General features: G+C 33.2%; 1 protein-coding gene across 1 annotated transcript; it reads left to right on the top strand.

Annotated features, from left to right (window-relative positions):
• Positions 1-13,109: 13,109 nt before the first annotated feature.
• On the top strand, positions 13,110-71,276 carry LOC143637786 (A-kinase anchor protein 9-like). Its single transcript, XM_077108512.1, has 17 exons — positions 13,110-13,270; positions 15,678-15,729; positions 33,066-33,311; positions 33,829-33,873; positions 35,602-35,655; positions 36,023-36,196; positions 37,137-37,292; positions 38,068-38,265; positions 42,700-45,060; positions 52,437-52,647; positions 54,353-54,530; positions 64,962-65,061; positions 66,185-66,277; positions 67,032-67,388; positions 69,066-69,269; positions 70,519-70,659; positions 71,133-71,276. The coding sequence occupies exons 1-17, from the start codon at positions 13,110-13,112 to the stop codon at positions 71,274-71,276; spliced, it is 4,875 nt and encodes a 1,624-aa protein (XP_076964627.1).
• Positions 71,277-72,089: the final 813 nt, after the last annotated feature.

The following is a 72,089-nucleotide window of genomic DNA, read 5'->3' as shown; positions in this document are numbered from 1 at the left end:
TAGGGTGGATTGGGAGTGTGTGTAGTACAGGTTTAGAATAAGTCAGACTTGTTCCAGAGGGTTTGTCTCATTCTCAGTACAAATCCCTCTGACTATTTTAAAAAAATATATTTTTGGTATGGTCAGAATGGACTATTTATAGCTGTTAATCTGTTCCCTTACGGTTTATGAATTGACTTTTCCACATGGAAGTCAGCACCATACTCACAGATTTGTCATGAAAAGTCAGGGGTGAAATGGACATTCAGTAGACACTGAACCAGCTCTTGCCTTAGCTCCAAACCCATACAGAGGCTAGAGAAAACCACACAACCATGTGATAAGAGTAGCTCACTCAGCATGGGGTCAGAGTGATACCAGCTCCTGACAGCAAAAGAATACTTTTTGATTTAAGGCAAAACAAACAAAACATGAAACCTGGAGCTTGTTGTGTAAATAGTAAGTCCCAAGAATGAATTTTTTCAAATGCACTCACTTTGTAACCCTCCTTTTCTCTTCAGAAATGCCAGAAAGGAAAGCTGAAGATAAAATGGATTTTCTAAGTAAGACCAGAGCTAGTTCAGTGTCTGAAGAGGTGGCTGTAGGGAATGGAGCTACCACACCTAGGATGAAAAAAGGCCCAAAGACCCAGGTGGTAAGTGGCATCAGTAAGTGTATAAGCACAGTGTATGTTTATTAGTTTGGTCTTCTGTGTCTGATTTATGGCTGTGGTTTTTGTTTGGGGCATAGGGGCACAACAGTATCCCTGCCCCCTTTTTCTCTAATTCTGATATAGAAATGTGGTTGTTGTTGCAGCTAAGCTTTCATAAAAACTGTGTACCACACAACAAAGGTTGAGATGGGCCTGCCTACATGAATATCTTGGAGAGTACAGTGAAATACATTTCCTCCATGAACACAAGACTAACTTTTGTCATAACGCGTAAAGTGGTCAGACAATAAGAATTACCACAAAAGGGGAATCTGTAAACCTGTCTTAAACCTGACTCCTCTTTTAGTAGCAGCAAAAGTGAGGTTTTTGTTTTATAGCTGTCTAAAATATGAAGTGTTATCATTTTTAGCAAAGAAAAAAGTGTAGTTTTTTTCCATAACACTTTTATTGAGATACCATAAAAACCCACCCAGTCAAATAAAGGGCATATTCAAATAAACTGCACAGTTAAGTAGCTTTTAATATACACTTATGCAGCTGCCACCACTAATGTTCTAACTTGACAATATTATCCTCACTCCATAAAGAAAGTCCATGCCCGTTAGCAGTCCACCCTTGCTGCTCTTCCCTCCCATCATCTTCTGGCAGTCACTTATCCACTTTCTGTTTCTACAGATATACCCATTCTGGAACTTCATATAAAAGAATTACCCAATATGTGGTCTTTTGTGACTTACTTTGTTCATTCAGTGTGGTATTCTCAAGGTTCATCCATGTTGCAGCATCAATCATTATTTCAGTTCTTTTTAATTGTCAGTCTGTTGTATGAATTACCACATTTTATTGTGTATTTGAATTATTTCCACTTTCTGGCTATTAGAAATGTCACTGTGAATATTTTTAGTACAAATTTATGTGGACATATGTTTTCATGTACCTAATAGTGGAATTGCTAGGTCATATAGTAATTCTATACTTAATATTCATTAGATTTTTAAAAACATTTTTCCTTCAAAATCTTGAGATAATTTTTCTCTGGTTTAAGGCTACTAACTTTTAAAATGAGATCTTAAATTTGTTAGGGGAAAATAGTACTCTTTCCTTTTAAGATTCCATGCTGGTCAAAGAAAAACCTATAGAAAGTTGTAAACCAAGTTAATGGGCTAAATTATACTGCCCCTTGGAAAGTTAGTATTCCTCTGCTAGACTTAACAGTGCGCTGTTTTTGCTCTTCAGGGAGCTAACTTGAGTTTTGTTTCTTTAAAGTTACCCCAGTAAGTAAACAGAACTGTACTATCCAAACTTTCATTTGTATAACCTGATAAATAAGCCTAATTTTATTGGAGTACAGTGGTAGGAGGGTGCTGACTGTTCTAACTGGCCCCTAATTGTTCCAGATAATATTCATGACTAATGCCTGGGTGGCTACTTGTATAGCAGGCATTTTTCAGATAAATGTTGCTTTTGCTCCTGGGGAAAAAAAGAACACACCCAGCATGGGTACATATGTCTTTTGTTACTGAAACCCCTCAGAATGGGAAGGAACAAACTCACATCCTCAAATTCAAATGCCTCTGTTTCTTAGTTCTCCATCCTGATGTAGTGGTTAGTGTCATCTAGTGCCATCTGATGCTTGGCTATAAAGCCACTGCTCTCAGATGAGGGACAGCTCTTTCCTAAGTGTGTATTGTCTACTTTAAAGAAGAAACTTTATTATTTAAAACTGATAACTTTTAAAACAAAGGAACTTTTAAAAAGTTCTTAAGACATTCTTCTTCTTTTAAAGTCCTTTCTCTCCCAGTCCCTTTCCTCTTTTGGTTTTTCCTCTAGTTTAGAAGATGAGAGAGAATTCCTCTGGTAGGTCAGCATGCTACATTACAGATAAAAGAGTAGACCCTAGGAGAGTCATCTGACTAGTTCAAAGTCAGACCCAGCTGGAAGGAGAATTTGGGGTTTGATTTCTAACCTAGAACTTACATAACAAGGCACATTCCTCCCTAACTCTTTACCCTGGGCTCTGTCATTGTTGGACACATGTTAAGGAGCCTTGGAATCCTCTTATTTGTTTCTTGCTAAGAGATCTTTCTTTCCCTTATGCTTTGTGTCTGCTTCCACTTGGTGTAGCTGGAGAAAGCAAATGCCAATAGGATTTTCAAGTCTAAATGCTGCAGTTTTTTTTGTTCCATCAGCATTGTTACAGTAATGTGAAATCTGCCTCACTCCTTGTCATTGCCTCACTCCCTGTCACTCTGCCAAACTTTCCCTATTAGCTATGAATTGAAGGATAAAGTTTGGATACAAACTTTAATTTTTCCATTGTCTAATTTTCTCTCTTTTCTGATGAAACTCTTCATATATTTATTATGTAGTTTTCACTGAGTCAGAAAAGAGCAGAGGTCTGTAGTCCTTCTCTGTTAAGGGCAGAAAGTAAATAGGACATTCAGTCTACATCATCACTAGTCACCTTTGCTTTTACAAAAGGAGCCATCACAGTATATAAATGAATGAGCCTGACTATGCTTCAGTAAAACCTTATTTGTGGATGCTGCAGTGAGACTCTGTTCTTACAATGTTTAAATGTCATGGAAGAGTTTTCTTCTGAATTTTTTCCAGTCACTTAAAAATGTCGAATCTACTTAGTTTTTTTTTTTTTTTTTTTAATGGACAGGCAGTGGGCCACTTACTTGCAGTAGTAGCATATGAGTTCCTGACCCACAAAATACTTGTATATACATGGATGCAAAAATAAAGCAAGCAGATTTCTTCTATTCCTGTTCTTTTTAAAAAAATATTTTTGTGGCGAAACTTCTAGTTACTAAGCTGTAAGTTTGGAGCAAGGGTTCCAGTTCTGTCTTTTCTCAACCAGCTTTTTGACATAAAGTCTGTAGAGCTTAATTTCTGTTATTAATTTCTGTTATTTGCTGTTCTATAAGACAAATACTCTTGTCAACCTTTATTTAGCTCTGTATAGTGATCTAAGGAAAACTTCTTAAATCTTGCTAGAACTCATAAATGTTTGGGCATATGAATCCTGAAGCATTGGTTATCTATGATGGTGTGAGCATGTATATAGTGAAGTTGGCAGAAAGGGCAAAGGATAAAATATTCCAAAAGTAAATTTAATATTGGTGTCTGAGACGCCGTTTCCAAAGACAAAATTTTAAAATAATATACATTGTTTTACACAGAATTTTAGAATAAATACATGAGTTCGATGTGCATTTTTGAAGATTGCCTTAACAAAAATCAGCATAATTTTACATGTTACTCTGTGTATATTATTTTCTGCCTAACCCTTTGAAAATAAATAAACCAGCATAATTTCCAAAATTTTAATTGTTAAAATAAAAGGGACAGAACAAAGTAAGATTTCCCCCCTCTATGTAACATGAGAGAGATATCAGTAACTTCTCCATCCTGTGTTCTGTGCAAACCTCTTCATCTAGAACATTCACTATTTTCTCCACTAAATTCTCTAATCTGTTTAGACAGAGTTCAGTAATATTTGTCAGCAATTGCACATTCACTCACTTTATACTTCAGAGAACAGAACATTGAATTGTAACTATCCTACAGTCTTATTATGGATACTTTAACTCATTTATATATTCGTATGTTTACATTTATACTGTCCAGCTTCATTGTTTAAGGTACTTAATTCATACCCGGCATTACCTACTGTGGGTTTGTGTAATTTGGGCTTTTCTTTGTTGACTGTACTTCGTTGCTGATTTGCAACCAGAATTTCTATTTCATTTGTTCTGTAGCGTTTTCACTTGCCATTTCCAAGATTTTTCTTTGCTCTTCATGCCTCTCTGAACTGCAAAGGAGCTTTGTTCTTGCTCTTTTGATTAATTCTTCTAACATTTCATTTCACAGTTTTTCAAGTCCTTGTGGTTAATACAAAGAATTTTAGAAATCTTAAGCAATCTAAAACATAGTTTTTTATGAAATTCTTAGAAATACTTAAATTTTCATAACTCCTCTTAACAACTATGTTAATACCTATCATAATATTTATAAGTTCAGTAATGCAAGCAATTCAACCCAATATCTTTCAAAGCAGAGTGACTAAAATGCTTTTAAAAGACAAAGTCAATAGTAGAGGAGGAATTCAATCATAAGATATCCTAAATTAAACATAGAGAGGACATAAACTGAGGAAAATTCTGAAAATTCAACAAAAATGAAGTAAACATTCCATTTTATTTCAACTGTCTTTATTTTAAAAGTGACTGTCTAAACATACAGTAAAAGGTAAGAGTTGTCAGACTGGATAAAATAACACCTTATCGTATGCTACCCAGGAGAAATGTATTATAAGATAGGTTTAAAAAAAAGGATGGACAGATATTGTCAACTGATTTTTTACAAAGGTACAAGAAATATTCAATAGAGAAAGGATAGTCTTTCTCTACAAAATTTGTTCAAACAATTGAATTTCCACAGGGGAAAATATGAACCTTGAAACATTTCAAAACTTAAAAAAAAATGACTCAAAATTAAAGACCTAAATGTAAATGATAAAAATCATAAGATTTCTTGAAAAGTCAAAGGAGAAACTGTGTACAACCTAGGATTTTCACACCGATTTATTTTTTTAGATACAACATGAAAGGGGCATCATACAAAACAGAAATAAATTAGAAGTCAGACTGTCTAAATTCCAATATTTGCTCTGTGGAAGATGCTAAGAAAAGACAAAACTCACTGTGAGATTAAATATGTATAAATTACAGATGCAATAAACAATGCTAAAATTTAACAATAAGAAAACTCCAGTGATATGAGTCATATTGACATCAGATTGATATTCTGTGCCTCCAGATATGATGTGCTGAGAAGGATAAGTGACATATTTTATTGTGGTATTCTTCCAAAAATAAACCAACAGTCCCAGTCTAATCATAAAGATAACATCAGACAATTCTAAACTGAAAGATATTTATTCAAATTAATTCTCACATAGTCCATGTTATGGTCACCAAGGGAAAAAAAAAAACAACAGAAATCCTCACACACCCCAGGAGACTAAAGTGCACAGGATGACAAACTGCAATGTGGTATTTTATGTTGGATTCTGGAATGAGGTGCTGACTTTATAGAAAGTTCTGCATTCTGTTTAATAGATTACAAATGTCCGTTGCTCCATTCTGACAAATGTACTATGGTCTTTGAGGTTAGAACCCTCTTCTCCATGCCTATAACTTTTCTGTAAAGCTATTACAATTTTAAAATAATATTTACTCAAAAAAACCCCACAATTTCATTTGTTTTCCCTATAAGCAAGAGCCATTAAGCACATATGCTAGTGTGACAGTTTAAATGTAAAGTCAAGGATAATATATGAAAGAAAATAAATATAAGAGCAATGAGGATGTTGGGCGGGGGCAAACAAACTGATATATTGAGAAAAGATATGAAATAAAACAAATAGAAATTGCTAAAGTTTTAGTCTTTTCCATTTTGGAAGAATGGAGGCACTGTTGTCAGAAATGTTTTTTGGGGTTTTTTTTTGTGTTGTTGTTGTTTTTTCCAAAGGATGAGGTAGAAATTTGAAAAGAAAACTGCTTTCTTCCATTTTGTAGGTGGAAAGTGAGCTGAAGTGCAGGAGGGCATCTGAGTATAAAGATCAGTGAAGTGGTTATGGAGGTGTAACTGTCAGAAGATAGATTCAGATAGGAGAAGGTAATATGGTAAAAGCACATAGAAAGAGTCACTGGCATCCAAAGAGCAAACTGCCAATAGAGAGAATTTGGGGGGAAAAAAGTTAATGAAAGCATGAGTGAGAGAGGGAAGAAAGGAAGTTCTAAAGACAGAACTTTTAGAAAAAATCTATAGTAAGAATTCAGGAAGAAGAGGAACAATAACAGGAAGAGTAAAGGAGAAGGAAGCTAGGGGAAAAACAAGGAGAGGTACAAGCACATGAAGAGCAGAGAAGGTAGCTGGAATTAGAAGTATTGGGTATTGTCAAGTACTAAAGAAAAAAGCATCTATGTTCAGTGAGTGAGAACCGATAGATCCATACATTAAGAGGTCATTGATTACTAAAGGTGATACGTGTCAATAGATCAGTGAGGGGAACACAAGTAGAGAAAGTAGAAAATATAGCTCATTCTATTATTTTTTTCCCTTCCAACACTTTAAATATGTCATCTGACTGAATGTCATCCGTGTTTCCTCCTGAGAAGTAAGTTGTTAATCATATGGAGGATGTCTTTTATGGGACATTCAAATCTTTTTATCTTTGGCTTTTACGATTTGATCACAGTATGTATCCATGTATTTCTCTCTTGAGTTTATCTTATTTGGAGTATTTTGAGCTTTGTGGATGAGTAGATGCACATATTTCTTCTACTTTGGCATGCTTGAAATATTTAATTCTTAAATATGCCTCTTTATTCTCATTCTGGAACTCCCATAATATACTGGTTGGTATGCTTGACATGGTTATTTAGGCTTGATGGTTACTTAGGCTAGGGAGGCTCTATTAGTTTGCTTCATTCTTTATTTCTTTCTTCTCGGTCTGGATGATTTTAATTCAGACATCTTCTTCACTTGGTTGATTCTTTCTTCTGCCTACTCAGATCTGTTATTGAGTTCCTCTAGAGACCTTTTTATTTCAGTTATTATATTTTTCTGCTGTAGAATTTTTATTTGGTTCTTTTTTGAAATTTCTATTTCTTTATTGTCTATTTGTTTGGAAATCATTTTTTAAATTTACCTTTAGCTTTTTGAGTATATATTAAATAGTTGCTTGAAAATCTTCTAGAAAGTTCAGTGTTTGAGGAGCTGGGGTTGTGGCTCAATGGTAGAGCGCTTGTCTAGCACATGTGAGGCCCTGGTTTGATCCTCAGCACCACATAAAAATAAATAAATAATACAAATACAATGTGTCCCACTACAACTAAACAAACATAAATATTAAAAAAAGGAAAGTCTAGGTTTAAAATTCCTTAAGTGCACCCTCAGTATGAGGCAGTATTTATTTATTTATCAGTCTTCTCTGTTTGCATGGCTCGGTTCATCCATATGTTCTGTTTTGATTGAACTGAGTATTCTGATTATTTCAATATGGCACCTTTGGAAAGGAGATGCTCACTCTTCCTGAGAGCTTGATTTAAAAAAAAAATGAAGCAGAGGGTTCTAATCTTCGAGAGCTTAAAGTTTGTCAGAATGGAACAATGAACATTTGTGATATATTATTAACCACTCTGTTGAGTGACTTTTCTAAACTATTTTTGTTGTCACATGTGGCCATTAAAATGTCCATTCCATTAGGGAAGTAATAAGACAGTAACTTGGCAGAGATTTCCTTATATGCCAAATTTTAACATGTTCTTTCTTCATTAACATAGAATTTGCTGTGATTTTTTTTAAACAAAAATGAGATTCAGGAATTCTGAAATATTGATTCTGAAGATGTTTGCCAGTTTAATGACTGATGCAGCTGAGGGATGGATCTTGGAGCTCCCTGCTTTATTAGTGACCCCATTACTTATTTCCTAAGAAACAATGAAGATATGGTCTTCTTTCCTCCTCTGAGGATTTATTTGGTAAAGTACCTCACCCTTTGAAGAACTCAACAGCAAACATTGGTCTAGGGTCTATACTTTTTTTTATGCTGTGAAAATCTAATTGTATAAAACAGGAAGGTATGTAATTCAATTTCCTCCAAAACTGGAGAGCTAAAAATAAACTGTGGACCTCAGGAAATAATTATATTTACACATTGTATTTATTAAATGAGCAGTTTATGAACAAATAATGTATGTACTCTGCACTAAGCAACTGGAGAGATACAACTACCCTAGACTTCTCAAAGATGTAAAACTCTAATTAGTATGATATACATAATATATTTAGATGCCATTTCTAAGACATCCATTTCTAACCGAGCACCTTTGAAATTGAAACTGGCGTTCATGATCTGGGTTCCAGAAGCAGAAGGCAGCACTCAAGTATTCTTTCCTGCTTGTGCTTGCCCAACATCATGTTTATTTGCTGTTCTTTTGCTTTCCATTAGTTAGATGGGAACTCTTGGTTGAAACATATACTCTCTCTGTCATCATAGCAATATTTATATAGATCTTACATCCTATTTACATGTTTATTGTTCTTTCATGGCCCTTGATAGCAAATGTAGCTCAATTTGTGACCCTTGTTTTATACATTATATGCTATATTTGTATACATAGCAACACAGCAGCCTAGCTCTTATTTTTAGGAGACCCAACATTAAGGCTTTTTTAAGTGGATTTTTTAACATTGATTTATTTTGTATCTGTCATTTTTCTTTTGCTGAATTGGTATGTCAAATTTCACTTTAGAAATTTCAGTCATGCTTTTTGCCTTCTCTGGATATGGAAAGGAGCAGACAGAAATGCAATATAAATTCATTATGCTGGAATCTATGTGCATGGATAATAGTTCTAACAGCTTGAATAAAAACTCCATGTAATTTATACTTGGATTTATAAATATAGAGAGGTTGAAGCAATACCATAGATTTACAATTGTCAAAGTTTATCTCTGGACCAATTATCTATACACATGTATATATGTCACACAAATAAAAGCAATGGAGGAAATTCAGATATCAATTGATCAATCTGTATTGAATTCATTTCTTGTTTCTTTGTTATGCACACAGCTTATAGCTGTAACTTTATTTACTGATGTGGATCACTGTACAATCAGTATGGCTGGGGCAATGTTTATCTGTCATAAAATCTACCTGGAACACACAAATAGATGTTGGTGTTTATCCTGCAGACAGAAATAACTGTATTCTCCAGAGGCTGAGGCAGGCAGATTATAAGTTCAAGGTCAATCACAATAAACCTGCCTCAAAATAAAATTTATAAAAAGAGGGTTGGGGAGGTGACTCAGTATTCAAGCAACCCTAGTTTCAATCCTAACTCTTCAAATTTTTTTTTAAAAAGTGTATGTATTAATTACATGAAAATATACTTTTTATCTGAATTGTATGGTTAACAGAAGGAATTTTCTTAATAACTCAGATTGTTTAGATAAATGTCTATAAAGCTATCATTTCTATAGTATTCATTAGGTGTATATTAAATTTTACTAGTATGTTTTCTAAATATTTCTGCTTAAATCAATTTTATTTTAAAAAGGCTTTTCCCTTTTATTAGTTGTTTTTGTATTGAAATCTAACATAAATCTTGATAAAACCTTTGTAAGTTATCGAAAATAGATAACATTAGAGAAATGGATAACAGGGGATTTGAGAATATTTTGGAAGAATAGAATGAAATGTTTCTTCCATTGAATCCTCAATTCAGGGCACCAAAATGAAGACTTCCAATTGGCATTGCAAAGAGTCTAACAGACTCTGAGCTTCCACCAACTGCAGCTTGACCTCAACCTAAAATCCTTTGGTTCAGAAGGTAGAATAACAGAGAGATAACAAGAGACCAGAGGGTCTACAGAAATTGCTGCTACTTTAACAGCACAAAATCAGTGTTCACAAAACTGTTTCTAGGCAGCTTTCACTAGAGCTCACACTTCAAATATTTGGTCCTTCCTTTCTTCTCTTGTATAAAGTATGCAAAGGAGAGGAAAGATTTATACAAATGCATAACTGTTCACACTGTTCTTTCATGCATTTTTTTTTGTGTGGTGCTGGGATTGAACCTCAGGCCTTGTGCATGTGAGACAAGCACTCTACCAACTGACCTATACCCCCCAGCCCTTCATTCCTTATATTCTTTATAGGATAGTTAGAAGTGTGAAAGGTTGATAGACTAAGCAAAAAACCTTGCTCTTCTTATAGAGAATTTGCTATCAACATATCTTATATACAGAGATATCATAAATTGTGGTATAAAGGTGTATTAAGAATTGTAATGCAAATAATAATAATAATAATAGAGCTCATGTAAAAATAAATAAATAAAATTGAAAAATAAACAAATGAATTTGCCTACTTGTAACACACTTGGAATACCATACGTAAAATATACTTTGATTTCAGTGTAAATGTTTGAAATATGCAAATAATAGAAGATAAAGGAACACTCAAATATTAAAAGAAATGTTTCATTTGTTTGTTTTTTCTTTTGGACTATGTGATTGAAAATAAACTTTGGCCCATTTTTGGAATTTTAATATGTAGAATGTTTCAAATATTTTGGCAAACACTTATATTATTATTTGAAATCTGTGATTGCTTATGTGTATGTATTCTAGGGAATGTCCAACAATCCATTATTATTATATATTTTACTTCAGCAATGTTTTTTTTTCCTTAAGAGCCAGAATACTTTTTTTAAAAAAATTTTTTTTGAGAGAGAGAGAGAGAGAGAGAGAGAGAGAGAGAATATTTTAATATTTATTTTTTAGTTATTGGCGGATACAACATCTTTGTTTGTATATGGTGCTGAGGATCAAACCTGGGCCGCATGCATGCCAGGCGAGCGTGCTACCGCTTGATCCACATCCCCAGCCTCTGGAATACTTCTTTAACAATGGTCCAAAATAGCTTAAACTGTCATTCAAAATCTAGTTATATAGAAAAAAATCCACATTTAGACAACAGAAGGTTTGGTAGCCAAGGGGCAAGCATAAGAAGTTTCAGTGGGTGGAGTAAATTTGTTAAAAGAACATTTGTGAAATTTCATAATGGAATTGAGATCTCAAAAAATAAGCAAAAGGATAGGGGATATTAATAGTAGTATGGCATTTTGATCTTAATCTGACTTTATATACAAACATAGTCCCATATTTAAAAAAAAAAGACATTTCCTATCGGATAGCCCTATAAACATTTTCTTGATAGGCTTTATGCACACACTGAAACAGCAGTGCAATATTAACTGTTTCTCAATAAACACAACAATGTCGTATGTGGCAGGAAACTGGTATTGCCCAATGCAATAGGAATTGCATAGAATCCTCTTTTGGGTGACTCTCAAAAATACTTTTTGGAGTTCTTCATGAGGCTAGGTCCTCTCTAACATAGTTCTATGTCAATGGAATTTAAAACTTAAAATGACCTCCAGTCCTTTCAAACTGAAAGGGGTGCTAAGGATATTGGGGATCTTACAGATATAATAAGGCAACAGTGTGGCCTCCTGCCTACTATGAACAATTCATTTTGTCCACATTGAATCTTATCTGTACAACAATATCTACTAACATTTCTTTTAATTGTAAAATATACATAACAAAATTTACCATTTTAATCTCTTTTTTTTCCTTGATATACAGCTAGTGGCATTGGGTATATTCACTTTTTGAACAACTATCTTCACCAACAGACCTTTTCCCTCTTCTTAGCAAACCAAAACTCTGAGCCTATTAAGCAAGAACTTTTTTTGTGGGAGAGTGTCTCATAATTCAAATCTATCTTTCTATCTATCCAAATATATACATATTTTATAGTGAAATGAAGCACTCATACTGTATGCTCCGTTTGCCTATTGTGGAAAATAATTTTGGCACATGCTCTTCCACAGTTATTTTTGTTCCTAACCACACATTTTATTTTGAATGTGAAAAAATTAGATTGCATTTGTTTTATAAAATATGCAGCTTATATGAACAATGAAAAAATCCATGCTAAGAGGATAAATCATATGTGTTGCAAATAGATTTTCTTTTGTCTTCATTTGCTTTTTCTTGGTAATGTTATTTATAGATTTTGAGGTTACTCTTAAAACCATATTTGATTGTTGCTTCCTGTCATTTAGCACTCAGAATACATATTCTTTGTCTTAATATTTCACCACAATCATTTGGCATTGTGCATTCTTTGGTTTGGATTAGTGAAATATCTGGATGAGCCATATAGCAGGAGTTTAGCCAAGAGAGTCAAAAGTAGTCTTCTCCGCAGCTCCGCCCTGTGTCCCGCTCCGCCCGCCCCGCACACTCCCCGGCCGGCTCGCGCCGGGCCCTCCCGCGCCCTCCCGTGGCCGGGGTCAGGGGCGGCGCGCCTCCGGCTTCCCGAGCTGAGCTCCGCGGGCGCAGTCTCGGCCCCCTCCTCCGCAGGCGGCTGGGGGCTGCGCGGTGGGGCCCGCGGCTCCGAGGGGCGGCGAAGGGCGGGCTGCACTTGGCGCCAGTCTAGGGCCATCCCCACCCCCACAGCGGTGCTGGCGGGGCGGGGCCGCAGGCGCACCTGCCAGGCAACGCGGAGTTGCCAGGCAACACAGAGTTGGAGGTGCCTGCGCGCTGTGACGTGTCTTGACTCCCGCCTCACTCTGTGTTTACATGGAGACGAAGATGGCGGTGGCCACCGCTGTACTCGTGTGGACGAGGAGGATTCGCCAGTGATTGCAGCGTCTGACTGGTTTTGTTCGGGTGGGGAGGCAGCTCCCGGCTGGGCCCTGCGGCCTGGGTCGCGGAGCTAGCCGTCCCACCTCGGTCTGAACCAATTTTTCCTTTCTACCCCCGACCCCCTCCGTGTTCTTTCCCTGCCTACCCCGCAGAAGCCATGGAGGACGAAGAAAGAAGGAGAAAGATAGAAGCTGGTAAAGCGAAGGTAGGAGAGCCTGGGACCGCCGGGCCAGAGGTGGGAGGCGGTGGCTGGGAAAGGGTGGGAGGAGGCCTGGGGAACGAGTTTGCGGCAGCCGGGTGCGCTGCCCTCGGAGGGAGGTACTGCAGGGTCTGGGTTTCCTCCCCTCCCTCCTGTCCCTTTTCCTAGGACGTGTAAAGCCCGGTGCTGCTACCTAGCTGATGAGACTTCGATGGTGACTGAATGGTGTGGCTCTTTTCTCACCACTGCCCCAATAAAACACCTCTCTCTCTCTTTTCTTTAAACCGTATTGATAATTAGGTGGTAATTAATAGCCTTTAAACCTTCAGCCCTTCACTTTTAAAGGGAGTTTTATGGGTGGTGCAGGCATTGTGTTTTCCAGGGTGGGGATTTAGAGCTTTCCTTTTATTCAGTGGGGAATTTGTGCGCTGATCATCAGCTTGTCTTCCTTAGGTGGCACGCTGGCACTCGAGGACGTGTGTGAAATTGGCCTGTGACAGCTGCCTCAGCAGTGGCCTGAGTGTGCCACAAGTGCCAGCTGTGAACTTGGCTTTAGGGACGTTTTTAAAAGCGTGTCTTTGTACATTCCTGTTTGGAGGTCTTTGTCATGGCAGTTGATTTTGTATCCTGTGGATTGGAAGTTCTGAAGACGGAAAGATTCCACAGAACAAAGCTTTAGAATTCCTGCTTTAAATAATTTGTTTTGTGTGTGTGTGTGTGTGTGTGTGTGTGTGTAGTGAAGTTCTGATTTTATGTGTGTGTATATGTATGGAAATTGTAACGCAAACATTACAAAATTGTATTATGCATAGATATCCTTCTTGGGGCATCATGAAAAATTTAACGTAGTCAAAATATAAATTGAATAGCATTTTTTTTTTAAAAATTACATATTTGAGCAGCTCTTTAGGCTTGCCTGAAAGGCCCCCTTCCTCCCTACAATGAGTTACTTTTTATAGGTGATATTCTTTTTAGAGCTAATGGATAACAATCATACTTGAAACACAATTAACTATTTTTCCTCTCTTCCTTTCTTTTTTCATTCTTCCACATTAACAAAGGAAACCAGGTCAATGATTTCAGTAATCAATGAAAAAAAGGCCTTACTGCAGAGATGCAGTAGTAGATGTTCATCAGAAGTGTGTTAAAGGAATGTGTAGGTTAACCAGCTTCATATTTCTAAAATATAATTGACTTTTTTATAATCTCCCCCTTTTAATGTTAAGACTTAAATGCTTGTATGTAAACAGGTAGATTTTGTTTTTTACTCTAGGATATATAAATGAAGGAACATTGGCATTTTCAGAAGCCCAAAATTGCTTACAGTTGTGCAACCCAAGGGTTAACAACCCAAGGTTAAGCAAGGGACTAAGCAAACACTCTGCATCTAAGGAATTGAAAGTAATTTTGTGTACCTTTTCAAAAGCATGGAAGTTCTGGTTAGATATTTTATTTGTTACCTAAGAATGTTTACTGCCTTCTACCAAATGTATCTTTCTCAAGTGTATGTAAAGCAGTTCTACTAAACATAGTTAACTTTGAACAGTCACATTTCATAATAATTAAATTGCTTGCTCTAAGTAGATTTGGCAAAGTAGAATTTTGATTTCTTTATGTATATGTTTCTTTATCTTTCAAAAGTCTACCTATGGGGTAAAAATCTTTTTAAGTTAATTTTTATTGTAGTTTATTTTCCCCTAGAAATGAACCCAGTTTCCAGTAAGAGATCCTTGAGGCCTTTAAGGCAACATATGTTTGCTGTAACATTAGCTATCTGGTATAAAATACTTAGGTCATGATTCCTCAGCCATGTAAGTGCAATGGAATATTATACAATCATTAAAAGGATTAAGGCTGAGAGGGACATGGTAAATAGAGTGAAAACAACATTATCAGAAATAGTTTAGATGTTGCAGTGGTATACACCTGTAATCCCAGCTACTCAGGAGGCTGAGGCAAGATCCTGTCTGAGGGGAAAAAAAAGGGGGGAGCTTACATTATAGCTCAAAGGTAGAGCACTACTGCCCTTTATCTCCACTACTGCAAAAACAAAACTAAACAAAGTATGTACATTATTTCATTTGTATAAACATGTGCTTTTAGAATGGGATTGAAAAACTATTATAAATATAGTTATTCATGGGCTAGGATATAGCTCAATGGTAGAACATAAGTTCCTAGGTTTAGTCCCCAACACCAAACAAAATTTATAAAGCAGTTCTAGTAAACATAGTTAACTTTGAACAGACACATAATCAGCAAACTTAGATCAAGAGGTGGAAATAGAGAAATGGCAACAGTCTCTGCTTTCCAAAGTAGGAGAGACAGATGCTCCTGGGTAATAAGCACAGTGAGAGGTTGGATTTTGGATCTTACCCCCCCACAACATTTTGTTAAAATATTTAAAATGCTACTGACTCATTTTCTAGAATATTTTATAAGGAAAACTCTCAATATCAATTAAATGCAACCTAGCATAGTGCTTTTCAAATAGCAGGTATTCAATAAGTGTTTGCTTCTCTCCAGCTGTGCATGCTGGCAAGATGAGCTGGTCAAAAGAGCTGGCTGCAACATTAAAGTAAGGAAACAGCGAAGAATCATGCAACCTATGGACACCAGTTTCTCAGGTGGAGGGTGGGCCTGCTCTGCCACCTCAAGGGTCCTCTTCCATGCTGGAAGGCAAGAGGGAAAGAGAGCGAGTGCACTTGGAACCCCTCTGTTTATTAGGGAATAGACATTTGATAGAATGTTCCACCCCAATAAGGCAGGGGATAGTGTTTCAGCAGGGATTGCCCAATCCTGTTGGGTACTGCTCAAGCCCAGAGCTGAGGCTCTTCCTTGATGAGTGGGGGTAAAGGCCACTTGCTTGGTATAACACATGGTGTGGCGTATGTTGCCAGTCCAATATCCCCTTTACTCAAGACTTTTGGAGGGGCTTAGCTTATGCACAGGGCAGTCCCTGACATTTGCTTCTTGAATTAATGAGCAGAATGACAGAATAAGTTCTTAATGAGTGTAGTGTTACCAGCTAGGTTGGAATTTAATAAGAGTAATCCAGAATTTTCTTAATCAGAAGTCTCTTATTGCTGGTATCAGAAACCACCTAAAATGATCATTTCCCAAAATTTATTCAGAGACTTGGTTCTCCAAGTATCTCATTTATTCATAAGACTTAAGTGTTAACATTTGATAACAGTTTTACAACATACAACTTTTTAATCTTTTTCTTGGTAATTGGTCTTCTGTTTCTTTCTCTCTAGATTTCTCTAAATTTCCTTTTTCAAGACCTTATAATAAATGATCATTTTAAAATTCTCATGTATACAGTATAGTATAATTTTTAAAATTTTTTAGTTGTAAATGGACACAGTACCTTTATTTTATTTATTTATTTTTATGTGGTGCTGAGGATTGATACCAGAGCTGCACATGTTGCTAGACAAGTGCTCCACCATTGAGCCACAACCCCAACCCCTATAGTATAGAAGTGTACTTTGTAAAGTATTTTATATTAACCAAAATCTGCAGTAATAGGAGAATGAATTATTTTATGTAGCCATTAAAATAATTCTACAAACACTTTTCAAGTTGGGAAAATGCCCACAGATAATGTCAGGTTAAAAAAAAAAGGGTATGTGTAAGTATTTATATATGAAGACATCTGAAAAAACATGCACCAAGATGTCAGTTGTGGTTATCTCTGGGTAGTGGGTTATAGGTATTTTAATTTTTTTATACTTTATTTTACAAATTCTCTACAACATTATTATGATCAGGCACAATTTTCAGGTATCATTTTTTTTTCATTTTTTTTTTTGGTGGGGTTCTTTTTTTTTTGTATTTTTGGAACTGGGGGTCGATCCCAGGGCTTTGCGAATGCAAGGCAGACGCTTTGCCACTGAGGTACATCCCAGCCCCAGGTATCATTTTTAAGAAAAAGATATTACATGCAGTATGATAAACAGGTTAATGTTGTATGACTCTCATACAGAACAAGAATATGAAATGCAAAATAACTAGGTCTCCTACATTAGTGTAGTCCTGGAACTCTAATTCTTACTCCAGTACCGCTTGTATTATGTAGTCAGAATTCTATATTATTGGACATTTATGGATTGCCTTTTTGTTTTTGTCATTCTTATCCATTTTCCTTGCTGTCAGTTTTTTGGTATTTCCTATGAACTTGCTTGTCCAGCTTTGTATTTTCTCATTTGCCTTTTCCCCTAACTTGCTGCTTTAGATTTGTTGTAACAAAAGAACCCAGAAACTGAGGTTAATGGAATGATTTGTAAGAATCAAGGGCTAATGAAACTTAGTAGAAAGGACTTCGCAGCAATTCACTTTTTCTGATGCTAGGTAGTTCTTTGGTTTGCTGTTGGGTCCTCAACTATCTCCTCAGTATTGATGTTGCAAGAAGCCCAATACTTGGAGATGTTAACTACATTATTAAATATTTTCAGAGCTGGGCTTGACCTCATTTACAAGTTCCTGACAGAGACGGCCCCACATAGGCTATCCTTGTAGTGAATCAACCAAACTATTTCAACTCCATTTTAAATGACTTCATTTTTTTCCAAGTAAAATTATTTATGATTATATAAATAAAGTAGTTAATTATTAGTGAACAAAATTAAAGGACAGTTGTGTATTTAGAATGAAATTAGTCCTATAAATCACTTTTGCTATATTTTTTAAAAGTACTTCAAATGTATTAGAATTCTGCAAAACCAAAGTATTATACTTCTATAGCATTTTATATAATTGTCATTATTTATTGAATAATTAAAATTTTTACTACATTCAGTAACTTGGAATTATATGAGTTTTTTTTGTTGTTGTTGTTTAACAAGCATTTTTAGTTTGTAGAGTAATGCCAGTGTTGTAATGTTCTGTATAAGCTCTCTTATTAGGTTATTGATAGGATTTTTCAATTACTGTGCTGCTCTGATAGGCAAGCTAGTTATAGTATAAAATTGTTCCTTGCATTTTCAGATATTCTGCTCCACAGTGAAGAAAGCTATTCTCCCTCTCTGCTTTCTTTTAATCTTCCTAGTTTTTTATACTTATGACAGGTCTTACTTAATTTTCAAAGTTACATTTGATAACAGTTTTACAATGTACAATTTTTTAAGCTTTTTCTGAATATAGCAATTTGATGCCTCCATCAGAGACTGGTGCGTTCCTGTGATTTAAAACTAATTCATGACTTTTGGGCTTTGCTGAAATAAAAGAAAACATGGTGTTGAGAGGAAAGAATAGACATGACAGGCTTCTTTAAATGTATGTTAAAGAATTTCTCTAAGGCAGGAAAACAGAGCATCAGTAAAGTCCAATGAAGAGATAATTTTGTTTGAGAACAATTTTTATCCCACTCCTGTTCTCATCTAGTCCCTTGGATGTGTCTTTTATTTTACTTTCTCTTTTCACTTTTCAGTTTTATTGACAGAACACCACAGACATCCTTACTGAATGATAACCCACAGCAAGGAGGAAACAAAAAAGATAGAATTCATCCAAAGGATTGGACTATGACAAGAGTGGGACAAAAATTTTTCAAACAAAAACATTTCTTATTTTTGTTAAATAAAAAGGTTTGTAGAAAGAGCAAACCTATGACTATTAAACATTTAATTTAGGCTGCTGATGATTGAAATGTGAATTAATTTCTTCTAATATGACAAATAGAAAAAAGTTCTGGTAAATTGTGAAACATTAGTGATAAGGGACATTATTTTTATTTCTTAGTAAGATTTTTATAAAATTAAAATTAGGCATTCTATTTAATTGGTTAGCATCCGTTTAATTGGGAGCCAGGCATGGTGATGCATGCCTGTAATCCAGTGATTCAGGAGACTGAGGAAGGAAGATCACAAGTTCTAGGCCAGTCTCATTGATTTAGTGAGACCCTAGGCCACGTAGTGAGACCCTGTCTCAAAATAATAAATAAGAAGGGCCACGTGCAATGGTGTTTACATGTTTGGCTGTTTTCACTTAGTATAATGTTTTGAGGTTCAGCCATGGTGTAGCATGTGTCCATGCCTCATTCCCTTTTATGACTGAATAATATTCCAGTGTGTGTATATACAGCAATGTGTTCACACTTAAATCCATTGATCGGCATTTAGATTGTTTCTATGTATTGTCTATTGTGAATAGTGCTGCTTTGAACATTTGTATACAAGCATTTGAATACCTGTTTTCATTTCTCTTGGGCGTATATTTAGGATTAAGAATTCTGGGTCTTATAGTAATTCCATTTAACATTTTGAAGAATCTCCAAATTGCTTACCATAGTGGCTTTACCATTTTACTGTACCATTTCATTTTACATACCCACTGATAATGCATGATAATTCTAGTTTCTCTGTATCTCAACAAATTTGGTTTCTTTTTTTTAAATCATAGCCATTCTAGTGGGCATAAAGGGATTTCTCACTGTGGTTTTAATTCTTGTTTTCTTGATGACTAATGACACTGAGTGTCATTTTTGTATGCTTTTTGGCCATTTGTAGATCTTCAGACCATTCAAGTCCTTTACCTATCTTGTAATTTGGTTGTTAGGAATTTGTTTTACATATTATGATTAATGTGTGTGTGTGTGTGTGTGTGTGTGTGTGTGTGTGTGTGTGTATATATATGTGTGTGTATATATATATATATATATATATATATATATATATATATATGCATCAAGGGAGAGAGCATGTATGATCATGTACAAGAGAGGAACAGACAGAAATACACATTTCCAGTGGGATTATCTTCCATCTCTTTTTTTTTAATGCTTGTTTGGCTCACCAAAATTTAAACTGGTACTTCCTTTGTATAAGCTGTTGGTGAGTTGATTACAGCGTGATGGTGAAGTTTGAGTTTTTTTGAGGTGCAGTGAGTCATTCCATTCCTTGACCAGCTGGTCAAATGGGCACCTGTTGGCCTTTTGGCTTGATCATTACCAATACATATCAGTTTGGGGGGAAAAATGACTTAGTCTTCCATAACAAAAAGCCCTGTCATTTTTCTGTGTGAACATGATAGACATGTGTATGTATTCTACCTAGTACAAAGGATTTTTATTGTCATATCGACTCTCCTTTTACTTTTTGTGGTAGTTTTCACCAAAATAGAACTTAGGATATTTAATGCCCATTTTGGTACACCTCCTAAAGCTTGGTTAATTTGTTCATGGATTTTACACTGTTCAAAAGTGCTAAATGTTAAGACTGTTCATAAATTTAGCATTGTTCCAGGAGTAGTTTTGCCTAGGTTATTTATTTAAATCTATATTCTTTTGTTCTATGTAAAATTCCTTTATCTTACACGAACAATGTAATTCTTGTTTGCAGTTGCTGTCCTCTTTTGGGTTACTGTTTGCTCTGATTTTTATGTAATCTAAATTTTTTTGTGTAATTCTAAGATTTTTGTGTGTGTGTTGATGTGTTTCCCCTTTTAGAGATCATTTTTTAGAGCCTCAAGTTATTTTGATGATTCAGAACTACTCTATGTATTATACAAAATCCTATTTAAAAATTTGACTTTATAAATTGTATTGATTGATTAGATTTTCTGACTTACAGATTTCTGAAAAACTAACAAGATCTACAGTTTCTTTCTCTAGCCACTCCCTAGCCCCTCTGCAGCACTGGGATTGAGCCCAGAGGCTCATGCATGCTAGGCCTTCTATTTCTTGATATTGCATATACTATAAAATTCCTTGTTGTTTTCTAAGGATTGTTCATTGTGGGGGTTCAGTAATTAGGTTTTATTTATTCCTCAGAAGTCTCACTTTTATTCAAGTTGGTGTTTCTTTACTAGTTGTTTTCCCCAGAGAAGATAGAAAAAGGAACCAATTATAAATGAAATACTAGTTCAAGAATCACATTTAATGTGTGAAAAGTGTGTGAGGGAGATGTGGGGGGTTGTTGTTGCCATAGGTGTGGTAAATGATCTCAGTTAACTTCCCGCATCATTAATATTTTATTGAGTGCATGTGTATATGTTGATTCCTTGAAAGTTGAATAAATTAGTAGATGCTCTAAAGATCAAGGTATTAGAAAAGGTATAAAAACTGCATTAACAAATGTGCACTAGGAGGACATTTTTTAAATGAAATAATGGGTTTTAGCTAAAAGTCACAGAAATTCTATATTCTACTAATAGATAAATATTTTTGGTGTGAAATCTTTTATATTTGTCAAACTAATGTTTACTTTTGACTTGCATAAATTCCTTTTTAGTGAACTACATGTCTGAGTATTTCTAATGACTTTCCTTTTTGTGCTTCAAACAACCAATACCAATTTTTAAAATAAAGTTTGACAGAAAAAGTTTAATTTGAGATTTATTTTTGTATATGATATTTATTTTTTGAAAATTAAAAAGATGAAATAATATTTTATATAGGCCTCAAGATTTTAATTTTTTGAAAGAAGAATGTATACTTATTTTTTTCCTAGGATATGTTCTAAGTTTTCTCTGTCTCACTCACAATCATATTTTCTATGCACAGTAGTATTTATTTTGAGACGCATCTTGGTTGAAAAATCCTTTGAACATTATGGGATTATTTTTTTATACTCATAGCCAAATCCCAAACCTGATTTTTTTTAATTCAAAATCTGCCTCATTCTATTCCTATCTCACACCCTAAAAAAATCAGGCCTAACTCACCTTTTATGTGTTTTTTTTTTGACTCTGTTAATTTTCTCAAGTTGATTCTGTACATTGTCACTGTCTTGATCTTAAAATGTCCCTTTCATTTTGTTATTCAGGTATTTTCAGTCTTAATAATCTATTTAATATTTATTTGACCTCCATGCAAGTCGGTGTAGATTCAGAGATAAAAATACCCACAGGCCTGCCCCTAATATTTTCACATTCTAATAGAGTAGAAAATCAACCACAATACAGTAAGTGAAGTGCAGATAATCATTTATTTACTTATTTGATAAATACATTTGTGCACTTATTGCTTGTTATTTCCTGTGCTAGACTGTAGAATGTGAAAGACATGAAATCTGCTAAATACAAGATTCATTTAGTTAGTAGTAGGCAGAAATATAAACAGATATTTATAAATTTAGGAATGTAATATAATTCTGGCTCTATGAAAAACACAAGGGAGGAATATCTGATTCCATTTGGCAGATAGAGAAGGCTTCTTGCATGGATAAACTCTGAATGAAGCCTTGAAGTTTTGAGAAAAACTAGGTGAAAAGAGAGAGGTATGGGTAGAAACTTCAGGAAAATGAGACAGGAAGAGTAAAGCACCGAGGTGTGGAACAGTTTGACTTCTTTGGGGGAAGGTGTACAAGAGCATTGGTATTATTGGAGTATAAAGGTATAAGCAAGATAGGGCAAGAGATGAAGCTAAAGAAGGTAGGTCTGGGCTCTATCCTGAGGGTCTTGAATTTCATGTTAAGGAGATTTTTATCCTGAAGGTTGTGGGATATGTTGATGGGTTTTAAGACAAGGACTAATATGGTTACATATACATTCATTCATTTAAATTCTTGCAATTAAAAAATTATTTTTAACTGATACTTAAAAAGATTGAGTTTCAGATTGATCCATTTTGCAGCTCTATGGAGGATAGACTTGAGGGTAAAACTATTTAGAGGCTGTTGAACTACAATTGAGACAGTGAAATAGGAGTGAAAGTGTAGGGATAATCAAGAAATATAGAGAGGATAAAATCAGAATGTGATTGGTTGGTAAAGGAGAGAACATGGATAGAAGGTTGGTGTTATCACTAAGAGAAAAAGAAGAACAGTTTCAGTTGTTGACTTCAGGCAAGATTGGGAAATCAGTTTGGAATATTTTGTATTAGAAGTTCCTTATGAGACATCTGAGTGGAATTTTTCAAAAATTTTGTTGAGAAAAGTATAACCTATAGTGGCTAACCCAGATTGTCTGGGATCAAGTGTGAATTTGTCAGTTATGGCTATATGTCTTTATGAAGTTATACTTAACCTCTCTGTAACTCAGTAACTCATCTGTAAATGTTGATACTGGGGTTGATGTGAAGATTTAGCCTTTTAGTATAAAATACTTTAGAATTTTGTCAGGCTGTAAAAAGTCTTAAAGAATTATTAGCCATTCTTAAAATCATTGTCATGTTGGGATTTAGAAGATTAACGCTATATAGCAGAAAACTAGAGTAGAGAAATATGCTTGGATCAGATAATGAGGGACTGTATGTATCACTTAAAAGTAGTATGAATTTTAACCTAAATATAGCAGAAAACTTTTTTTTTAAGTGTGTTATATCTTAACCTCTGAAAGGGTTCTTTCCAAATAATTTATTATTTTTAGGTAGGTATGCTGCCACCAGGTGCTAGGTATGTGTTACTGTTGTACAAATGAAGCAATAAAACTATCATTTTTTTAAATGAAGTATTGATTTGATTAAGATCGCTGAATATAAACAGTCTAATTCTGGTAGGACTTCCTTGTTTCAAAACAAAAACTAAGATTAGTTAAGATGAGGTAAGAGAGGGTTGTTGTAAAAATGCAGAGATTTCAGAGGAAGGACGGAGAAGTGTAGTAGGGCCTCAGAGAATCTGAAAAGCCATGGGAAATTGATGCCATTCTTGCCACCATTTCTTATTTCATTTCCATATTTTTGTATATTAACTTCCTTTATTTACACATCAGTTTGAGTATGAACAAAAATTATAGGATGAATTTCCAAACCTATGCTATATAGTGGAATGGTTTCCCATTAAATACATTTTAAATTTTTTTTAAAAGGCAAAAAAAAAACCAATATATAAACAGTGGAAGCAAATCTCATAAAATAAACCACTATCCGGTGGTTCCCAAATTTTGTTGTACACTCGAAGCTTCTGGTAAGCTTTTTAAAAATTCTTTTTACTGTTTAGAACACACACCATGCCAAAATCAGAAAGTCTCACTATTTTAAAAAGATTTTCAAAGAGCAGAAAAGTTTAAAACCATTGATAGAGCCACTTTGCAAGATTTTGCAATACTTGAGTGATTATATATTATGACTTCTTATAAGCCAGGTACTTTACTTGGTGTGCTTCTGTAAGGATTATTTAATGCCAGAAGGAAAACTGGCTGTATTGGATATAGAGAAAAGTGTCTTGGGCTGCAATTTATCTTGTAGGATGATCATGTGTACTGTTATTTAGAGGTCATTTTAGTGGTGTGGCTGTAATTACATGAGGATCAAATTATGCACTAATTTTAGAATCCTTCATACAAGATACCTCTTCTCTATAACCTTTCTAGACAGCTCTGCTACTCCCTTGTTCCCTACTTTCAAGAGAAGAATCTAATTGATTCACTCCTCTTATCGAAAGAGGGTGAAAACAGATGTCATGGATGGTAGAAGTTGTAAGTACTGGCCAGTTCCCTCAGAAGGAAGTTCTACATACTTTAAAAGTACTTCAGTGTTTCACCTACAGAAGAATGCATGGTAAATATATATATATATATATATATATATATATATATATATATATATATATATATATATATATAATATTAAAACAAGTGAAAAAAAGACCTCTACATCTGTCACTTAGATTAAAAACATTCATCTACCAATGCAATAAAATCTTTATCTAAATTCCACCCCTAGCACCTGAGCTAACTATAGTTCTGAATTTATCATCACCTTGCTTTTTATACCACATATGTGTACATAAACTATACTTAGTTTTCTGTTTTTGAACTTAGTGGTGTCATTATGTGACGTCTTCAGTGATTTTCCTTTTGTTCAATATCATTAGAGCATTTTCACTCCTGCAATAGTATTCCATTATAGAAATTTATCTCAGAGTCCATTCTCATCAGTGAGCATTTAGGTCATTTCCAGTTTTGTTACTGTTACAAATATTTCTATTGTGTTAGGTTTTGTCTGCAAGTGCCAAGGGTTTAGAGTTGGATAGAAATCATGAATCCTGTGTTCCCTTAGTCCTTGAGTACTAGAGAGTGTCTTTGAAAATGAGGTAGAAAGAGGGAGTGAAATCAAAAGCAACCTGGTGAGGCTGGGGTTGTAGCTCAGTAGTACAGCACTTGGCTAGCAGATATGAGGCACTGGGTTTAGTCCTCAGCACCATATAAAAATAATAAAATGGGAATTGAGTTTATCTACCACTAAAATATAAAAAAATGAAAAAAGCAAAACTTGTATTTGTTAATATTATCTACATGGTTTCATTATATAAATCATCAAACAGACATCCCTGGGAACTATTGATGAACACTTGATACCCATTGACCATTAACATGGATCACTGACCTGAACAGAGGTAGCAGTTCTTTTATTTTTTTTTCTATTTTTTTTAGTTGTAGATGAACATAATATCTTTATTTATTTCCTGTGGTGCTTAGGATTAAACCCAGTGCCTCACATGTGCAAGGCAAGTGCTCTACCAGTGAGCCAACCCCAGCCCAGTTCTTGTATTTTTGAGTTGATATTGCCTGCCAAAACTATATGCTTACCAGAAGGAGTCATTTATAACCTAGACTTAAAAATTAATAAATAATAAAATAGCCTGCATGACAGTGAAATGAAGCAGAGGTAGGTGGTATCTGAATAATACTCTTTTGGATGTGATTTCTAGTAGGTATATAGTTTTATTATTCTTTAAGAAAATAGTTATTATTGAAGGTGGAATGGTGGTGGAATGGCAGTGGCGGGAGAAGACAGCCTGAGACATAAGCATACAAAGACTGAGTACACTATCCCAAGCAGCAATTGTAAATGATACTCTTGCTAGACGTTTTCTATCAAGCATCTGAAATGAAACTCTCACGTTGATTTGGATTGCCCTAGAGCCAGGAGTACTGGATTCAGTTGACTTCAGGCTAAAAAGAAAACACTCTTAGTTTTCATCATAAACATAGGAACCAATGTGATAGTAAAATGAAATGAGACTCCAATATGAAACTGTAGCCACTGCTTTAGCATTTATCACTTTGTTCCTCACTCTGTCTTGGTATTCTAGTGCTAATATCATTGTATTGATTCATGGAAGAAACTAAAAAGATTGTTTCATGACCTAATTTTTTTGTTGTATATGTTTATATGTGCATATTAGATACAGAGATCTCTCTGTGTATGCATATATACTTACATGCATCTATATGTATAAAATAAGCAGATGTAAATGGAAAACATAGGCACCATAAAAAATAGTTATAGTAACACATGGAGCCATGATAATATTATCAGTGAATATCCTTAAAGATATGTAGGGGTAGAAGGCAGTAAAGATCTTTCAAAGAAGAAAAAAATTACCGGTAGTCTCATAATCTACAAGTAATTATTTTTAATAATTTGTTTTAATTTTTAATAGTTTGTTTCTATGCACAAATATATTTAAAAACTTCACTTGATTCATTTTATGCAGTTTTGTGCTCTTATTTTACCCAGCTTTATACTGAGAACATTTTCCCACATTAGAATTTTTTGAAAATATTTTTTGACAACTGCATAACATTACATTGCATTAATTAATATAGCCATGTGTAGCCATGGACCTGAATGTATCATCTTAGGGTTTTTTGTTTGTTTGTTTGTTTGTAAAAGAAACTATGTAGGAGTTCTGAAGTTCTGAGAAATAATGCCTATAATTAATGCCTAGAGGTACCTCTTTCACAAAAAATCAGTTTTTAAAAATTCAGCAATTATTCAGAGCTTATATGCAGTCACTGTTCTAGACTTGGAGTGTATAATGATTGATTTTTATTAAAAATCCCCTCCTTTATGGAACTTTCTAGTAATTTGTTCTGGATGATACTTAATAACATGAGAATAAATAATGTTTTGGTAATTTTATGTACTTAAATGTGGTTCGTTCTGAACACTGAATCATTCCACTTTTTCTGTATCCTATACCATTTTTCAGCTGGGATTATTTAGTAATAGCTATATACTGTTTGTTGACTTGTATTTTCAAGCAACAGTTTACAAATTTTCATAGGTAAAATGCTGGTTTACTTAGAATTGCAGGTAAAGAAAGGAGAAAGGAAAGGAAATAATTGAAAATTTTTCTCAAAAAACCCCAAGACCTGGAGGAAATTTTAAATGATCCTTCTAATGTATCTCTTCATTATACAGTTGAAGAAACTGAATTCTCCTGATGTTAAGTGGCTTGTCCACTGTCACATAGCTAGTACTGTATGACAACCCAGCACTATATTATATGTAGTCCATATTGTTTTGAAATTCAAGAAATATTTGGGTTGTCTGTATACCCAGGCCATGAAGTACACAAAATTAAGATGATTCCTTAAGCTACAGAATCTGTTTTCTTTTAAAACATGAAGGTGATCGAATTGAATGAGATTATAGGCTATAAATAGGTTTGGTTGCTCAATGATTTAAAGTCTTGTGGTCTTTTCCATTCTTGATTTCCTTAGTTTTATTTAGCACTATTTTTTTCTTACAGTTTTTTTTTTTTTGGGGGGGGGATGTCTTGCTGATTCTGAGGCTGACCCCAAACTCCTGCATTCAAGAGATCCTTCTGCCTCATCCTCTCAAATAGCTGGGACTACAGGCATTCTACTGGGCCTGGTTTGTACCTTTTTGTTATTTTGGAAAATATGATTCAGAGCATCCTAAAATGTTGCTTTTATTTTTGCTCTCGTTTGCCCTTCTTCAGCTGGTTTTTAGGTTAGTCGTTATAATCTTTTTGTTTCCATGGTTAGGCCACCAAAGTTTTTCTGTGATAGTTTATATAGCTTCTTGTTTATCATCCATAAAGAAATAAGAATAAACATAAAAATCACTTTTTATAGTTATTTTTAAATACTATAGAGATTACCAGATTACATATTTTTGTAACATTCGCTTTGAGGTATGTGCGTTTTCACGTTTGTTTTTCCTCTCTTGTCAAAAAACACTTGTCAGTTTGGCAATTTCATTTGTTCATGCTTTAAAATTAATGTTCTAGGATTGTGAAATACAATGAAAAAGGACCTAAAAATACACAGAAAGCAAATTAGTATAATGAAAGGTTGGATTTGGAGTCGGATACTCTAGTTCTGTTTTGTTTTGCCACTGATTATAATATTGATCAGGTAACATTGATTTTTAAAATTTTTTTTTTTATTTCTACACAATACATTTATTTTGTTTATTTACTTTTATGTGGTGCTGAGGGCCTCGCATGTGCTAGGCAAGTGCTCTACCGCTGAACCACAACCCCAGCCCCTAACAAATTGATTTTTATATATCAGCTTCTACATTTTTGTCTCAGTAAGATATTTTCTGACCTCTCCCCACAGTCCCACAAATTGAATTTTCATTGTATGCTGTCTTTAATGCATATACTTTCTCTTCAAAACACTTTTTATAACTTGAATGTACATATTTCTTTATTTGTTTAATATTATCTTTCTTACTGGATTACAATTCATGAGAGTTCATATGTGTTATTTATCACTACATGCCCTGTCATAGCTCATGATAGGCAGTCAATAAGTATTTGTTAAATAACTGAACTATATACTTACAACCTGACATAAATCCAATTTTTATGCTTTCCAGGCATAAAACTACAACACATCTCTTTCGGAAGTCCTTTTTAAAGAAAATCAGGACATTACAGTTTCCTATAACACAATACACCTCTTCTCTCTCTTCTCGCTGTCCATATATGTATATATGAACGATTGTCAGGCTTAAGAAATTGTGCTCTAACCCTTATTTCTCACTCCATTTAATAATAGAGTTTGGCATTATACTGTGAAGTTCTACTTTTGGGACCATGTGTTTCATTGATGTCTAGCACAGAGCCTGGCATGTAGTAAATAGTCAATGTACACACAAAAACCTAAACAGACTTCAATTAGTCATTTATTTTTGAAGGAACATTATAAAAACTTGGCATGTTTTTATATATAACATTTTGAAAATGTATTGTTTTATTGAGAATGATCATTTATAAAATTATAAATATTGAGTTTAAGGAACTCAATATATTTATATTCAGTTGTTTATTCTTGTTCTGGTCAAGATAAGACATTTACTTGTGATCTGGTCTACTTTTGAAAGATAAATATGTGAACATAATATCTTCCAGTAAATCTTGCAACTATTTCTGTGACTACATATGTTAACACTTTTATAATTGGCTTCCAAATGACAAACACAGATGTCTGTAGTCTGAATTTTCAGCATGTTTTAGAATAAATGTTTTCTCAGTAATTTAAAGTGCATCATTTCAGTATCAGATGGTTATCTAATTGATTCAGATTTTTTTGCTTATCTGCTAGCTTGCCATTTTTCCAATTTAAAATAAAACTAAATAGCTATAAATAATTGAATACATGATACAATCTTATTCCTTTCACATTTTTATAAAACAGTAGTCTTGCCAGAAAGCTATTATGGATATTATTTTTTATGAGAAACTTTTTGTTCTGTTTTGGTTTTCTTGGTGGAGGAGGGAGGTTATAGTGAGAAGGATTCTTTTTATGTTCTTATTCATTTATTAGCCATTTTTGTAATTGGTCTATTTAATAGTTACAGTAATTCCAATCATATATTTCCTCTTTTTAAGGAACAAAGAAATTCACTTAGTCTCATTCTTTTATCTTTCACCTCTTAAGAGTGATTCAAGTAATTTGAAAATTGTTCATTTTAATTTTGAAACCATGGAACATTTTAATAAAGTAGAATTAGGTATGCCTTTTATATGATCTTGCTTAGTGTGGTGACTTTTCAATAAAAGATAAATTATCCTTTTAAAAAATTCAACATAGGGGCTGGGGATGTGGCTCAAGTGGTAGTGCGCTCACCTGGCATGCGTGCGGCCTGGGTTCAATCCTCAACACCACATACAGACAAAGATGTTGTGTCTGCCGATAACTAAAAAATAAATATTAAAATTCTCTCTCTCTCTGTCTCTCTCTTTCTCTCTCTCTCTCTCTCTTTCTTTTTGCCGCAGTCCGGCTGCAGCAAACTAGGCGGCGGGGCGGGGGGGTGACGAACAACTTGTGTATGTTGATACAGCAGGAATGGGAGCCATTTATTGTAGGACAGGAGCGGTATTTATACATTCCACACAGCTTATCTAATTAACATAAACTAGATACAGCAGTCAACCAATCAGGAATCTCCACACTTAATGGCTCACTGGCGTTATTTCACAAACCACTTCCTCTGGCAAAATGCCAGGCGCCCATCCAGACTTGTTTACAGACTCTACATCTTTTAAAAAAAATAGATAAAAAATTCAACATATATTTATTTAATATTGCTCTAGGCTTTTAATATATAGAAGTAGGGAGGAAAAAAGTCCCTGCCCTCATGGGGTTTACCTTCTGGTTAATTTTTCTGAAAAAATAATATGACTCATATAATGAGTAGTATAGGCCTAGAACAGTATCTTTTTAATTATGTCTGTAGAAGTGATTCATTCTAAATGCTATAATGGAACTATTTCAACTTTTTATTCCATATCTGTGTGTTGCTTTTTGCATTTAGTAACAGATATTTGTATTTTGGAGGACTATTTTTTTTTTTGTTGTTGTTGTTGTTGTTGTTGTTTAAATCAAACTTTCCATTCTTTATTTATCTGTCTTTCATTTTGTGCTGACGGTTGAACCTGGGCCCTGTGTGCTTGCTAGGCAAGCACTCTACCACTGAGCCACATCCCCAGACCTAAGTCATTCTTTCTATAATGCAAAGTTAATAATTTTTTCCTTTGTTATATATTTGACATTTGAATAAATATTAGATATAAATTATTGATATAATCTAACACTTGGAATTCTAAGCAAACATCTTCATCTTTGCCTTGATAAATTTTGCTGACTAAATATATTCTGATGCAGAAACGTGATATTTCAAGAAGTTTCTGAAATTGAGTATAAATGTTATAAATGTCATTATTAGTATTTATTTTTTGGCATTGCATTCTCTCTAAGGGATGTTTTTAAATAATGCTCCTGGATTTCTGATTCTATTTATAGATAAAGTATTTGCCAATATTCGAGTTAGTTTATTTTTAAGAATGATCTGCTATGCTCTAAGTAGTTCAAGTACATTCCAGCAGCTTAATAATGTGAAAATAGAGGCAACTGGTATTGCACCTGTTCCTCAACACACTGGGTAGTTACTAAATAACTGGGAAAAATGTTAAATGTGATATATTTTTATACTCTGTAAGTATAATCATGAGCTATTTCTGACTTATGAATTAAATATCTTTATTAAGGGAATAGAACATGTTTATATGCTTTTCTTCATCTACAGCAGATAATTTAAGTATAAAATGTTATTTATAAATAATGTATTTGCCACATATTTTGATAGTAACATTAGCAAGATTGCTTTAATACTTTAGATAATAAGAAATTTATTTGCTGTCTTTGTAATTGGTCTGGTTAATAGTTATGGTAATTCTAGGCATATATTTCCTCTTTTTAAGGCAGAAAGGAACTTACATGTGGTCTTCTTTTTTCTCCTCTTAAGAGTGATTCAGGAGCTCAAATTAAATTTAAGTCTTTGTCAGTAGTTGCTTTATATAAAAATCAGAAAACTTACTGTATTTAAAAAAATACAGTAATAGCTCAGCAATATATCCTTTGCCTAGCACATACAAGGCTGTGGGTTTGATCCTCAGTACTACATAAAATAAATAAAATAAAGGTATTGTGTCCATCAAAAAAAATTCTTAAGAATAAATAAATAAAATGTAAGTGAGCAATAGGAAAAATACCTGTAATCTGAACTCCAAATGTAAACAAAAGTTGTTAAGGTTGTAGTTTTCCAGAATTTACCTATGCCTATGAATATAATGATGTTTAAATTCATACTGGATATAATCATTGAAAGCTATGAGCCTGAGACTTGCCTTATCTTTTAAAAAATGAAGTGTAATTTTCCTTTCATGAAAAGAAATAGATATGCTACAATACTAATTTATACCTGCTATTATATCACAAAGTCTTTAATAGCAATTGCTTTCATTGGCATTTTTAATATAAGTTCACCATAATTAGTTCTAGTGTTACCTGGTATATAATGTGTACTTCTGATTTTAGGTGGTAAGAAAATATTTTAGGTCTTAAAAAACTTTTTAAGTTTTCTTTCTGCTTATGATAACGAAAATCTGTTTGATGCTTGTCTCTCTTTAACAGTCTTTTATTTTGTCCATTTTTTTCATAGCCTTCAGCAATCTCTTAGTAAAATTTCAATAGTAGATTTATCATTTCTTTTATTTTCAACTTATCTCTTAAAAGAAATAACAAGTGATATAAACTTTCAATTTATGCCAGAGATTACATCTCCTTTTAAAATAAATTTAAAGAAAATACACTGTTTAAAATATATTAAGTAAATGATAACGTATCGATGACTAGGATTTGGTGCAAATTCTGATGATGACAGACAAATGATAAAGGGTAGAAAACACTGCTGTTTAAAATTTTAAGTTACTTGTAAGTTTTTCCCACTATAAATATGGTTGCAGTGAGCATATGTATAGCTAATAGGCTAATTATCTTTTTCGTATAAAAGATAATTATAGACAATATCTTTTGTATAAAGTAGTAGAACAGAAAAGTGTGTTTGGAGCTCCTTGTTTTTGTGTGTATTTTCATATAATCTTAAATCCAGAGATTATACTGTGAATGAGAGTCCCTCTATTCCCCTATTCTAGTTATAGAATAGTTATTCCCCTAACTCAGCTAATTTCCTCTTCTTTAGACTTGACATGTTCATTTCTTACCCCTCAATATTTAATAAGTTCATTCACAAGTACCTAGTTTTACAACCTTTACAATCCGAATATTCAATCCAATAGTTATTCTGAAATTGTGAAGTCATCTATATTATTATCATCGTTTTAATTTGGTGATAGTTTGATCTTTTAAAGAAAGTGATCCCAAAGAAAAATTATCATTGATGTTAATGATACTTTTTTCCTGTAGCTTGCCCAGTTTCGAGAAAGAAGAGCTCGATTGGATGGACAAAACCCTCATAACAAGCCAAAAAAGAAGAAAACCTCAAGCAGTAAAAATGATGTTCATGGCTTGAATATTGATCAATCAAAGAGTGAGGAGATGTTCATAAATAGTTCTCAGGGTGTTGAATCAGCCGTGATGCCTGAATCCACAATAATGAGAACTCTAAACAATGAAGAAATGCTTAAGCAAGAGCAGGTCTTCACTGTTGATGTAAGTATTCATCCAGATTTTAAAACATTCTACCTCTAACTAGAAAGTAGTGGCAGTGAAAAGTCATTAACATCCACCTGAGGGAAGCTTGACAAAGTCATTGACTTTTTAGCATCAAGAACTGATGATTCTTTTAAAGAACTTGAACTTTTCTGATGGCATGTTAAGGATTTACTTTTATTTAAAAGAGTTACATGAATTAGAGGAATGGTGTCTTTGATGTTTTTGACTTACAGATAACATCTATATATGTAAAAGTTCTTGGTACTTTTGTATTTATAACAATGCCTTGTGATAAATTTTATACGCATTATTATAAGTCATTGTAATTCATAATGAAATGAAATTTTTAAAGATTTGGATAATTTTTACTAGTTTTTTAATAGTATTTTTGTGAATTTTCTATCATTGTTACTAACAGCAACGTCTTAGTAAAGCAGGATTTTTTTTTTGTAAAGTATGATATTTAGCAGGGGAAAAATGTCATAATTGTAATCATGTTTTACTTTTGTTGTAGCCGGAAAGTGAGATTTCAACCACAGCAGATGATTACACTTCCGAGGTAATACTAACATATCCCAATTCAAAATGTCATAGATAAAATTGATATTTTTTTGAAATTATTGATTGTTGGTACTTTATTTCGTATAAATTTATATGCTTCTGTATATATTTAATATAATTTAAGGTAACATAATATAATATAAATGGATTGAAAAACTGAAAATTATATTTTACTGCTGTATCTTTTTCCAGTGGTTAGCTAAAGTCTTAACTGTTTGAATTGCTTAATCCTTAATTATATAGCAGCCCTATTTTGGTTTTTAGGAAAATGAGTCTGCATTTCTAGGATCCATGACCAGTTTAAGATAGCCATTTAGCACAGTAAAAATTTTATAATTAGTATGATTTTTATAGTAATGCTTCTACCATGCGACCAGCGCAATGGTTTCATTAATGAGGTTCTTGGCATAAAAGTTAGCTAGTGAGATCGAAATAAACACACAGACTCAGTTACCTTTTTCTATGACCAGGTCCGAGACGGCTCCCATCTCTGGTTCCCTCCTCTAACCGCCCGGCAGGGCAGCAAGGATTACTCAGGGCTAGCAGGAGAGAGAGAGAGTGAGCACGCCAGGGAGTAGCCTTTTATTGGGGAGCAAGAAATTCAGGGGAGAATTCCATCCAATGAAGGTTGAAGGGGGGCCGTACTCCAAGGTCAGGGTCAGTGATTGGGCCTCCGGGGTCAGTGGTCAGTTACACCCCCACACGGACAGGTTCTCTCAACAGGAGAGGGCCGGGAAAGCTCCGACACAGCCAGAGCGCCTCAGACCCTAACCGGGAGTCACCCAGTCACGTGTGAGAATGGCTCCCGACAAATGCTTTTTACAAATGTTTGAATACTAGTGTGTGTGTGTGTGTATATATATATATATATATATATATATATATATATATATATATATATATACACGTTTATATATATAAATATTTATTGCAATTAATGTTGCTGTACTGTTGTGCATGTGTGTGTGTGCATGTGTGTACGTGTGTGTTACTGGGCATTGAACTCAGGGCCTTGTACATGCTAGGCTTAAGATATGGGCAGGAATGTGGGCAGGAATGAAGTTGGGTTTTGTACTCTTAGTGGTAAAAAGGCAATTAAATGATTAATTGATAAGAAATTAATTTCCCACTCCATAAACCCTATATACATATTCTATCATCCTCCTTTCTCTTACTACAAAATATCTGTTCTACAGACAAGTGGTGATATGTTAAAGAAAGCCCCCACATCTGTCTGGATTGGCATGACTAGCAGTAGTACTATCCCCAGAGGGAAGTTCTTAGGGGAGTGTTCTTTACCTCTTTATTTCCCTTGGCTTGCTTACTAGCCTTTAATAAAATTTATACCAGTAAATGGTTTTATTTGAAAATAAATAAGGCTTAATTTAAAAAATATATTTAGCTAATTTTAAGGAAGCATTTTGTAAAAGAAGATCTAGTAACTTGAAGCTTTTATTTATCTTTCTGAAGACTAAATAGGAACTGCACTTAGAACTTCAGTTAACTTAAATGAAAGTGTCTTTTGTATTGTAAGAACTTAGATGTTTGAGGAATGATTGACATTTGATATGCCTCTTAGATACTTCAGTTAAATATAATTACCATACTTGTTTTGCTAGTAAGGCATTTTCCCTAGATGTAAAAGATACACAGTTAGTAGAAATATTATTGTTAGGTAAATAAAATTTGGTCTATCATAATATATCAGGAAATTGTTTTTATACAGGTAAATGATTGCTGTAATGTGGTGAAAACAGGAAAGCCTACCAATTTATTAATGGTACAGTATATAAAACTACTCATGATACTAATGTTTTTTATTATTTAAAACCATTTGACTTGCTAACCAAGCTTTCTCCTGTATGTAATTCTTTCTGTATGTGATTTCTAAAAGTTATTAGATCTTCTTTACTGCTTAACAAAACAAAGTTACCTCATTTTCATTATAGCATGGAATTGGAACAAAATTTGCAGATATGCTGTTTAGGGGTAATATCACATTAATAGCAAACCAGATTGCCATAGAAGTGAACTTCAAAGTGAAGAGTGATGTTTTAAAGTGGATTTTGCTATGGAATTCAATATTCGAATTCCTCTCTCAGGAATGTTGCTAGTACTGAATTATTAAAACTATTGGATTGATTTAGGAAGAAGAATTTGGTGTCGTTGATTCTTATTCTGAACAAGGCGCACACTATAGTGAGACTCGCCTAGAGTTGATAGAAAACGATTTAGTTGGGAAACCTGAACATGAGCCCGAAGAACTGAACAGAGAACTGGAAGAAATGAGGGTCACCTATGGAATTGAAGGATTGCATCAGGTACATTTACCTTCTGTGGCTTTTGTTTGCTACTCACAAAAACAAAAACAGGAATTTTTTTTTTAATATTTATTTTTTTTAGGTGGACACAATATCTTTATTTTACATTTATGTGGTGCTGAGAATCGAACCCAGTGCCTCACTTATGCTAGGCGAGTGCACTACCACTTGAGCCACATCCCCAGCCCTCCAGGAAATTTTAATGATAGTTTATTTATTTAATGAGAATTACAGGTGTTAATTTAAGATTATCTCATTCACGAGAAAAATGGGGTTCTTGCACATAGTATTAAGAATCCCATTTTACACCTAGAATTCAACTAATAGGGGTAACATATATGTTACTTTGTTTATTTAACTTAATAAGATAGAGTAAAATAACTTCAGTGATTTTACTAAAGATGTTTTTCTAATGAGCCTGAAAGAAAATTGTGGTATAAATCACATTTTTTTAAAAATGATGACTTAAACCCATTAAGAATGTCAGCAAGTCCCTGTAAATATTCTCTGCAGTTAGAGTGAGATCTCTTGTATTAAGTAATCAGTTATGAATCAAGATGAAAATGGGATATTAATGAGGATGACAGAATAGATTTCAGTTTCATCCTCTCCAAAAACAAGTTGGTGGTGTTGCCTGGTAACAGATTGGGGGAGCTTCCCAATATAAAGGCATTTGCTTCTAGAATTAGATATATAGAAAAGCCAGAACAAGTTAAAATTTTTTGCATGTGCACATTAATTTCTTTCAGATTGATGTGGAAGTAAAACAAATTTCTTAAAGCTCATAGCTTTCAAATGTGGGAGATAGCATACAAATTGTAAGAATTCCACTAATGTGTTTTGAATCTCATATTTTTAAAAAAGTTGCTTGTAACAATGATAATCAGTTTTATGTAAAATATAAGCCTAGAATGTAATTCTTTTCACTGATTTCCTTTAGTTACAAGAATTTGAAGCAGCAGTTAAACAAAGAGATAGTATTATCACACAACTCACCGCCAATTTACAACAGGCAAGAAGGGAAAGGGACGAAACAGTGAGAGAATTCTTAGAATTGAGGGAGCAAAGTCAAAAATTGCAGATTCAATTCCAACAAGTAAGTATTACAGTAAGTAGAACAAGACTTACTCGATTTTTATAACGAATTTTTAAATTTTTTCACTTTCTAGAACAAATCTGTTATAAAGCCATTTGTTTATTCGTATTGGAAAAACTAGTGAATAAGTGTTATGTTAATCAAGAATTTAATTTATACTTTTTGGGTAGTTTCTTGCTGTTGTTTTCTTTGTACTTCTTCCCTGTCTCTATTTAAAAATTCTACAAAGTCTTATCAGGTGTATTTTTGCAGAAATTTAACCTGCAGTTACACCCTACTTTTTCCAACCCTGGCATGGTTTTATGTTAATTAGGTTCTCAATTATAACTAGACTGACAACTGGATATATTCCATTTATCTTTAGTTGGAACTATAATCTAATTGCGTTAAACAAAAGGGAGGAATTTAAGGTAAGAATACAGGCTTGTTTATAGAACTTAAGGGCAGAAATACAATCAGAACTCTGAGACAAATTGGAACTAGAGTTTGAAAAGTCATCAAGAATCCAGGAAGAACTTTCAGTCCGCATTTTTCTCTGCCTGTCTGCCTGTCTTATTTCTCCTATTTTCTCAGCTTTATAATGTGAAAGGTAAATTCTTTGGCTCATTACCCAAAGTGCACATGACCTATCAGCATGTTGACAGCATGGAAACATGCTGACTGAGATCGTAAGCCTATGAAGTGAGCATAGTTTCCAGAGAACCCCTGTGGGCTGAGGGTACAATAAAGTGTCACTTCAAAATTTAATATTTTGAGGTTTCTTTCTATTTTCAAGTTACAGGCTAGTGAAACTCTACGAAACAGCACTCACAGTAACACAGCTGCAGATTTACTGCAAGCCAAACAACAGATTCTCACTCATCAACAACAGCTTGAAGAACAAGACGATCTATTAGAAGATTATCAAAAAAAGAAAGAAGACTTTAAAATGCAAATTAATTTCTTACAGGAGAAAATTAAAGTATATGAAATGGTATGTGTATCTTAAGGAAGTCAACCCTCTTGTAGCAGCTTTGTAATTAACTTTAAAGTTTTTAATGGAGGTGTTTATCTTTTTTTATGCATATGCACCCAAAATTTCGTAATTGAGACAAACTCTTTGAGTATATAAAATAATGTATTTCAAAAGCATTGAGAATTTCGTAGTAATAGTTTTAAAGATGATACTACTCATTACTCTGCTCCTTGAAAGTGATCTGCCTATGTTAAACTGAAGTCTCAGGAGAATCTATTTTTATAACTAGGATTTTTATCCTTTTTCCTCCAACTAAATGTATTTCTTCTTATTTTAGCCATGATTATAAAATTCTGAAAAAGAAATTTTGTAAATTTAAACTAGAAAAAAATGTGGTTGATTCTTTTTATTCACTTGAGTTATATTCCAGTTTGGGGGAATTATTTAGTCAATAAGTGCTCCTGGTAGGAAATGAATCACATGGATTGTAATCTTTAATCTTAAAAACAATTCATGCTAGTAGATTCCATTTTTTTGTTTGTTTTTTTGAGAAGTTGAAGTTTAGATGTGATTTGCCTGAAGCTGCCCCATTAACAGGTACCAGAGTTGAAATTCTGAGCTCCTTGCACTACACTGCACTCTGATCCTTGCCATCTCTGTCCTCTTTTTTGCTCTGTGAGAGCTGAAACAAGGCAGTGTGATCACCATGTTTGAATGTAGCTGAACATCATTTTACAGTAACTCAAATTTCTTGCCATCACTCTGTGCGTGTCTACAAATGTCTATGAAAGCACCATTGGTATGGATTTGTGGGTTTCAAATAAATTTGAGCAAGTAGGCAAATACAGAATCTGGGAATAATGAAGATGGAGAATACATATAATACAGCATATTTTATAAACTTAGAAGATTCTACAGGAAGTTGAGAAATTACCAAGACAAGAATATTGTTTGGATAACAAAAGCATTAACTAGCACTTATTAAGTACTTACTCTATAACAGGCAGTATTCAAAGCCTCTCACCCATATTAATGCTTTGAATCATCACTACAACCCCATGAGATAAGGGTACCTTTATCATTTACAAATGATGGTACCAAGACAATGCAAGATGAAGGAAATAATCCAGGTGCAGAAGTGATGTATCGATAGAGCCAGATTTCAAAGCTCAGTTTTCTGACTCCAGAGACTCCTCTTTGAAAAATAGGGAATGTACAAATTAAAATTATGAGAAGGGCATGCTTTTCAACTAAGGTAATTTAAAGATTATGCAAGTGTTTACAGAATACCTATTCTGTAGTAACCCTTGCAAAAGATATATGATGAACCTTAAGATGTCCCCTTTCTTCACTGAACCCATGGAGAGGTGTGGCATGTACACAAGTTACCACAAAATAAAAAGTAAGTGCAGGTAACAAGTGTTATGAATGTTTTGACGAGGTCTGCTTTATGAGGAAAAGATTCAGGGTAGACATCAGCAGGGAGGTAATATTTGAGATAGATCTATAAATTGGAATAATGTGTTATTTATATTTTGTTTACCCATAAATTGGTATAATATATGGAACATAGTACATGGAACAGCTATTCAATACCTGTTTGGTAATCAAGAGAATTGTTTATGAATTCATGACAAATAGAGATACACAGGATATTCTTTGTGGGATGTGGAGTGGGCATAAAGACCCAGGCTGCAATGTTGAAAATGTATAGGGAGCAAAAAGTAATTTACTTAGAAAGCAATAGGCTTTGGAAGTGTCTTTCTGGAGGGTAAGAGTAGAAAGACAATCGAGGCCTAGGTTGAAAGTGCCCGGATCTAGGATTTTATTATTTCTTATTGTTACTAGGCAGTATAATTTCAGATTATCTAAAATTTATGTAATTCATTTTAGTAATGAAAATAAACTGTTTATTTGAATGTTAGCAATAATACTTTTATTGTTCTTATTATTATATTTTAATTTCTCAGTTTTCAAAAAATTTAATCCCTTTGAGAAGTAGTTCTGTCAGAGCAGCTGAAGTAACTATACTGATAGTCAAAGGCTCATTATCCTAATCCTCCAAACCTCTTGTGTTATAGTAGTCACAAACAGGAAGTATATTATTCCCCACTCTTTCAGGTGTAGTTCTAAAAATAGAGGATTACATCCTTGACTGAAGGGCTCTCAGTTTTGTAACATAGAACAAGTGATTTAAAACCATGTAATTTGAAAAGAGCTAAACAAAGAAAACTGTGAATTTGTGGTGTTTAATAGTTGAATGAAGAATAATGGTTAGTTATTTATTAATCATATTAGGTGCTGGACAGTGTTGAATTAAGTTATTTTCTTTTATGAGGAGTGTTCCTTTCATCTTATAGAAAATCAGGAAATAAAATTATAACAGATTTTTATATCAATGTTAACATTTTTCAAAACTAGTTATTATTTAACAGTTTAGCTAAAATTGACCATCATGAACTGATTTTACTTTTTAAAAAAATTTTTTAGTTGTAGATGGACATGATATCTTTATGTATTCATTTATTTTTATGTAGTGCTGAGAATTGAACCCAGTCCCTCATGTGTGTGAGGCAAACACTCTACCTCTGAGACCCAGCCCCAGTCCTGATTTTACATTTTATATAGGTTCCAAATGATTTATAAATTTCTTTCTAGTATATGAATATATTTGTATAAAGCTCAGTAAAAATAAAATACCTTAATTATTTTATTTTAACCTCAAACACGTTCTGGGAGATAGAGGAAATTTATCTTTATTGTACAGATAGAAATACCAGGATTAATAGATTACACTAATTTACTAATGTTGCATTCTAGTGTAGAAATTAAGAAGGCTCAGCACTTGGTAATAACATATGGTATAATTGGAAAAGGAATATGTGACACTAAGACAACAGCTCATAGTCTCACTCAAGAGGCTGCACAAGATAACCTTGGTTTATGTAGTGCAAAATTTGGCCTTTATTTGTTAGGCTCAGAAGTTATATATTTTTTTCTTGAGCTATATCAGAGGTGAATTAGTTCAAGAGGTTAATGTTTAAGTCTAAATATAAGACTGTGAATTTACAATGAGAAATAATTATCACAAACTTCAGATTTTAAGCTCATTGGATTTTATTATTTTTCTATGGACAGATGAATTTTAAAAGCCAGGTAATAATTTAAAAAGTTGTTTATTAAGTATTAGATGAAAGGGTGTTGGAGGAATCAGATGTTCAGTGGCATGAAGTTGAGATAACCTGTTACATCCATCTCAGAGTAGTAATGTTCATGTCTGTAGACTAAACTTCTTAAATGCTCCTTGCTGTAACTCCCAACATTGTTTTCTGCATTCAGTATGGTTTTTCGAGAGGGATCAGACTTCTCAAAGGTTGACGGTGCATTGGTCTTCTTCCAAGAACTATACTCAATTGATCAATGCCTACATTTTCTTAGTACATTCATTCAAGGCACCTAGAAGTCCTGTTTGGCAAGGACTCGTGTCTCCTTAAGATAACTTTACTTCCTTACCTATATTTTCATCAGTTATATGGATTTCACTTATTTCCTTGTCTTTGGGACTACAGCTCTTAACTGTTTAATGAATATGCGTTAATATGTCTTGTCTTAGCCTAATCTCCAGTTCCAAAATTGAGTCCCCAGATAGGAACTGGGGAAAATTATCTGATGGTCTTTTATCTTTCTGTTTGAACTGTGGGTCTAAGCCCAAGTTGGTATGCTGTAAACATACAGTAGTGGTCTTAGGTGTCACTTGATGTTCAGTCACTTAAGCATTGCATATCCCTAAATTTCTGATTCACTTAAAACCCCAGGAATGAAGTTAAGGAAGACTTAAAGGAATCCACTTTAGTTCTTGTTGTTTTTCTCATTTTATAGCACTTGTCCATGAAATACCTTCAAATCACTAGAATCCAAGGGAGGACCGGTATTTATTTTTTTTGTTTCTTCTGGAATCCAGGAAAGGACCGGTTTTTATATTTTTGTGTCTTCTGAGAGTGTCTAGAGAGTATGTAGTACTATAACTAGCCATCAGAAATACTTAATATTTAGAATGTTGACCAGTTAATAAGAAAAATGAAAATGTGATAGTTTATATAGATATTTTAGTCAGACTGGTTTTTGTTTTGTTTTGCTTTTTTGGTGGTGCTAGAGATCAAACCCAAGGCCTCACACATGCTAGGCAAATTAGATTGCATTTTTAAATTTAAATATTTAATCACAGCACAATGTAAGAGAAATTTCTTCCCAAGAAGGGTAAAACTGTTATATTGTTTGTTCATATATACTGTCAGGTAGATAAGTCCTAGGTCTCCTTGTACTGGGAAAAACAGGGGGGCAGGCTCAACAGTTGCTTTTTATAGAATTTTATGAAAAGGAGACACACCCATAAGAAGTTGCCAGAAGCTAAAAATGTCATTCTTATATTTTCATTTTCTTTTCTTTCTAAAGGAACAAGATGAAGTAGAAAAGTCAAATAAAAAAGAATTACAAGAAAAGGATGCAATTATCCAGGCGTTAAATATAAGAATAATAGAAGAAGAAAAAAAGAATCTTGAGCTAAAAGATCAAGTCACAGCCACTGAAAAATTAATGAGAGAATTACAAGAACAAATTGCAAGTATGAAATTAGAGCTGGCTAATTCTAAGCAAAAAGAAAGACAATGTTCTGAAGAAATAAAACAATTAATGGGTACAGTTGAAGACCTTCAGAAAAGACATCATTACACAGATAGCCAGTTTGAATCTGATGTGGTACAGAGAATGGTGGAACAAGAATTGCAGAAAAGATTAGAACAACTCCGAGCAGAGATGGATGAAATGTATGGGCAACAGATAGTACAGATGAAACAAGAGTTAATAAAGCAACACATGTCACAGATAGAGGAACTTAAAGCACAACACAAGGAAGAAATTGAGAGTGTTTTAAAATCACATTTAAATATTACAATTAATGAAGATCAAATAAAGTTAATGAACGTGGCAATAAATGAACTGAATATGAAATTACAAGATACTAATGCTCAAAAGGAAAAACTCCAAGAAGAACTAGGAATAGTTTCAGGAGAAAAATCTACTCTGCAGAGACAACTTGATGACCTTTTTGAAGAATTGAACTTTTTAAGGGACCAAATTCAGAGAGCTAGAATGATAATAGCTGAACAAGAAAGTCAACTGAATGAAGCACATAAGTCCCTTAGTACAGTGGAAGCTTTAAAAGCTGAGATTGTTCTGGCATCTGAATCTAGGAAAGAACTAGAGTTAAAACATGAAGCAGAAGTTACAAATTACAAGATAAAACTTGAAATGCTGGAAAAAGAAAAAAATGCTGTATTAGACAGAATGGCTGAATCACAAGAAGCTGAATTAGAGAGGCTGAGAACACAGCTCCTATTTAGTCATGAAGAAGAACTTTTGAAACTAAAAGATGATTTAGAAGTTGAACATCGAATAAATATTGAAAAACTTAAAGATAGCTTAGGCATTCACTATAAACAGCAGATAGATGGCTTACAAAATGAAATGAGTCAAAAGATAGAAATGATGCAATTTGAAAAAGATAATTTGATAACTAAGCAGAATCAGTTGGTTTTGGAAATTTCAAAACTAAAAGATTTACAGAAGTCCATCATGGATTCAAAATCAGAAGAAATGACCCTTCAGATGCATGAACTCCAAGAGGAAATCGAAATATTAAGACAAGAAAAAAAAGAAAAAGGTACGCTTGAACAAGAAGTTCAGGAATTACAACTTAAAATTGAATTATTGGAGAAACAAATAAAGGAAAAAGAGGATGACCTTAAAGAAAAGTTTTCACAACTTGAAGAAGAAAATAGCATTCTTAAAAATGAGAAAAAAGCTTTTGAGGACATGTTGAAAATTTATGTTCCTGCTGAACAAGAAGAAAAATTGATTTTCATTGACTCCAGCAAGTCCATATCCAAAGATTGCAGCTGGCAAAAAGAAATGGAAATGCTTACAAAAGAGAATGAGGCCCTCAAGAAACAGTGTATTCAGCTAAATGAAGAAATTGAAAAGCAAAGAAGTACATTTTCATTTGCTGAAAAAAATTTTGAAGTTAACTATCAAGAGTTACAGGAGGAGTATACTTGCCTTCTCAAGGTAAAAGATGATTTAGAAGACAGTAAAAACAAACAAGAATTAGAGTATAAAAGTAAACTTAAAGCACTTAATGAAGAGCTTCATTTACAAAGAATAAATCCAGCTACAATCAAAGTGAAAAGTGCCATGCTTGATACTGACAAAGCATTTGTCGCAGAGCCATTAGAAATCTGTGAAGTTGTTGAGAAAGATACAACAGAACTTATGGAAAAACTTGAGGTAACCAAGCGAGAAAAGCTAGAATTGTCAGAGAAACTGTCTGATCTCTCTGAACAATTAAAACAGAAACATGGTGAGGTTAATTTTCTCAGTGAAGAAGTCAAATCTTTAAAGCAAGAAAAAGAGAAAATCCTATTGAAGTGTCAAGAGCTAGAACTCCTAATTAACCATCATAGAGCAGAAAATATAAACATATGTGATGTTCATTTAAGTTCTTTACAAGATGGGATAGTAACTATTATAAGCAAGGATTCTCAAGGATCATTATCTAATGTAGGTGAAGATTTTGGAGAAGAATCAAAAACAGTAGTGGAAGAGAAAATTTCTTTTGAAAATGTGGCTATTAGAAGAGAAAGCAAGCAAGAACAGTTATTTTCACCATCAGTAACAAATGAGTCCTCACCTGGGACAGATCAATCAAGTGAAAACGATAAACTCCATCAGGAACTTTATGTACTTAAATCAGAACAGGTATGTTTACTTATTTACATATGGTATAGCACAGTGAAAATGTACATTTCATGCTAAAAAGAGTTTTCACCTTCTTAAAACAAATTTATAAAAGAAAATGAAAGTGAATTATGTAATTCTCATTTGGATCTATCATTTATCATTTAATTTTCCTATTTTTTTCTTAAACTGTTTTTCTTTTAGCTAATCTATTATGTATTCTGCTCAGAAATTAAAGCAATATTTTCTTTGTAAAGACAATAGTTTAAATAATATTGTTTAGAATCTCAACTTTACAAAAGTTATTGATTTTATAACTTAGTATTTTGTTGCAATTTCAAAGACTTTTAGAGTTTTTATTTCATACTGGTCTTTTTCAAGGTTCCACAATTGTAAACAAACTCTTTTGAGTGTTTTAAAACCTTATGCAGTTGTTCAATAGTTATAAATTCTTTTTCCTTTGTGCAAGAAAAACACTTAAGCCCTAGAGTTTTTTGAGTCTTATACCTGAGGCGGAAAAAAATAGTATTAATTCTCTGTACAGCTAAAGAAATAAAACACATAAAATAATAGGTTATTTCCTTTTATGTCAGCTATTCATATTAGAAATAACAGAAAAGTCTGATGTGTATCTTCAGTATGATAATGTTAAATAAACTTTTTATAATTAAAAACAACTTTTAGCTGTAGATGGACATTTTACCTTTATTTTATTTTTTTATAATATGGTGCTGAGGATTTAACCCAGTGCTTCACACATGCTAGTCAAGCTCTCTACCACTGAGCCACAACTGTAGCCTGCTAAATAAACGTGTGTGTTTCTAAAACTTAGGTAATAAATATCTTTTGCAGATATAAGAGTTTAGTTTTGAAAGAGAGAAGAAGTTAAGGAGTATATATTTCAGTGAGGAAGACAGGTAATAAATGAGAAAATAAGACAGAAATATTGTTAACAGTCTATGAAGAAATAAAACACGATATCGTGATAAAATAAAACAGGGAAGCTCACAAAAAAAAATTGAGAATGATGGGTGGGGGTGGGTGGTGGTCTGGAGATTGGAGGAATTAACACTTGAACTGAGATTCGAATGAGAGGGAAGAGGCTGCATTATGGAAATTAGAGCAGTTGTACCATGAGTAAATTTGAGGAACCGAATTGAAGGCCTATGTATTTGAGTTTGGAAAGAGTTTGAAGAAGGAAGAAACTCAATCATAGGGAGCCTTATAGACTTTGTCAGTTTAGATTTTTATCCCTAAGTACAATAGGAAGTCATCGGAAAGTTTTCTGTTTTTATTTCTAATGACATGTTCATGTTGATGATCTTATCAAATGTGGTCATACTTTACGTTTTTAATAACTTGAATAGACCCAAGAAATTCAAATTGCTTAACTACTATTGCTATGTTAAATATTGCAAATTGTTTTTAAAACAATAAATGGTGGCAATTACTCCTAAAAAATGTCAGGCATAATTTAAATTTTATTAAAAAGCATTATTCGAAGAAGACCTGAATTTGAAGCACATTTGTCAAATTGGTGAAATTTTCTTAATAGGAATTTTGTTTCTGTATTGAAGATACTTGCAATGGTATTTAGATACTCTCTCCTTGAAATTAACTAAACAAAGTGAAGAAAAGCAAGTCTGTAAATTGCTCCCATTTATCATTATTAAAATAAACCCCATCATTGATACAGAGGGGGGAGTAAGGTATTTATGCAGGTGGAGGGAAGCTCAAAGAAGAAATTGAGCGGTGACTTACATAGTGATACTGTTTACTTGTCTGAAATACTGCAGAGGCAACAAAATACTCCTACTCTCAGTATTAAACTTAGTAATTAGAGCAGATATATCTCACTGAAACCAAAATAAATGTGGCTGTTAAAAATTTTTAACTGGCCAGCTGCAGTGGCAAACGCCTATAATCCCAGCTGAGGGAGGCTGAGGCAGGAGGCTAGTGAGTTCAAAGCCATCCTCAGCAACAGTGCGGCAGTAAGCAACTCAGTGAGACCCTCTCTCTAAATAAAATACAAAATAAGGATGAGATGTGGTTCAGTGGTCGAGTGCCCTGAGTTCAATCCCCAGTACCAAAAACGAAAAAAGAAAAAGAAAAAAATAATTTTTTAACTGAAAAGAAAGAAATGAATAGTTTTGGAGTATAATTCCATATTATCAAAGAGTCTTTTCAACATTGGGGTGCAAGAAATAAGGAGTGGCAGGAACATTATAGATATTGGCTAGTTATTGATGCTGAGAGAAGCCATAAATTCAAGTGTGTGTGTTTAAAATTGGAGGTAATTATTGGTATTGGAAGAGATACTGAGCTTAGAAACATCTACTGGAACTTAGAAACCTCAAGAGAAACCATAATATCAGTTCTGTGAGTGAAGAGACACTACTATATAGGCTATATAGACAGCTACTATATCCCTAGTACCTAGAATAATGTTTTGCACATGATCAGCAGTTAATAATGTTTTACAAATGGATGAATGAGGGGTGAATAGGGGAAATAAACAAAGCCGCTTTATCAAGAATCAGCTGTGAATCAGGATAGGCCTTCATGTTAGAATGAAAATCAGAATAGCTTTTGTCGGTTGCTATTTAGCATTGTTCTATAAGCCCTAACCATTCCAAAGATAAAAAGATACATGGCATAAATAGAAGTAGATAATTCACAGGTGTAATTAAGAAATTGAGAAAAATAATCTAAGCAAAGAAACCAAAAAACCTAATGTAAAATAAATGTCAAAATTAGCCAAAAATATGTAAGACCAATATAAATAAAATTAGAATACTATCAATTTAATAAATGAGATATTGAAATGAGTTAAGTATTAAACAGCATAGAAAATTGTCAAGAATATCCACATTCAAAGGAAGTAGAAGGAAGGAAATAAAGAGCAAAAATAAGAGAACTTGTAATAAACAAGTGGGAAAATTTTTCAAGAACTTTGGAGGTTTATTATTTGAAAAGATTATTTACAGGTATTAGATCTCCGAAAATATGACCAAGGGGGGAAAAACACATAAGCAAAATCAAGAATGAAATAAGGACATAAGTACAGGTACCACAAGAAATTTTAAAAGTCATAAAAAATGCTACAATTAATCTCTGCCAATAGATTTGAAAATATAAGCAAACTCTAGATGGTGTTCTGGAAGAATATAAACTACCAGAACTAATGCAAATAGAAATGAATAAGTTCAAATAACCATTAAATAGAAATGAATAAGTCAGTAATCATTAAAGAGTTGAAGTAGTGGTCAGAAGTTTTCCCTTTTGCCTCATCTCAAACCAAAATGCTAGACTTAAGACCATTTTACAAGTAATTGTTATTAACTCTCCAAGAACAAAAGTGTAATTGTCCACTAAAGTAGGATTAAAGAGAGAATGGAAAAACAAAGGAAAGAAGAAAAACTGAAGAAAGAAAAACCACCCAGTTCACCTTAGAAGGCCAATATTAATATGAAGTCCTGATAGGAATTGTAAAGAAAATAAAATTGTAGAGTAATCTAACTTGTAAGTGTAGTTGCAGAAATTCCAAATAAAATATTAGCAAGTTATACCAAGAGTGGACAAATAGTTAAACATTTGTAAAAAGAATCTGTGACTGTAATCTCTACATTTTTATGTAGCAAGACAAAATCCATGATTATTTTAGTGCATCTCAGAAAAAAATACATAAAAAAATTGACAACCCATTTATAAGTTAAAAAAAAAGCTTTAGGAAATCAGGAATAGCACGGAAATTTTCTAGTCATGATGCTGATTTTCATCAAAATGTTGACAGATTATATTTCTGATGGTGAAATTTAGAAGCATTTCCATTAGAATCAAGTATAGGACTAGGATACATACCCATTGTCAACATTACTATTGCAACATGGTTTTGTAGTTCTTAGTGAATGCTTCTCCAGTTCTTGCAATATGACAAGAATAGGAAATGAGAAAAAATTTGAAAAGATCAGGCAAAACTTTAAACCCAAGATAATAAGATGTTTTGAGTTTTTGTTAAGAAAGTTATAAAATATTGAAGACACAAAGACCTGACTGTGTGCTAATACATATCATATCCATAATGGAAAGATACAAAGAAAAATATCAGTTCTCTCCTAATTAATAGTTCTAGTCAAAATTACAATAAGGTTTCTTAATGAATGTGGAATACTGATTCTAAAATTGATATAGAAGAGTAAATAGCCAAGAATACTCAAGACAATCTTAAAAAGTATGTATTTGTTATCAAAACTTATTACAAAATCATTATAAACAATATGGTTTAATGCCAGGATGGTTAAGTAGATCAGTAGAATATAATGAAAAGCCCAGAACAGATCTGTATCTTGTAAAAATTTAGCAAGAAGGCCCTACAAGTCAATGAATCACTTAGTGAATCTCTACTACATTCCAGGCACTGTTCAAGTCATTCATAATTTAACAGTGAATGAAAATGGTCAAGGAAGAATAAAGTTTACTTTTTAGGGTTTAAATGAACATTAGAAAATACAGACAAATATTTCTGGTGGTCTTAAGTGCTATGAATAAAATTACAGTATGAAAAGAAGATCTCCCTAAGTGTAGGGCTTTTTTTGCATAGGGTAGGTCAAGGAAGACTACTTTGGTGAGATGATATTTGAGCAGAGACAGAGGAAATCAAAAAATAAACCAAATTAGCAGAAGCTTAGAGTATTCAAAATTGTTTGGGAGGAAAAAAACAAAATTGTTTTGAGCACAACTGACTTTTGATACTAGAGGTTAGAAGTTAGGGAATTAGATCATTGTCACTTTAGGGGAAAAAATCAGGTTGGTTAAAAATGTACACATAAGAAGAAAATAGAATCTTAAGATAGGGAAAACTTTTAATAAAGACAAAGCATGGGAAAACATTTAAAATTTTTATTGTATCTTTTAAAAACAATGATGTAAAACAGATTTGAGGACTGGGACTAGATATTTGCCATGAATGTAAGTTGCAAACAAAAGCTATCAAGAATATAGAAAGTACAATTAATGTAACAAGAGGTCCAAAAACAAAATAATAATGGGCAAAAGATGTGAAAGACATGTGCCTGAATAGGAAATCAAAGTATCTAATAAACATGAAAATATTCTTTCAACCTTACTATTCAGTGTAAAAATAAAATAACATTTTATACCCATTTAGGTTGGTGAAGTTAGTCTGATATAAAGAATGGTGAGGATGTGAGTATATAAGTACTCAACCTTCTGGTAGCATTGTAAATTAGTACTGTTATATAAAAATAATTTGATCAAATCTAGCACAGTTAAAAATGTACTATCTGTGACCTAGCAGTTATATTTCTAAGTAGTTCTCAAAGTGGGGTTCCTGACCAGAAGCACAGCATTACTTGGTAACGGGTTAGAATTCAAAGCTCTTTGACCTCTCCTGAATCAGAAATTGTGGGGATGGGGTTAGGTTCCTAAAGTAACCTGTTTTAATAAGCATTCCAAGTGATTCTGATGCATGTTACATTTGAGAACCACTAATTAGAAAGAAATTAGCACATTTATCCAAAAATTAGGAATAAATCAATTTATCTCCTGAAAGGAAATGGACAAATTTTGGTATAGTCATAATACCACAGTTAAAATGAATTAACCTGTTGCCTTCATGCTGTTTATTTTTTGTTTGTTTGTGGTACTGGACTTTAAACCCCCCATTACCTACATGGAATAATACCAGAGACATATTGAATGAGAAAATAAATTTGTAAAATTAATATCATTTGTGTAAGTCCATAAAAATACAAAATATACAGTGCATTGAGAATGCAAAATGTATTGTAATGAGAAGTGATAATGTAAGAATTGGACTGGATTTGTACCAAACTATGATTATGGTTGCCTGTGAGAAAGGAGTGATGAGAACATATAAGTTTATGGGGAGTACAGGGAATGAAAAATATAGAGAAAATGTTATAGTACTTGTTAATTTGGGTTTTGAGTTTATTGCTTGCATTTTTCCATATTTAAAATAATATTTTAAATCCAGGCATGGTGGTGCATGCCTGTAATTCCAGCTATTTGGGAGGCTAAGGCAGAGGAGGGTTCTAAGTTCAAGACCAACCTTGGCAACTTGTTGAGACCTTGCCTCAAAAAGGGCTGGGGTTGGGATTGTGGGTCAGTGGCAGAGCGTTTGTCTCACATATGTGAAGCACTGGGTTCAATCCTCAGTACCACATAAAAATGAAAATATTGAAAATAAAAGGGGGCTGGAAATGTAGCTCACAGGTAGAGAGCACCCCTGGGTTCAATTCCCAGTGCCATGAAAATAAAATATTATTTGAAAATAAAAAGAAAGATAAGGAAGAGCCAAGACAACATGAGAGAAATTGGTATGAAAATTTGTTCTCCTGGTCTCCTTGGCTAACTACTCTTACACAGCTGTAGCCGATCCATTGCTGTTAGTCCTCTTAGGGTTTTTAATTGGACCCTGCATCTTTAACTGTTTATTTAATAAGATATATAAAACAAAAAATACATTCTGTAAAACTGATGGTCCTCCATACTCACTACAGTAGCTGTAAACCAATGATGATTAATTAATGATTTGATTAGTTCCATAAAACCAGTGGGGAATGTTATAGGCCAGGCTATATAAGCAATGACCAAACAGACTTCATTTTACCCTGAGACTCCATATTACGTAAGAAGAGCTTCTCCCATAGGAAAGTCCCATCACTGTACCACATTACTAATTGCCTAGCATAGCCTACTTGCAATACAGAATAGCAATTCTTGCACAATGTAAAATTGTTCTCTTTGGTTCCCACTTTCCTTGGGCAGTGTACCTTTCTGGGGAATAATTGATTAGATGTTAGTAGCCATTCTTTAATTTGTATTCAACTAGGGTCACTTTGATCCATTTCTCTTTTGATTATGATTATGAAAAAATCCCAGGAGAAATGAATGAAATGAAAATTTGATTAAGACATTGCATTGTTTCGCTAATGGCTTTATTCAGCTTCTGTACTACTTCTTGCTTGCTTGCTTGCTGGTTGCCAAGTCAATCTGGATGTGGTTTTCGCCTTTAAATATCCTAAAATGTTGAGGTTCTAGGCTGTTTCCTGCAGAGACAACTTGTTCCTGTAGGGAGCATTCCCAGACAGTCAGAATAAAGACTCTCCAATATGGACAAATCATAAGCTATACCAAATATCAGAATTTGCTCTAAAATTCAGGTAATGATACTACTCTCCTTGAAAAAAGAAGTAGCTAAGTATAATTGAATGAAGAATGAAGAAAAAATGTCATTGGTTCTCTTATGAAGTTTTAAACTATAAATTATTTCTCCCCTTGTTTTAGTATATGCAAAAAGCAAATTATTTTATAGTAAATTATTTTAAATTTTTCTAATATATATTCACTTTCAGAATGATTTAAGGCTACAGATGGAAGCTCAGTGCATATGCCTTTCAGTGGTTTATTCAGCTGACGTGGATCAGGTTCGTGAATATATGGAAAATGAAAAAGATAAAGCTCTTTGCAATCTTAAAGAGGAGCTTATTTCTACTCAAGAGGAAAAGATCAAGGAGCTTCAGAAAATATACCAGTTAGAACTACAGAATGTAAAAACACAAACAGGTAAATAGTTTCTGACTTATAATTACCATGAAGCATCACTTAGAGTCCACCATTTCATAATTCTGTCCTTAGAACTCACAGGGGAAGGTGACTTGTGTATCTAAGCCCTAGTCTTATTTGTTCATATAAACATTGGATATTCATTCAAGTGCTAGAGAAAACTAAAATTACTGAGTCGTTTTCCCATAGGAAATTATAATCCATTGGGAAAGCATATATAAAATACACTGAAAATTTCTGAAATGTAAAGAATGGAGGGAGAAAAAAGAGTTTTGTCTTTCCTGGGGAGATGAGTAGGATGAGGGTATGGTTAGGAGTAACTGGGTTGGAAATTTGGGGAAGGCTATGGAGTCTTAAGCATTGAGCTCTATCTAAGATTGCATCCTTTTGGGAGAACTGGGAGTTCAGGTTGTGTTAGCTAGATAAAACTGGAGAGATTGGAAGGAGCTTGATCAGGAAATGTTTTATGTACTCTGATGAAACATGTTTATGTTTTATGCTATTGGTGATAAGACCTACAGCAGGATTTTAAATAGTGGGAGTAACAATAAGATTTTTATTTTAAGTTGATACCATTAGGATCAGTTGGAAGGGATGAAATTATTGATGGGAAGACCAGCCAGATTGAATTGAGTATGATAGAAAGTTAAGTTCAACAATTAAGAGTTAGGCTCTAGTTTGTCGTTAATGTTAGCAGAAATTAAGAATGATACCCAAGTTTCTAGCTGAAGAAATTAGAGTATGATTCTAGTCATAGAAAGGAACCAATTTGTGAAAAAAATAATAATTCAGTTTTAAATATATTGAGTTAAGAGTAGAATACTTATTGACTTTGAAAAAATATATAGGAGTTAGTTGAAAATAGAAGTCTGAAACCTGGGAGAAAAATTTAAGTATGAGGTAAAGATTTATAATCAGCATGAATGTCAAGGACAAGAGGTCAAGGACAAGAATGAGTTATCAGGGAAAACTAGAGAGTGAGTTAAAAGACCAAGATGGCATAATGGGAAGTAACAATGTTAAGGGACCATACAATGAACCATAAACAATTAGTCACAGTTAATGTTTTTCTTTCATGATTATTTGGCCAGTTAACTAGACTTCTTGTGTTCAAGGTATCTATAGGCCTTCACTTTTGCTTTTAGGAATGAGTTTTATTATTGTAATTGCTTTGGTGAACAGAATAGAATTTCAAGCATATCAGATAATACCATGCTTTTTCACTTCAGGGGTTCTTTGAATATAGTAATATTTTAAGTTTGTATTTTTTTAAATTGATATCTTCTTGAGGTAGTCTGTCCACTATTTCCCAAATTGCATGTTAACTAATGGCCCATTTAATTGGCAAAAAAGTTAGTTTAGTGATTAATTATCAGCATTTTTAAGAAATAAAAATAAAAGAGGAAAGTGAAAGGTGTTAATTACTCTCCTATGGTCCCTTTTCAACACTTCTTTTGTTTCATGTTTCTGAATTGTTTTAAAGATATAAAATTGTTGAATTTAGAGATACTATACCATAAGGATAGGAGAAATGATCTTGAATCACACTGTTTTCTTGTTTTCATCAGTCAGAATGAGTCAAATTAAAACCTGAGTTTCACTCAAAACATTTTTCAAAGAATAAATATTTTTATACATTGAAATAAAATGATTGTTATTTCACTGAGAAGTTTGTATTGAAATGTGTATTGTCTTCTCTTCCTGTTATCTTCTCTGAAAGATACCAAAAAATTTAAACAACTTGAAGAACAAATTCAAGAATTAGAAAACTTCATATGCTTTTTGTGCAAACAATTGAAAGAAACTGAAGAAAATCATAGGGCAGAAATTTATTCTCTGCAGGAGAAGCTTCAAGCCATTAGTGAGACCATGGTGGAACCAAGGTATCTATTTACTTAAAACTTCATTCAGCAGTATTTGTAGCTTAGTAACAATGATAGTATCATCTGGAATGGTTATTTTAAGAATAAAATATAACTTTAACAAAGAGATAGGATGTAACATTTTTTAAGAAATAAGAGCAGGAGATAATTCTGTATTTGAAATGTGTGAAATAAATGTTGGTATAAACCAAAGACATTTTATTATAGGAATTTTACTTATACTTTTATAAAGATGTTATTATTAATCTATTTTCTGAATTAAAATAGGTCAGGTAGTAGACATTTACTTGTGTATTCTATGCCTAGGCTTTGATATGTTGATGTGGTGAGTACTTAAATAGTCTAAGTATGATCATTCCACTATGACTTGAATATACTCCATTTGATTGTCTAATGCTCAAATTCATCATGTCCCAAATAGAACCCTGATCTATGAGGAGAGAAGAAATGATCTTCAATTACCACTATGTATGTTTTCTTGGATCAGGATCTTCTAAAATTTGCTCCTTCTGTAGCCATCTTCATCCATCATGACTCCTTTCTGTCATAACTCTCTGCCATTCTATGGAAAAATCTTGTTTTTTTTAACCTTCAAAGTACATCACAACTGTGCCACTCCTTACTGCTCCACTGGTCCCTGCCATTGTTTTGTATTTCACCTGGATTACTCAACTTCTGTTTACAGTCTATTCTCTATATAGTCAGCACAAGTGCCAGAACCTTTGCTTTTATAATTTCAGTTACATCATGTTACTCTAATCCTCTTCTGCTCTTTTCAGTCTCACTAGTCCTGAGGACCATGACATCTTTGACTTTCATTTCCTTCTGACTTTCTTATCACTTACTGTTCTCAAACCATATAATCCCATGGGGTTGGGGTTGGAGCTCAGCGGTAAAGCGCTTGCCTGGCTTGTGTGAGGTCCTGGGTTTAATTCTCAGCACCACATATAAATAAATAAAGTAAAGGTCCATTAACAACTAAAAACAGTTTTAAAAGATTAAAAAAAAAACCTCATACATCCCCACTGTGATCCTCAATTATATCACATATCAGTACGCTTCTGCTTTAGGGATTGATTGGCTTTTTCTTCTACCTAGAATGATTATTCTGCAGGTATTTGTATGCCCATACCCTCATCTCTTTTGGATCTTTACTTAGATGTCTTGTTCTTACATAAATTAAAATCATCCCCAAAGAGTCTGTGTCTTACTTTTCTACTTCATTTTTTCTTAAAATTATTTGTTTTATATGTACGAATACATTATAATCATTGTGTGTGTGCATGTATATGTGTATATAAATAATGTATGTATGTAATTTATGTATCCAAATATATATAAATTTAGAGGAAATATTGTTTCATTTTGTTTGTCTTCAATTAAGGAATTTAAGCCTTTTTAAAAAACATTTTTATTAGTTGTTATTTTATTTATTTATTTATTTACATGCAGTGCTAAGAATTGAACCCAGTGCCTCATACACACTAGGCAAGTACTTTACCACTGAGCCACAACCCCAGCCTAGGAATTTAAGCTTATCGTTGTCTATTTAAGTCACTGATGTATTCTAAATCCACATGATTTCTAAATACTAATCTTGCCTTATTGTTATAAGATTAGACATTTTAAGAAAACATTGTTACAAAGTAGTGAATGCTTATATAACAATACAGAATTCGGACATACATACCAAAAGATATGTGGGTAGATAAAATTAAAATTAAACTGATTGTAAGTTAAAATTAAACTAACTGTAAGTTAAGAACCTTCTCTTTCCTGTTGCCACACTTCATTTCCAATATAAGCAATCATTGTTACTTTTGATATGTATTCTTTCAGACATTTTCCTATTTATATAGACATATATGTTAAAACAGGCTTTTAATGCAAGTGAGAATTTACAAGCTTTTTTAACTCAGTAATATATCTTAGGTATATCTTTATATATATACATACATACATGCACACACACATATATTTATATTTTTATATATATATAATTTTTTTTTTTTGTATCAGGGATTGAATTCAGGGGCTCTTTACCATCAAGCCACATCCTCATCCTTCTTTTTTTTTTCAGAACTACTGTTTTTATTTAAAATAACTCATGTTCAGATCTACCACATACCAGTTGGGTAATGTTAGACAAATCAATTTTAATGAACTATTATTTCTATATATGTAGTTTCAATAACTAATTATTATTTTTTAGTTCTAACAATTTTTTTTCTTCTAACTAATTATCTAAGACAGTAGGATGCATTTTGACATATCATACATAAATGAAGTATAACTTCTCATTCTTTGGTTGTGCATGATGTAGAATATGTGATGTAATCATATATGTACCTGGGGTAATAATTTCTGATTCATTCTACTATCCTTTCTTCCCTCATAACCCTCCCCTCCCCTCATTGCCCTTTGTCTAATCCAAAATATGTTTATTCTTCCCTACCCCCCCAACCCATTGTGAATTAGTATCTGCATATCAGACAAAATATTCAGTCTTTGGTTCTTTGGGATTGGCTTATTTAGCTTAGCATGATATTCTCCAGGTCCATCCATTTGCCACCAAATGCCATAATTTCATTCTTCTTTATGGCTGAGTCATATTTTATTGGGAAGATATATATCACACTTTCTTTATCCATTCATCTGTTGAAGGACACCTGGGTTGGTTCCGTAGTTTAGCTATTGTGAATTTAGCTGCTATAAACATGATGTGGCTGCATCACTGTATTATGCTGATTTAAAGCCCTTTGAGTATAAACCTAGGAGTGGGATAACTGGGTCAAATGGTGGTTCCATTCCACATTTTCTTATGAATCTCCATGCTGCTTTCTATAGTAGTTGCATCAATTTGCAGTCCCACCAGCAATGTATGAGTGTACCTTTACCCCCATATGCTTGCCAACATTTATTGTTGCATATTTTTTCTTTTTCTTTTTTTGTGGTGCTTAGTAATGAACTAGGGCCTTGGTCATGTGAGGCAAGCAGTCTACCAAGTGAGCTATGTCCCTAGGCCTGTTGCTCGTATTCTTGATAGTTGCCATTCTAACTGGAGTGAGATAGAATCTCATTGGAGTTTTGATTTGCATTTCTCTAATTGCTAGAGATGTTGAATGTATTTTCACATATTTGTTGATCAATTGTATGTCTTCTGTGAAGTGTCTGTTCAGTTCCTTAGCCCATTTATTGATTGGTTTGTTTTTCTGGTGTTTTATTGTTTTTTAATTTTTTTTTTAGTTGTTGATGAAACTTTATTTTTTAAAGTTGCTCGTATTCTTGATAGTTGCCATTCTAACTGGAGTGAGATAGAATCTCATTGGAGTTTTGATTTGCATTTCTCTAATTGCTAGAGATGTTGAATGTATTTTCACATATTTGTTGATCAATTGTATGTCTTCTGTGAAGTGTCTCTTCAGTTCCTTAGTCCATTTATTGATTGGTTTGTTTTTCTGGTGTTTTTATTGTTTTTTAATTTTTTTTTAGTTGTTGATGAAACTTTATTTTTTAAATTTATTTATATGTGGGGCTGAGAATCAAACCCTAGGTCCCTCACGCATGCCAGGCAAGCACTCTACCACTGAGCCACAACCCCAGCCCCTGTTGTTAAGTTTCTTGAGTTTTTTATATATCCTGGGGATTAATGCTCTGAGGTGTATGTGTGGTAAAGGTTTTCTCCCATTCGGTAGGCACTCTTCATGTTATTGATTGTTTGATGTGAAGAACCATTTTAGTTTGAATCTTTTTATTGATTCTTGCTTATAGTTCTTGTGCTCTAGAAATCTTGTTAAGGAGGTCAGTTCCTAAGCTGAGATGGTAGAGTTTTGACCTACTTTTTCTTCTGTTAAATGCATGGTCTCTGTTCTAGTGCCTAAATCCTTGATCCACTTTGAGTTGAGTTTTGTGCAAGATTAGAGATAGAGGTTTAATTTCATTTTGCTTCATGTGGATTTTCAGTTTTCCCAGCACCATTTGTTGAATAGGCTATCTTTTCTCCAGTGAGTATTTTTGTTACCTTTGTCTAGTATGAGATAACTGTATTTATATGGGTTTGTCTCTATGTCTTCTATTCTGTATCATTGGTCTATGTGTCTGTTTTGGTGCCAGTGTCATCCCATTGTTTTTTGTTGTTGCTGTTATGGCTCTGTAGTATAATTTAAGTTCTGGTATTATGATGCCTCTTGCTTCACTTTTCTTCCTAAGGATTGTTTTGGCTATTCTGGGTCTCTTTTTTCCAAACAAATTTTATGATTGCTTTTTCTAGTTTTACAAAGAATGTCATTGGAATTTTAATAGGAATTGAATTAAATCTATATAATGCTTTTGGTAGTATGGCCATTTTGACAATGTTAATTCTACCTATCCAAGAATATGGGAGATATTTCCATCTTCTAAGGTCTTCAATTTTTTTCTTTAGTTTTCTGTAGTTTTCACTGTAGAGGTCTTTCACCTCTTTTGTTAGATTGATTCCAAATATTCTATTTTATTTTTTTACGCTATTGTGAATGGGGTAGTTTTCCTAATTTCTTTTTCAGTGGCTTTATCACTGATATATAGGAATGCATTTGATGTATAGTTGTTAATTTTATATCCTACTACTTTGCTGAATTTCATTCATTAATTCTAGAAGTTTTCTGGTGGATTTTTTAGGTCTTCTAAATATAGAATCATATTGTCGGCAAATAGTAATAATTTGAGTTCTTTTTCTATTCGTATCCCTTTAATTTCTTTCTTCTGTCTACTTGCACTGGCTAGTTTCCAGGATTATATCAAATAAAAGTGGTAAAAAAGGGTATTCTTGTCTTACTACAGTTCGTAGATGGAATGCCTTCAGTTTTTCTCCATTTAGAATGATTTTGGTCTTGGGTTTAGCATGTATAGCTTTTACAGTGTTGAGATTTGTTTCTACTATCCCTAGTTTTTCTAGTATTTTAAACATTAAAGGGTGCTTTATTTTGTCAAATGCTTTTTGTGCTCCAATTGAAATGATCATATGATTCTTCTTGAAGTCTATTGATGTGATGAATTACATTTATTTATTTCTGTATGTTGAACCAACCTTGAATCCCACTTGAATATAATGCACTATAGTTTTAGTCAGCTTTTTTATTTCTGTTACTAAAAGATCTGACCAGAACAATTTTAAGAGAGGAAAAGGACTCATGGTGTTATTTGAGGGCTCATCGTGTTTAGACGTCTTAGTCCATAGATGGCCAGCTCCATCCCTTGGGCTTTGAGGTAAGGCAGAACATCTGGAAGAAGAGTGTGACAGAGGGAAGGAGTTCACATAGTGATCAGGAAACAGAGCCAGAGACTTCACTCTCCAGATACAAAATATATACCCCATATAGAGACTCCACTCTCCATATAAAAAATGTATACTCCATTGCCATCCCCCCAATTCCCATCTCCTCCAGCCATACCCTGCCACTTCTTTTAATTCCTATCGGGGATTAATTCACTGATTAGGTTAGTCATTTCTCTTCTGAATCTTCTTGCATTGTCTTATGTGAACTTTTGGGGGATACTTCACAACCAAACCATAACAACTATATTTTTAATGTTTTTATATGTGAGTTGCCAGAATTGTATACAGAAGTTTTGCATCTATGTTCATTAGGGATATTGGTCTGAAGTTATCTTTCCTTGATGTTTCTTTGATTTTGATATCAGGTGATACTAGCTTCATAGAATGAGTTTGGAAGAGTTCCCTCCTTTTCTGTTTCATGAAATAGTTTGAGGCTTATTGGTATTAATTCATCAAAGGTCTTGTAGTACTGGGTAAGAATCTTTTTCATCCTGGGCGTTACTTAAATGGTTGGCTTTTCATGCCTTCTTCTATTTTATTGCTTGAAATTGATCTGTTTAAATTGTGTATGTCCTCCTAATTCCATTTGGGTAGCTCATTTGTCTCTAGAAATTTGTTGATGTCTTTAAATTTTTCATTTTTATTGTAGTATAAATTTTCAAAATAGCTTCTGATTCTCTACTGTATTTCAACAGTATCTGTTGTAATATTTTTTGTGATTATGAATTTTAGTGATTTGAGTTTTCTGTCTTCATTAGCACGATTGAGTTTATCAATTTTATTTATTTTTTCAAAGACACAAATTTTTGTTTTGTTAATTTTTTAATTGTTCCGATTATTTCAATTTCATTTATTTCAGCTCTGAATTTAATTATTTCCTGTCTTCTACTGCTTTTGGTGTTGATTTGTTTTTCTTTTTCTAGGGCTTTGAGGTCTTATGTTAGGTCATTTACTCATTGACTTTCCATTCATTTAATGAATTTAGCTTAATAGTGTCCCAGAGATTTTGACAAGTTGTATTAGTTCTCATTTATCTCCGGTAAGTATTTTAAAAATTTCATCCCTGATTTCATCTTATATCCATTGGTTAGTCTCTAGGTGTTGGAGTTTTTTATTTTTTATTGTATCAATTATTTCTAATTTCATTCCATTATGATCTGATAGAATGCAGGGTATAATCTCTTTTTTATTTCATAATTGTTGCTTTATGGCATATTTTAGAGAAGAGTCTGTATGCTGCTGAGAAGAACATGTATTCGTTGATAGATATAATACTCTTTATATGTCTGTTAAGTATAAATTATTGACTATATTATTAAGTTCTATAGTTTTTTTGTTTAGTTTTTGTTTGACGATCTATCCAGTAGTGAGAAAGGTTTGTTAAAGTCACTCAGTATTATTGTATTATGGTTTATGTAATTCTTGAAATTGAGGCAGGGTTTGTTTGATATATGTATATGCTCCATTGTTTGGGGCATAAATATTTAATGTATTATGTCTTGTTGATGTATAATTCCCTTAAGCAGTATGAAATGTCTTCTTTGTCCCTTCTGATTAACTTTTGGCTTGAAGTACACTTTATCTGACATGGGGATAGAAACCCCTGTTTGTTTACTCAGTCCATGTGAGTGATATGTTTTTCCCGTCCTTTCATTTTCACTGTGTGGATGTCTTTGCTTATGAGGTGAGTCTCTTGGAGACAACAGATTTTTGGGTTTTGTTTTTTTAATCCAATCTGCCAATCTATGTCTTTTGGGTTTATTAGTTTAGACCATTAACATTATTTTTGAGATATGATTTGTGTTCCCAGTCATTTTAGGTTATTTCTACTTTTTACTTTGAATTAATTTCTCCTTTGATTGATTATTCCTTTTGTATGGCTCCTCCCTTTGTTGATTTTTGACTTTTTTTTCCATCTTCATGGAATATTTTGTTGATAATGTTTTATAGCACAGATTTTCTAGTTATGAATTCTTTTAACTTTTTTTATTATGGAAGGTTTTTATTTCATCTTTAAATCTGAAGTTTTATTTTGTTAGATATAAAATTCTTGGTTGGCATCCATATTCTTCAGAACTAGGTATATATTATTCCAGGACCTCCTGGCTTTGAGGGTCTGGGTTGAAAAATCACCTGAGATCCTAATTAGTTTCCCTCTATATATAATCTGATATTTTTTCTCTCATAGCCTTTAAAATTCAATCCTTATTTTCTATATTTGACCTTTTTTTAATGATGTGTCTTGATGTGGGTCTGTTGTGATCTTGTACATTTGAGGTCCTCTTGTATTTGATTTTCCATTTCATTCTTCAGATTTTGGAAATTTTTTCATATTATTTCATTGAAAAACTGGGCATTCCTTTGGTTTGTATCTCTATGCCTTCACCTATCCCGATAAATCTTAATTTGGTCTTTTCTTGTTATTTCATCATTCTTGGAAGTTCTGTTCATGGTTTCTTACCATCTTCCCTGTGTAGTCAACTTTATTTTCAAAATTATATATTTTGTCTTCATTGCCTGAGGTTCTATCTTCCAAATGGTCTAGTCTATTGATAATAATTTCCATTGAATTTTTAATTGGTTTATTGATTGTTTCATTTTGAGGATTTCTGGGGTTGTTGTTGTTGTAATTTTCTGAGAATCTCTGCCTCTGCAATGATCTTTTACCTCCTCAAATTTATGTCTGATTTTATTCCCTATATCATTCTTTATGTACCAGGTCAGTCTAATATGTATTTTCTAAATTCCTTTTCTACATTTCTTTTACTGTGTTGTCTATGGGTTTAATTATTGGATCATCTTGGTTTGTTTGGGCCACTTTGTTCCATTGTTTTCTCATGTTGTTCTTATGTCTGTCCTTCTAGCAGTGTGGATTTCAAGCAGTACAGTGTCTACCCTGTAGATTAATAGTGTCCCTGAAGATTTCTAGTACCTCGCCTTTGTGGAAGAGACAAATAATAACTGCACCCAATACAAATAATAAACCTTAAACCAAATAGCTCCCTTAAACCAAATAGCTCCTATTAAGGCATCCACAGTTTTATTCCATTAAACTGAAATGATGTGTTCAATTATTGTCTACAATATAAACATTAAGTTTGCAAAAAAGTTTACAGTTTCCATTGGTGGACAAAGAGAGAACAAAAGTCATGTAAGGTGTGATGTTTATGAGGAAGGATCAGAAAAGATAGAAGTTAAAAAATTATAGGAAGAATGAAGGGAGGACTTAATAGAGGTTGGGTGTTAGCAAGAGAAAAGTGAGAAAGAGAATACAAGGAAACAGATAAATGAGAGGGGAATATATATATAATTTTTTAAAAGAAAATAATAACAAAACTGTAATGTACTATTCAGATACACATGTAGACATGTGAGAAAAGAAAAAAAAGGAATCTGGATGAAAAATTGAACACTTTTTTCCATTGCAGTTCAAGTTTCTCAGCTTCTCTTCTGAGCAGTTAGGTATGTTGTCTGGAATTTGATCCTAGCTCTACCCTCAGGGTAGTTAGGGTTGCTAGGGTGAGAGTGTTAGTCCTGGAAGTGGAACTACTAGAGCCAAGGTGTAGGCTTAGGTACGTTCCAATCTCTTCACTGCGTGCCTATTGGTCTGAAGATTTTAATTCATCACACCTCCATGGCTCAGCAATTGTCTGTCCACATTGGAAGACCGTACCTCGGGAATCTCCTTTAGGTTCTACACATGTGATGTAGGAATCTGTTCTTAGCCCACAATTTTGCCTGCAGACCCCATGAACCCTGGTCGTCATTTGGTCTCCAAACTTGATCTCTTTCTTTGCCTGTCCTTTCAAATTCACAGTCAGGCACTTCTCTTCCAGCCAGTACTGCAAGCAGCTGATTGGACAGGGAGGGGAAAGCCAGGTGGGTTTCCTTGATCAGTATTCTCCTGTGTAAATATCCCTCCATGCTTGATTTTCTCCAGTCACTTTGGAACACTCTCTATCACACAGCATGGGTTTGCCTTGCACATTTTTGGGGCCAGACTTCGATCTGCCAATAATTGACTCACCTAACTGCAGGCCCTCCAGCCACTGCTTCACAAGGGTTCTTTCTGCTGTCCTCCATGCATGCCGCCAAGAAAGCTGGTGGCTTCCCTCCTGTACACACATGCTGTGCAGCACAGCTTACTGATTTTTTGTTGTTGTTGTTGTTGTTTTTTAAGCAGTATCTCTGAGCTCTTAAGCTCTCCATACCGCAAAACACCTCTGTTTTCCTAGGACTGGGGGTTCCTTTATTGCTTTACTACATTCACATAGGGATTATTCTGGTTTGTACTTCCAGCTATTTTACAGCTCTGGAGCTGGGGATCTTTCCCCCTTATTTTATTATACAGGATCTCTTGAGTCCATGATCTGTTTTGAGTATCCAGTATTAAATTCCAGTTAAGTCCTTCCTAGTTCTGGACCATTCACCCATCTTATTGAAAAAAGTGACCTTTTTGCTTTTCTTGGTTCACTCCACAGATCTGTCAGGGAAGCAAATACTTTATTCAGCCATCTTCCTGCATTTCCAACCTTTTTTTTTTTTTTTTTTTTTTTTTTTGAAAGAGAGTCTCACTAAATTGCTAAGGCTCATCCTGAATTTTTGATCCTCCTGCCTCAACCTCCCAAATTTCTGGAGTTGCAAGCACACACCACTGTACCTGGCTCTTTTAATATATTTAATCCAATATAATCTATTCTATATTATTATATGTTTTGTGTCTGTGTAATTTAGATATCCATATAATATGAATAATATGTATCATATATCTTAGGTATATAAGTAGTGTGTAGTATCAGTGTATATAGTATGTTATGTACACTGTTGCTATATAAGTATATCTAAGATGTTATTTTTAAAAGAATTATTAAAAAAATTTTTTACATAATAAATTTTTTATCATACATTTATACTGAAATTCATTAAATGACATAATATTCATTGTTACTTTTAATTGGAAAACTTAGTCAAAAATGTTTTAAGTTACAATACTTGTAACCCTGGGGGAACTATCATTTTTGTCTCCCCACTGCCTCAGTACACATTATACATGGTAGAAACTTTGGATAAAACACACAACACTATTTTTTTTTATATACTTTTTTATTTATATTTAGCTTCTCTGTTGATTCAGTGGTAATTAAAGAATCTGATGTACAGAAATCAGTAGTACATCCTGGAAGTTGTCTAAAAAAGAATATTGATCATGCAATAGAGGTATGTTATTTTTAATCTTCATTTTTAAACAGTTATGTACACTGATACTTTTTCTTACTATCAGTTTTATGTCTTCAGTTTTGTAATTATGTAGTAAATATTTGGCTAAGATTAAGCATAAATCATGAGGATAATACCTTATTTAAAAGATCCAGAATGTCTATAGAAATATTTTTCATAGCATAGGAAAAACACAGAGAAAGTTAAATTTGAGAATTTTCCTCCCCTGTTACAGTTTAAATTTTTTCTTTGTAACATTTCTTTATGAACTGTGTAACAAATCAGCTTCAGTACCATGGCCAACATAGTCTTTTCTTCCCATTATGGAAGCGGAGGGTATCTTCAGAATGGTGTATAGGATTCCCTAAAATCCAAGGTGCTAGGGCTGGAATAATGGATCAGGCCACCTTCCAACAGAAATAATGATAGAAAAATTCTTTTTTAACCGTGCTTGCCACTGAACCACTCTCTGCCTGTCCTCGAGATTGTATTATTCAAAACTTTTTTCAATCCCCAACTGCATCTTCATCTTCACTAAATAATTCTAAATTCTAGTAAAAATTAAAATCACTGACTATTGCCCATTCTCATTCTGGATATTAAGAAGAGATATGAGCCACACTCATCCCTTATTAAATGTGTGTTGGATGAAATTCAAATAATTGGTAAATAAACAAATACTTTCATGTTGACTGTATATCTACATTTCTAAAAGAAGATTTATTTTTTTAATTGATAAAAATAATTTGTATGTGGAAAATTGTGTTCTTTTAATAAATACCAAGAAGAAAATTTGCTCATGATTTCATTATCAAACATAGCCACTTGTTAACATTTTACCTATGTCTTATTAATTATATTTAAGTATCTTTAACCCACCCTAGAATTTATGCTAATAATTACAGATATGTAAATATATTTCTCTCTTTGCATGTTTAAGTTTATACTAAGTGTAATTATTTTGTAGGATTATTAGATTAAATGTTTTTAGTTAAAAGATAACTGAAATTTATTTTTATTTGAAAGTGTCCAAAAATAGTGATATTTTTGGAATATTGACTACATCCTTAAAATTAATGGTATAAAATCAGTGTAAATTGTCATATTTCACCCTTCAATTTAGTTTTCTAAGGAATGTGGAATGAAACAAGAAACAAACATGGTTAAATTTTTGGAAAAACAATACCAAGAAAGATTAGAAGAAGAAATAGCTAAGGTAAGTTTATAGTTTATCTGCAAGGTTTTCTTGGTTTATAGATTTTCTTGATCTTTGAACTGTCAAAAAAAGCATGGATTTTATTGATGGTATGTACTTTGTTTTTATTTGTAAGTTTCATATATATTCCATCAAACAGTTGTGTAACAGCATCAACTATAATTGCTGCTTCATAGAATGTTTTGCGGTGCTTTTCATTGAAAAGAACATTTTTTCTTGATATAGAATAGTAATTACAATTTTTCAGAATGCCACAAGTTTTTATATATGTGTTACATTGTAAATAGTTACCTTGTGAAGGAGTTTGGCATTCTAAAAATGAGGGAAAAGTTATGAAGAGAAAAAGTAGTTGTATTACCCTGATAAATTATTGTAATGTTAGATAATAACTACAGATACTGATGGAGGATTGTCACAGAACATTATCACTCATGGCCAAGTGAATTTTCTTGGAAGGAAGAAATATAAAGACTTTTATTTTTTTTTATTTTTGTACTGAGCATTAATTGATGTTATAGTTAGAAAAGTTTTGCTTGTTTAATTTTAAAAGGCAGGCAGTAAAACACTTTGATGTTACATTTATTGAAAAATAGCCTATCTCTGTATCATTTTATCAGAGGATTTATTTTTGTTTTTAAAACTATGAGGCCAGGCTTTTTTCTAATTCATATAATTTTAGTAATGACCCACTTTTTAAATCCAGCTGGTATTTATAAATGTAATCCTTTTTTGTTTGTTTGATTGATTTCTTTAGGTCATTGTGTCAATGAGCGTTGCATTTGCTCAACAAACTGAACTATCTAGACTATCAAAGGGAAAAGAAAATACTATGTCATCAAAACAAGCACTTACTTTCTGTCAGCAAAATGAAAAACATTATTTTAATGAAATGAAATTATCTCAGGATCAAATTAATCTTCAGACCTCTGATGCATTGGACATGAAATTTAAAGAAGAATTTAAGCCACTTAGTAAAGAGTTAGGAGAAGATGGAGAAGTTTTATTACCAAACAGTGATCATCTTGATGATATAACAGAATCAGAGGTCCACCAACTAACTATTTCAGAAGAAATGTTCTCCAAAGACAAAACATTTATAGTTAGCGAATCTGTAAGTATGCTTCTTTGAATATAAAAAAGAAAAACTTATAATAATATCTTCAGTTTAAAACAGTAGCAATAATGCTGATTAATAGAGAATGAAAGTATGAAGTCCAGTCTTGACTTTAATGTATTTTATTAATTATAAGGTATTTGATTAAGTGAAACAATATTGGTGTGAAGTATAAAATAAATCAGGTCATAGTATTCTTGGTTGTCTTTTGGACATAGTACATGTTAAGTTCTCATTGTAAATTATACCTGTGTTAGTTTTATTTAAACTAATTGAAGATTAATTATATTATAACTAGGTAATACCTGTGGCCAAATGATTTGCTCAATTAAATGTAAGAACATAAAAGGAAATTGCTATGAATTCAAGAAGACAATTCAAAGTATCTTATTATCTCTATACTAATTCTTTTTTCTTGTTAGTTGAGGATCTGTTACCCCAACGAATTGCAGCCTTTATTAGAAAACAATAAATTCTATTTCTTTTAAAATTATCTGAATTTCAAATTTATTTTATCTGTTCACTATAGATATATCTTGTTCAGAGGAGTATTCAAATAAAACTGTCAGCTTTTTATGTAATGCAAAACTTGTGAAATGTTTATGAAAACTAATTTAGCTATAACTGTTCAAGGCAGAATGATTTTAATTAGTATCTTAAGGGATTGAAGTATTCATAGAACCTATTGACTTGTCATGAGTGTGAGAAACTCATAAATGTAAAGCATTTATTTCCAAATAAAATTTATTATAATTTTTCTTTGAATAAGCAGTTTTCTATAATACGGTGATGACCAATGAATAAAAATTAAATAGGCAAAATTCCTTATATTTTGTGAACTTAATTTTTAAAAAATATTTTTCTAGTTGTATATGGACATAATACCTTTATTTTATTTCTTTATTTTTATGTGGTTCCCAGGATTGAACCCAGTGCCTCATGCATGCTAGGCAAGCGCTCTACTACTGAGGCACAACCCTGGCCCTATAAACTTTGCGTGTGTGTGTGTGTATATTTGTTGTTGTTGTTTATATTATTTCCCCATTATAAAATATCAAGAGATATAAAGGAGTTATAACTTTATTAAGAGAAGGGGCTAGAGATGTAGCTTGGTGGTAGAGCACTTGCCCAGCATGTGTGAGGCCCTGGGATCAATCTCTAGTATGGGCGGAAAAAAAAAGTGGATGGGGTGGGGGTTGGAGGGGGTGGATAAAGAATCTTGAGTATTTTGTTTTTCTCTGTTAGAATTAGATTTTAGCTAAACTATCTTGTAAGTAGCTGTTTCCTTTTGGAAAATAACATGTATGGTGGTAATAAATTAACTTCATGTTGTTTAGGAATTATAAATAAGAAAAATACTTTTTTAAAAAAAGTGATTTATGGGCTGGGGTTGTGGCTCAGTGGTAGAGTGCTTGCCTTGCATGGGTGAGACACTAGGTTTGATCCTCAGCACCACATAAAATAAATGAAAAAAGGTATTATGTTCATCTACAACTAAAAAATAATTTTTTTAAAAAAAGTGATTTATGCTTTTGTTTGATAATAAAACTAAAACTCAGATGCTTTATGTTGTTAATAGAATTGTTTTCATATTCAGTTAAAGTATCAGTGCTGACTAATTACCACAAAATATGTTATGATTGAGTTTTTTGCTTGTGTTTTTTCCTATCAAAGATTCATGGTAAGATGTTAACATCAAGCATGGATGCTTCTAGACAAATGATGTCAAACGAAGAACAGTTGGAAGATATGAGGCAAGAACTAGTACGACAATATGAAGAACATCAACAGGCCACAGAACTGTTGAGGCAGGCACACATGAGACACATGGAGCAGCTACAAGAAGAGATTAAGAGACTTAATAGACAGTTAGCCCAGGTATGGAACTTTAGAGTCTCTTTTCTCCTCAATTGAAATAATGGTATTTTTTATGTGGCTTTTTTTTAAGTCAAAATTATTTTTCCTAGATACAAATAAATTACAAATACTTAACATCAGGAAGTTCCTGGGATCAACTTTAGACCTTGTTAGGCACACCTAACTCAACTGATATAATGTGCATTATCATTTTATTTAACTGCCTTTCAGGCACTGGAAATGTGACTACAATATAAATTTAAAAATTCTATTGACCATACATAGCTAAAGCACTTTGAGAGTTTTGGAAATATTATACTGAGGTACTTGAGTATACAGTTGCTGTCATTCACTTTTTCAATGTTCATTTGTAGTTCTGTGAGTCTACCAATTACCATCTCCAAGGTTTATCTTTAGCTATCTTTAATCCATCTTTTTAATCATGAATGGAAATCTTCTGAAGTAATCTGTTTCTAGAACTCTCTCAGAGGACACATCTCTTGTTGATTAGAGAAATTCAAATTTATATAACATTCTTTTCTAAATTTAAATATCTCATGGTATTTGGGAGCTATATTCTTATCAACTGCTATATAAAATATACTCACAAAATTATTGCAGAAAAGCAAGAAATATTTGCATGAAAGTTCTTATGAAAACAAATTTATTGAATTTAATTTTGAAAACTAAAACGTGTATTTTTTAAATATAAAATAATAGGGAAATTGATATTTGAGAATAAAATATATCATTTGAAAAATCAGTTTTGTGGGGCTGGGGATGTGGCTCAGGCGGTAGCGCACTCGCCTGGCATGCATGTGGCCCAGGTTCGATCCTCAGCACCACATACAAAGATGTTGGGTCCGCCGAGAACTAAAAAATAAATATTAAAAAAAAAATTCTCTCTCTCTCTCTCTCTCTCTCTCTCTCTCTCTATCTCCTTAAAAAAAAAAGAAAAAATCAGTTTTTCTTTTCTTCATTGCATTTTGTGAATTTATTCTTCTAAAATTTCAATGCAAAAATTGACAGAGAAAATATTACTCGAACTATACAAACTCCTGAATATTTAAGTTTAAATAACTTTTTTTCTAAAGTTGCGAATTTTGCATTGAACTTCATATGTGCCTTTTAATCCCTAATAATGAAATATGAATCATAATGTAGAACCAAGGTCTCTTGGTCCCAAGGGGTTAAAAGAAATCTGCTTGATGTTTCTGCTTTTTACCTCTATCGCAATCAATATTCTTCCATGACCTCTTTTCTTATTTAGAGATCCTCATTAAATAACAAAAACCTGGTTTCAGAAAGAGAAAGGGTGCTTTTAGAAGAGTTGGTAGCACTAAAGCAGCTGTCTTTTGCTGGAAGAGAGAAGCTGTGTTGTGAGCTGCGCAGCAGCAGTACGCAAACACAGGTAGTATTGACTTTGGTGCATTTAGGAACAGTAGATCAACAATGCAGTAGGATTTGTTTGTCTTTATTGTTGATAGGTGATGTATTTTTATAGTTACTGAGCTTAACATATTGGTGATCACCTAAATGTAAGGTAGGTGGAGTCAAAATGCCTTGCTTTCTGTTTAAGATAATTTGAATCTGGCATTGCTGTAGGAGAAACTGTTCTACCAAGGAGCAACCTTTATTGACAACCCTTATTGCCACACTATATAGAGTATATTAGTTTGAAGCCATTAAAACATTTTTCATCTCTACACTTGAATGTTTTATCCTTTTCTTGATACTGCTGATCTCTTGATAAATTGTAGTTAAATATTATTTCAAGCACTTTCTGGTTCACATCATACCAGTACAGAAGAATGATATGCTGTTTTTAAGATGACAGGTTTTCTTTCTGTCTTGTCCTCTCTGCCGTTGCACAAACTTAAACAGAATGAAAATGAAAACCAAAGGGAAATTGAGGAACAGACATTGAAAGAAAAGGAAATGGACATAAAACCTGAAGATGTACCTCCTGATAGTCTGTCCAGTGAAAGCTATACAAAATGTGTATTTTTTCAGTGCAAAGTCAATTAAAATGGTTGTTCAAATGTAATAAACTTTATTCATCCTGATTTTTATCATGTATATGTGTATTTTCTTAAAATGTCAATCAGTTATTAACTTGCATTGCCTCAAAGAAACTTTTTAAACCAGAAAATTAAGTATTTTATGATCTTCTTTTGAGTAGTTACTGATTCACCAGCCAAGGGAAGATTACATGATAAGGAGTCTAAATTTAGGAGACAGTCATATGTGCCCAGACATTCCTGCTGGAGGTAAATTATTTGAATTGGCAGCAATTTTCTGGGGAATGCAATAAACAGGGTCAACTTCCTGAGAGCTCTGATGTTCTTACTGCAGCTGTGAAAGTTGGGGCCACTCTGCCCTCTTCCTTAACCAAGGTCTCAACCCCCTCGATTGAGGCAGGCCACCGAGGAGTATGGTTCTCTATTTCTTTGTCTAAGTCTTGTAGTCCTGATGTATCCAGTGCAGAAACCCCTCCCTAACCCATAGGAATTCATGTGTTTTGACTTTTCAGTTGCAGCAGGAAGTCAAAGACTGGAGTGCATCACATGCTGAGCTCAGTGAACAAATCAAATCATTTGAGAAGTTGCAGAAAGATTTACTTGTAGCTCTTAATCACAAAGATGATACTATTAATGTAAGTTTATACTCCAAATACATGTTTCATCTCATGAATTCTCCTGAAATCTTCTGAATTAAAATCGAGAGTCTTCCAACCTTTTGCTTCTTTTCTAGGCTTTGACTAATTATATCACACAGTTGAATCGGTTACAATGTGAATCTGAATCTGAGGATCAAAATAGAGAAGATGAGTCAGATGAA

Source organism: Callospermophilus lateralis, unplaced genomic scaffold (assembly GCF_048772815.1).
Source record: "Callospermophilus lateralis isolate mCalLat2 unplaced genomic scaffold, mCalLat2.hap1 Scaffold_86, whole genome shotgun sequence".
NCBI classification, from domain to species: Eukaryota; Metazoa; Chordata; class Mammalia; order Rodentia; family Sciuridae; genus Callospermophilus; species Callospermophilus lateralis.
Note: the sequence above shows the minus strand (reverse complement) of the source record. Positions and strands in the feature narration are given on the sequence as shown.

What these genes read in the sequence shown, in the direction of transcription:
- LOC143637786 (XM_077108512.1), top strand. Translation starts at nt 13,110, where the DNA reads ATGGAGGACGAAGAAAGAAGGAGAAAGATAGAAGCTGGTAAAGCGAAG. An exon ending in AGCAGGTCTTCACTGTTGAT is followed by an intron (nt 33,312 to 33,828) that starts GTAAGTATTCAT and finishes CTTTTGTTGTAG; the next exon opens with CCGGAAAGTGAGATTTCAAC. An exon ending in GAATGTAAAAACACAAACAG is followed by an intron (nt 52,648 to 54,352) that starts GTAAATAGTTTC and finishes TTCTCTTCCTGT; the next exon opens with TATCTTCTCTGAAAGATACC.